General features: G+C 33.2%; 3 protein-coding genes and 1 pseudogene across 3 annotated transcripts; 2 read left to right on the top strand and 2 right to left on the bottom strand.

Moving 5' to 3' along the window:
* Positions 1-10,747: 10,747 nt before the first annotated feature.
* LOC131939160 (26S proteasome non-ATPase regulatory subunit 13-like) lies at positions 10,748-11,514 on the bottom strand (annotated as a pseudogene).
* A 5,155-nt stretch (positions 11,515-16,669) lies between these two features.
* LOC131939181 (eukaryotic translation initiation factor 6-like) lies at positions 16,670-17,586 on the top strand. Its single transcript, XM_059297370.1, is given in 3 exon segments — positions 16,670-17,161; positions 17,163-17,186; positions 17,188-17,586. Coding segments are annotated over 3 exon segments (759 nt in total). The 3' UTR covers positions 17,431-17,586.
* An 11,195-nt stretch (positions 17,587-28,781) lies between these two features.
* On the bottom strand, positions 28,782-34,877 carry LOC131939159 (trafficking protein particle complex subunit 2-like protein). Its single transcript, XM_059297359.1, has 2 exons — positions 34,799-34,877; positions 28,782-29,173 (listed from the first exon to the last, which is right to left on the bottom strand). The coding sequence occupies exons 1-2, from the start codon at positions 34,875-34,877 to the stop codon at positions 28,782-28,784; spliced, it is 471 nt and encodes a 156-aa protein (XP_059153342.1).
* A 14,510-nt stretch (positions 34,878-49,387) lies between these two features.
* Positions 49,388-50,324, top strand: LOC131939158 (THUMP domain-containing protein 1-like). The gene is given in 1 exon segment (XM_059297358.1): positions 49,388-50,324. A coding segment is annotated over 1 exon segment (918 nt). The 5' UTR covers positions 49,388-49,406.
* The last annotated feature ends 21,765 nt before the right edge of the window (positions 50,325-72,089 follow it).

Here is a 72,089-nt window from a genome sequence, read left to right as displayed (position 1 = left end):
TTTACTGAACGAAACCGATACACCGAAATAATTCATTAAATAGTTTGAACCAACAGTTGTTAGTTAATTCGCTGTTTTAATCGACAAAATGTGATCTTTAAGTGTACGATTATACTGGTGAAACATACCTCACAATCACAGTCAGCTGATCAATTTTAGGCTGTCATTTATTGAGTCATGTTTGGGCCCCAAAGAAAGGTGGGAAACTAACCTAATGCCTATTTAGCTGAAACGTAAATCATGCAGTGTATATAGTGTTGTATTTAAATTAAACGATTAAATAATTTTAAATTAAAATTGTCAATCAGTTTAGAATTGCCGTAGATATGTATTTTTTTATATTTTTATATCAATTTTTAAAACAAAACTAAACGTGCTTATCAGGTGCCTTTGCTTGAATGTAAACTATTCAAGGGAGACAACATTAACACACATGCATAATCATCGCTATTAAGTTCATGGGGGAAAAAAAATCTACGTTTAACGTAATAGGAACAAAAAGCAGTTAAACGTAGAAAGAGTGTTTTCTATTTTAAAAACTGACGATATAATCAAGCGAAATACTAAAAAAAAATATATAATTGTCAGCAGCTATATAATATGAAACATTAACCTACGTGCACACATCAGCCAACCCCCCCCCCCCCCCCCCCCACCCCCTCAAAATTGCCGTTGAATGTTCCTTAAAACAGTTATATTTTCCCATTTCTTGTCTGAACTCTGTCAACATAGAGTGTTTTACTTAATTTTTATTGCAATTTATCAAAAAATGTAACGAGAAATAACAACTAAAATTCGCTTTCTAACATTGCTTTTTACAATGCAAAACAACCCCCTCATCACACACCGTTGCAAAATTACGGACCCCCTCCCACAATTTTCCTCCGAAAAGTGCGACGTTATTTATGAACACCCCCTGACCCGAGATAATTTTCTTATCAACCGGGTTATGACGAATTCAGAATTTTTTTTTAATAAGGCTACATATCTGCAGAACACCTTTGCAGTTTTTTATATGGAAAAAATTACAAGGGAGACAATGCAAAGGAGATTACTGAGCTGTCGGTTTTAGTAAATTTTAGAATGAGATGTTTTTTTTTTTTAAATGGTCACAATATTAATTATTACACAAATTTTTATAAATTTTAGAAAATATTAAATGTTAGTAGTCACGCTAATATGTATTAAAAATCTTTCATGTTATAAAATTTGAAAAACAGTGACTTTAATGTATACATTCTTTAAACACAAGCAATTCATTCTCATCATTGTAAAGTCCGAAAACAATTATTTTAACAGTAATAATGGAAAATAAAAAATAAATAAAAAAAAAGAAAAAACAAAGAAAAAAAAATAATAATAATGTAATAAAAATAATGGAAAGATTTAGGGGCTGTTAAGTTGTGTCTGCATGTATGTTGTCTTACCTCAGGGGTCGGCAACCTTTTGAGATGGAAGAGCCAAAAGTTACAATGTACCAAATTACCCAGTTTTAAAAGAGCCACTAACATTTTATATCAATATTTTGACATTCGATTAGAATTATATGTATATATATATATATATATATATATATATATATATATATATATATAGTCCCCTCAGTATTATCTTATTCTAACTACAAATTTTGATTTTTTTTTCGAAAAACTCGACCCTATGATGTTGAAAAGAACTATGTTCAATCTCCACTTATCCACGTGACTCTAAGTCATCTGCTTCCTACCAAACTTTTCAATTTGACATTGTTCTAACTACAAGTTGATGCATTTGGCCATTATAATCTTGTTCTATGTCAATGTTATATATGATTCTGTTCTAACAGTATATAATTAATGTATAAATTTTCCTTGGATACACTAGAATTATAATGTTATATGTCCGATTCTGCCAATAAAATTATCTGTTTAAGTCATGTGACTTGTGCGTCGTTGATCAAAATGGCGGCGTGTGAACATCTTTTATTCGATTTTGGTTGTCATGCAAATAAACTGACTGAATTACCAGATACTGAATCGTAAGTATATTTATCTTTTATATGTAGTTTTAACTGTGTTATTTTACACATATTTAGTTGAAAGTTTGTTTGTTAAAATATCTTAATTGATAATAGGCCTAATATTGTTAATGTATACCGTAGTATACGCCTATACTAATTGTATTGTTTAGCAGTATAGTATATGTAGGGTTTACTTTGTATTTATATTATCAAAATCATAATGAGGAGGTGTTCCAATATATGGATGATGAAAACAATATCTTTGTTACAGATTAAAAGGTGAAGTAATTCATTGTTAGTAACGTATTAGTCTAAAAACCATGAATATAAGTTTATTCCTGGTTTTCAGTTTAGTATTAGTGTAGCAGAGAGGGGTGGGGAAATAAGTCCTTCTGTTTTTGCACTTTGTACTGATGTAGTCTATCTTTATTTCTATCCACAGAGAAGTGCGAAAGAGAACAATAAAAACAACAGAGACCTGGTAATACAGTGTCAATGATATGGGTATTGGCGCTGCCTGTAGTCAAGTTGCGCAGCATCATTATGAGAAAAGAAACAGTGTTTATGTATATTCTCAATTACAAGATTGGTTGTTTTTTTTGCATTAGGAACTGTGTATATTGTGTAAAATTAATACATTATTTTTAAGCTAATTCCTGAGTTTTGCATTTATTGTATTAATACTTTAATACCAGTTGTATCACAAGGCTGGGGGCGTGGTGTGATTCCTGAGTTTTGCATTTATTGTATTAATACTTTAATACCAGTTGTATCACAAGACTGGGGGCGTGGTGTGATCCGCACGTGACGCCATTTAGAGGGCGACACCAATGTGAAAAACACTAAAATTTACAGTCAATATTATTCTTTATCCAGTTTTCCTTAAAATAAAATTATAGGGTAGAGGGGTGACACAAAACCAAAAATATAAAATTGTTTAAGAAAGTGGAGGGTTGACACCCTCAGTTACCACACCGAGTGTCACCCTAACTAGACACGCCACTGACCAAATCAAATTATGTTAATGTATGCAGATAACCCCAAGTTACAGAATAAACTTTACATTTTAATGCACACACCCACTTATAAAGAACTGTAAAAACATTACATTACATGTCATGTAATGTACTCTAATATATAAATTTTGCAATGGAAGTGATAAAAAGTGAAAATTAATGACCAAGGACAGTCAGATTTACAAAAAGAAGATATCTCTCATATCAAAAAACAAAAGTTATGTTACATTTTTGTCTATTATAGTAAAATAAATATTTATTTTATGTTTATAATTAAAATATTTAATCAAGATAGAAACATTAATATTAACTTATCTTGTACCATTTCTTGTTCACTTACAATAACAGGGAGGTAACAAACTCATTTGTATAAAACCATTTTTTTTTAATTAATGCTAAAAAAATGTAAAATGTAAGCTAAATACTAAAAGAGTTATAGAGTATATATTTAATTTTTTTAATGAATTTGTATTTTTATTTTACAAGATATATGTAATTGGTATAACAAGATTATTAATAATGCTAAAAAAACAGTGCATTTATTTTATACTTGTTTTTAAGAGATCCGACAAATTCAAATAAACCAATACTAATCTGTGTTTTCAAATGTTTCTCTTTGTTAAGTACTTTAAAAATGCACACTTTCCCCGCCCTCAAACCTCAGGACCCCCCATACCCCACAGCCCCCCCCCCCCTATCTGCATCTCATTTTTTCCAAGACCCCACTTATGTGTTGCAATACTATATTAAAAATAAAGGAAAATAAGCCTTTAGCCAGGTACTTATATGATTTCAATTCTATTATGAAATAACAGTAGAAATGACGTGGATTACTAACGTGATAAATCTGATACAGTGTTACATGCATGGAATATATATATATATATATATATATATATATATATATATATATATATATATATATATATATATGTTAAGTAGATACGCGATTAGACTAGAGCAGGGGCGGCAACCTTTTGAAGCGGAAGAGCAAAAAGTTACAATTTTCAAATTTTCCCTAGTTTTAAAAGGCCACTTACATCTTTTTTTTTAAATTCAATTTTTTTTTTTTATTAAGATTTGTTCAAGAGCTAGAGAGCCGCAGGTTGCCGACCCCTGGGCTAGAGTTTTGTAATTTCAAACTGCAATAAAAATGAATGTTTCCATAATACTACCGTCTTATTGCAAAAAAAAAACGTATCAAGGGCAATAACTTAAAAAATAACTTTTACAAATACTTGTATCATTACATTTTCTTTTTAAATACTAAAATGTTATGATCGTTGCAACACATAAAATTACCTAAACAATATATTGAGCCACATAAACGTATTTTTATTGTTCTTTTATGTGTCATAAAAAATAGGTTAATACATTAATTACAAAACAGTGTCCATACGTTATATATTTATTAAACACAATCAATTAGGTCGGTTTAATTGCCGCTTTCAGCCCTTTTCCAAATGTTATTGCCTTAAATAATGTTCTTCTTTCTGTCAAATGAAACGTTTAGTTTCAATTTGCGGGGTCACCTTTTAGTATACGGCAGGGGTCGGCAACCTTTTGCTGTCAAGATGCAGCTCACCAGCTCCTTTCCCAAATATTAATAGTTATATTATTTCATTTTCAAAACTCATTTCAAATTTCATAATGTATAGAAAAACTACTTTGAACAGAATTAAAACACTTATGGCTATTGCTAATGCTTGGCGGCTGCATGTTTTGATTAGCAGGATTGATGAGCTGACATATATGGATCAGTTAGCATTCAGACGAATAATTGCATAATCGTATTTACAAGAGAAAAGTACAGTCGTCCAACATCATCAACAGTTCCTACAGTGGATTAAAAAAAATTTGGTCATAATCCAGAGCAAATTGAAAACCTATTGCGTTGTGTTATTTGCCATAGTTGGATACGCTGGCGATGTGAAAAAAAAAAACACTTTGTGTTGAACGACCTTGCTTTGGACAATTTCACTCCTAATCTGCCCAGTGTACCCAGCTGAGTACACCCATTTACCTTTTTGGCTATGTGAATGTCTCTATATTTTTGTAATACATGTGCTAATCTACCCTATATGTCATAATAAATAACAATTAAATGTAATTTTTACATGTAGTTTTCATTTGGGCTTTAATGGGTTAATCAGCGTTTGATACATTGTAATGTATATATTTACAGCTGTCGTTATAACAAAACTTGTCGTTGTTACATGAAACGGATGATTTTATATACTGATGTCCGATAATAAAATAGGTGTGTTGGGTTGTTAGTAGTATTATAACCTCGACTAATTTTATGGTTTGAAATTAGGGTTATTCGTATGTTAGGACTAGGGTTGGTGTTAGGGACAGGGTTAGCATTGACATTAGCCAGCAATGTGTGTATTTAGTTAACTACCAGTAACCTAACACCCCTTTTTAAAGAAGATTCTATTATCGGATACTGGTATAAATATTCCCCCATGAAACTATGTTCGCATCAACTACAACATATGTATTCGGCTTTCTATAACTCGGACGACACGCTATGTGTAGTCCTATATTTAACTTCAGTCTGTCAGAATATATTAGTCTTATAACAACATTTAGGATTTGCTAATAATAGATGTAGACTGGCTGATCTTCAGATTTCAGCAACAGAAACGTGTAATCATATAAGTAGATCAAGACCCGATAGCAATGTAATGTAAGGTAATTTTAGTATAGAATTATATGTTTACTTAATTTAAAAAAAAAAAAAAAAAAAAAAAAAAAAAAAAAATGTATATATATATATATATATATATATATATATATATATATATATATATATATATATATATATATATATATATATATATATATATATATATATATATATATATATATATATATATATATATATATATATGTATATATATATATATATATATATATATATATATATATATGTATATATATATATATATATATATATATATATATATATATATATATATATATATATATATATATATATATATATATTTATATATATATATATATATATATATTTTATATTTATATTTATATTTTTATATATATATATATATATATATATATATATATATATATATATATATATATATATATATATATATATATATATATATATATGTATATATATATATATATTAGCAAGCTGGCCGACTTGATGGTGACGACGTAACAGATGTAACAACCTCTACTGTACGGTTTACCTACCACAGGGGTCGGCAATCTGCGGCTCGCGAGCCGCATGCGGCTCTTTTGATGTCGAGATGCGGCTCTTCAGCTCCATGCACACATATTAATAATTGTTTTTTTTATTTATTATTTTCAAAACTCATAAAAATATTGTTCTGCAACACTCGATAACGAACGATAAAATAATAACATAATAAACATAAACAATAAACACTAGCTATTCTATTAGAACATTTAGTTACGCCATACTTCAATGTACTTAATATTAAATTGTCTATCCTGAATTGAAACATTCAACTTCATTGTGGAGATCAAAAAGAAACTAAACGAGCTAAATCTAAAACTGCATGGAAAGGAAAACCCAGCCTATGCCTTGCTTGAAGAATATAATTGTTTCGAAAAAAAAAATTTCTTCATTTTGTTGAAAACCCGGAGCGCGGTAAATTATTTTATTTTGAAAAATCTGAAAAAATATATCATGATAAAACCAACGCTACTATTAACATGAATCACTTCAGCATTATTATAAACCAAATGAAGGATGGGTTCACTGAGAGTTTTGAGCAAATCAAAAGAAATGAAAGTACTCTGACCTTCATAGTCATAGAACATTCTCTCAACACAAAAACAAATGAGATCAACGTTGAGATATTTGGAATTGATACTGGTTCGCTTCAAATTAAGATTTGAAAACCAAACATTTGTGGAGCGGTAAATTTACTGATCTCAAGAGCAAGTTAGATGATTTGGAGGTCCAGTAAAACATGCACGTTTCACTGTACAACTGGACAGCTCTAAAAGAAATGTCGCGAGTTGAGGCCCTATTACGTGACGCATGGAAAAGTCTTACAGTGCTGACGATCTTCGGGTCAACATATTCATGCGAGCAACGTTTTCTTGCATTAATATAATACCAAGTATACAAGCCAACTAACTAATAAAAATCTATAGGCGTTCTTGAAATTGAAAACGGGTTATGAGCCAGGTTTAAACAAACTTTCAAAAGGCTCTCAAGGTGAAACTGTTGTAAATAGTATTCAATAATTAAAGTTATATAATTTGATTACTGATGTTATTATTCTATGTTTATGTTTTAATTTGAATACATATTATTTCATATTTAAATATATATATATATATATATATATATATATATATATATATATATATATATATATATATATGTATATATATATATATATATATATGTATATATATATATATATATATATATATATATATATATATATATATATATATATATATATATATATATATATATATATATATATATATATATATATATATATATATATATATATATATATATATTTAAATATGTATATATATATATTTAAATATATTTATATATATATATATATATATATATATATATATATATATATATATATAATATCAAATATCAAATGTCAAAATATTTAAATAAAAGTGTTATTGGCTCTTTGAAAACTGGGATATATGGTAAATTTTAACTTTTGGCTCTTCCATCCGAAGGGTTGTCGACCCCTGACCTACCAGCATATCACACGATCTTGAAGATGTCTATGTCAGGGGTCGGCAACCTTTTGAGACGGAAGAGCCAAAAATTACAATTTTCAAAATATCCCAGTTTTTAAGAGCAACTAACATTTTTGTTATTTCAATATTTTATTATTTGTTTAAAAGTAGGTAAATGCATTTGATTTGTTATTTAAAATAAATCGCTTTAAATATGAAATAATATTTGTTCATATAAAAACATACACTTGTTTCGCCAGAATAATGAAATTAGTAATAAAAAAAAATATAAATATAGGACTATTCAAATCCACTTGAGAAGCAGTTAACCTTTTTTGTTTCTTTATTTACGGATATCACCTTGTCGGCAAACTCCGACTAACTGGCTTCGATATCGGTTTGATTACTGTGTATCGATCGCTTTTGTCCTTTGGTTCTCATCGGGCTTATCTTCCACCCCACTGAACGCAGGGTAAACTCGTACCCCACCGTCCAGTACCATGCTCAACAGTAGAAAGTTAATAACAAAAAAAAAAAAAAAAACTACGTCACTCACGTCAAATTAATGATTACTGACAGATAGGGAAACGCATTCTGAATAAAATAGCAATTCCCATTTAACAATATTCGAAAAAGTCGGCTTTTGGGCAGTGGCAAGCATGGAATTGTTGCCACGGGGGCAGTGGCAAGCATGGAATTGTTGCCACGGGGCTGTCCACAACACGGCTTTGGGGCTGGACCTGGTGCCCAAGCTACTGTTAGCTGTCCGTATACTTCTCACTGTTCTCTAATGAGTTTTTTCTTCTGTTTAAACTTGTGTTTCTTTACAGTATAATTTGTGTTGAGTTTTAAAAATAAAATAATATAACTATTGATTTTTGTACAAGGAGCTGGAGAGCCACTCTTTGACATCAAAAGAGCCGCATGCGGCTCGCGAGCCGCAGGTTGCCGACCCCTGGTCTGTGTCAGACCCTCGCTTTACTAGATATGATTATGTATCGGTTATTACCACAAAAAAAAGTTTACAGAACAATACAGCTCACTATAATGCATCAGCATCGTATGTCATGTTTTGCATTTCTCAGAAACATGTATGCATACATATCACTGTTTCAAAATATATAATTATATACCTTTTAAAATTTTAAATTAGCACACAGCTTCACAATCTCACGGTTTTAAAAATAAAAAGATGTTTTTATATATTTACATCGTATTTTTCCTAAAATGTTTTAATTCTTTATTATGACGAATTAAAAAGCAATTATTATGCATCTCCTTAATGTTATCTCCCTTGTTTAGTTCAAGTAAAGGAAATTGCAATTGATATGAACGTTTAGATTTTGTATTAAAAAGTGATATTAAAAAAACAAGCCCCAAACTGACTCAACAATAGACTGCCAACAAGCAGAGCAGATAAATAACAAACAGCAAATAATTTTCTTTCTAGCCAAACAAGAGAATCAGGAATAGACGTTAATGCATGTTTTTATTTTTTTTAATTTTTTTTTTTAAACACAGTTTGACTAATTAAAAAAGGGACTAAAATTTATCAGCTGACTGTGATTGTGAGGTATGTTTCATCAGATGATGAGCTACCTGTTACACTTTTTTTTTTAACTTCCCTAGACATGGGTAGCTACACGGGGGAATGTATGGCTGAGGTAGTGTACAACTACCTTTATAATGTGGAGCAGGTGTTTTAATGAGTGTTGGATGATATTGCTGCCAGTGCTACTATTCTCTACATGATGGCTATTGATTTTAATACAATTTACTTTATTATCAGAATATGACAGTCATAAACTCAAAGATCAAAACTTGTCGATTAAAAACGTGAATTAACTAACAACTGTGGTTTAAACTGTATAATGAACTATTTCGGTGCATCGATTCAGTTCAGTCAAATAAATGAAGAGACGCAACTTCATTATGTGTTTTCATTTACGTTTTATTTAATTGAAAGTCAAAGTTTGAAGTTAAAAAAAAACTGTTTTTAAATGTTTTTATTTTCATGTACGTGTGGTTAATTTTCTACTCTCGATAAATTACAAAATGTTAGAAAAAACAAAACAATGTATATGAAATTGTGTACACCACAAATATTGCACTCAATATTTCACTAAACGTTGGAGCTATCTTTCATTTATCATAATTCAGAAAGTCAATATTTTTTTAAACTAATGGCTTATCTATAAATTTAAGTAAAGATGGGAATCCGGTGCATGTTTGGTTGTTTGTTTGTCTGTCATTGTGTCTGGTGTAGATTCAATCATGTCACTAAGTTTCAATTCATTTAAATTTAATGAATGTCTTCAAACTTCACTGGTGCTTGATAATTGTCCGTTTCATTTAATACAGTTTTGAAGTAAAACACAACTGCTATGTATCCGTCCGAAAAAAATGTATTTCGCATCACACTTATATGTGTCCACCCCCCCCCCCCCCCCACACACACAATGAAATAAATTACATTTGACAAAGTACACTAAAACATATCCCCTAACATCAACCTGTTCCTCCTTGTGTCTAATGTAGAAAACCTGTTATGTGTCGAGTGTAGACAACAAGTCATGTATCGATTAAAGACAACATGTTATGTGTCGAGTGTAGACAACATGTTATATGTCGAGTGTAGACAACAGGTTATGTGACGAGTGTAGACAACAGGTTATGTGTCGAGTGTAGACAGCAGGTTATGTGTCGAGTGTAGACAACAGGTTATGTGTCGAGTGTAGACAACAGGTTATGTGTTGAGTGTAGACAGCACGTTATGTGTCGAGTGTAGACAACTGGTTATGTGTCGATTAAAGACAACAGGTTATGTGTTGAGTGTAGACAAAAGGTTATGTGTCGATTAAAGACAACATGTTATGTGTCGATTGTAGACAACAGGTTATGTGTTGAGTGTAGACAACAAGTTATGTGTCGAGTGTAGACAACAAGTTATATGTTGAGTGAAGACAACATGTTATGTTGCAATACTGCAATACTTCCTCAATAATTATTTGAGAATACCATAAGTAGTTGTTTGTACCAGGCGTTCCATCAAGCCAATATCTTTTCCAAACAACTCAAGGCGAGTCTGCATGCCGGAAATCTGTTTGCGATCCTTTAGGCTGTACCCATGTCATGTGACATTTCTGTTCTATTTCATCAATATATTCTCTCACTAACCCAAGACTCACAGCTTTCATGACTAACAGCTCAACCAGATTTGTGTTAATTTTGACAGTCTGGGCAATACTATCAAATGTCCGTTGTGTATCTGTTGCTGGCCTTTGGAATGTCATCTCCATCAAACATAACAGATTGATCTTGTTTCCTAGTTACAAGTTCATTGACTTTCAGATCCGGCTGAGTAGACCATTTATCCTTCAGTCCTATGAATGTGTCAATATCTCCGCTGTTAAAGGCATACAGAAGATAAACCAGCCATTCTTTATCTGTGCCCTTCAAGGATGCCAAGATATCATGGGCAAGGAGCTCATCAAAATTGTATACACCCTCGCCTATTACAGCTGCTAAACCAATATTAAAAGTTTTATTTGCTTGATCGGCTATTGGCGTGTCTATCAGATATATGCAGCCTAAGAACCTAAGGGCCTTTTGATAGTACTGAGCATGGTTGCTCATTAGTTTATGATAGTTGCTCGTTAGTTCATAGAAGCGTCCATGTACTGTGGTCACTCCATCTATATCATTTAAAATCTTATCTCACTCTTCCATTAGGGTCTTCACTGGAGGGAATTCTTTATTCTGGAGATACATTTTACCCGTTCATTTTTATTGCATTATTAGAATTACAAAGCTCTTGCCTAATATGGTACAACCATATACAACCTAATCTGTATGTAGCTTACCGCCATGAATATTGAAACACTGAGTTGGCATAATATGACGTTGTAGTAATGTTCAATGTCAACTGCTTGAAATAACACCCGTCTATAACAACATATTTACAAAATAAAGAACATTCTAGAAGTTATTATCTTATAATGTATTTAATTAAAGTTTATTAAAGGACATACACGTGTTTACAGTCACGCAATGTATTTATACGACGACCCACATAATATGTAACGAAAATGTATGTAGTAGTGTCCAAATGTTATATTTCATACTGAGTTTGAATTTTATTTTAAATATGTTCATTACAAATAAATTAATAAGATTGAATTGTTAATTGTGTATAGAATGTTGTAGCACTTGAATAGAAAAGTTGATTCTATTATTTGTTTTGTTACTATCTAGTGCGGTTTATTATTGTTAGGAATATGATAGAATGCACACTTCATACTTTTTTATACAACAGTTTTAGTTTTAAAATTTTTCTTTTTACACCTAAATATATGATAGAGTTATCAAAACGATTATGTTATGGTTACTTATAGTTTGTACGAGGCCTAGTCACTACGAGTATACATAAATATATCTATGACGTATTTACCTTTAAGTCATACTGCAAATCTTTTACCACTACATTTTTTTATCATAAGATTGTTCATATCATTGTCCGGTCTAAATTTTCTCTCAATCACATTTTGTATTGATTAGTTTTTCCATCTTAAGCAAGGCAAAAAAAAATTGCTTCTTTAGGGGTCATCCATAAATGACCTAACGCTTTTATTACGACCCCCCCCCCTCCCGCCACTCCCCTTAGTCACACATAGTCACAAAAAGTCAGACCCGTCCCCCCTAAAATGACGTCTCATCTCAGCCTACAACCCCCCCCCCCCCCCTTCAAAATTGCCGTTGAATGTGCCTTAAGGGGGAAGGCTCCGGTAAAAAAAAAAAAAAAAACAACTTTTTTAATACTCGTTAGAAAACAGTTATTTCTTTACAGCTTTATTACGATACATCTACATATGCATTTCCACTAATAAAAAAATCGTGGAAAAATCTTGGTAACTATTAAAACGGCAGCCATCTTGAAAAATTAACCCCTTCGTAGGTTTTCCACCATCCATAAAATATATTTTAAGCCCAATAAATAATGAATTCATAATATTTTTTCCATATTTAAGGGCTTTCAGCTAAAAATTGTAAGTGGCTAAGCGACCCTTACCGGCGCCCGGGGACAAACTTTCGATTTGCACCCCCCCCCTCGAACATTTCATTTGCACCCCCCTCTCCCCCTCAAACTATAGATTTGCACCACCATCGAACTTTTCATTTGCACCCCCCTCCACCTCAAAATTTCAATTTGGCGCCCCCCTAAGGTCCGCGCCCGTGGACATATGCCCCCCCCCCCCCTCGCTACGCCTCTGGCATATCTTCAAAATAATTTATTATGAATTTTCAAAGTGTGTGTCCGTTCAAAACACTAGTTTTAATGCGCCAAAATTCCACAAAATTAAGTTATATTTTCCCATTGCTTGTCTGAACTCTGTCAACATAGAGTGTTTTAATTAATTTTTATTACAATTTATTAAAACAGTTTTTTTAAACGCGAAATAACAGTTAAAATTCGTTTTCTAGCATTGCTTTTTATAATGTAAACCCTTCCCTCCCCATCATCACACCGTCACAAAATTACGGAACCCCTCTTTCCTCCTAATTGTGACGTCATTTATGGACACCCCTAACCTGCGATAATTTTCTTCTCAATCGGCTTATGACAAATTCCAAAAAAAAAAAAAAAACATTAACGAATTTCGATTGCCCGAACGCAGTTTGCCGTACTGCTGTTTTACCAAAACGTATTTACGACAAACTCGTTGTTAAGCATTGCGGTGTTTAACAGTTAAAAAAAAATAACGAAATTGAAACGTTATACACAATTAATATTTCATTCTGTATTGGTTAGAGTTCTAAATTAGTAAAGATACTGTCTGAAAACCTTTGCCATTTTTTATATGGGAAAAAGTACAAGGGAGACAACGCAAAGGTAATTACTCAGCTGTCAGTTTTAGTAAATTTTAGAAGGATATATTTTTTAAAAAAAATGGTCTCAGTACAATTCATCAGACACAGATATTTAAAGATTTTGGAAAATATTAAAAATTTGTAGTCTAGATAATATACTTCAAAAATCTCTCAGGTTATAACGTTTTAAAAACCGTGACTTTAATGGATACATTTTTCAAAGACAAGCAATTTATTCGGCTAAATTAACATTACACCGGTTAATTCTTTTTTGAGAACAATTATTTTAACAATAATACATTCATAAATTATATAACTCTCAGCCAATAACCCTCTCCCCCCCCCCCCCTCAGGGCAGGGGTTGGCAGCATTTTTTTGAGGGAAGAGCCAAAAGCTACAATTTACGAAATTCCCAAATTAAAAAAAAAATTAAATAAAGTGATTCCAGCTAAAACGAGGACCTTGTAAACTTACTACAACCTATTTCAGAAGAGATACACGCCTCAACCCCCCCCCCTCCCCATCCCTCCATCTGGATAAATCGAAGTCAGCGTTCGCACACGCCAGGGGTCAATTTTAGATTCGTTTTATTTTCTTATCATTTCATCAAATTTAAAAGCTTATTGGTATAGCATTTGATTTTGATTTTGTTTTGCAAGCTTTTTCGTTTAGTTTGCAACGACTGTGTTTGCTGATTTGTTTCAAATGTTTTACCTAAATTTAACCCACTTCTAATGCACAATTTCGTTTAAACGTTCTAGATAAGCTCCACTTCAATTAAAATACAAGTTTATCTATTTTTAAATTTAATTAGAATTTTAATCTGTCATTAAAATTAACTAAACAATTTCGAAACTAAGGGGAGATAACAAAAATAAATCATTCGTTAGAATACTATTTTTAATAACAGAAAAGAGATACTATGCAAAATGCTATCACTCTAACAGTCTGATGAGCTGTGGTTCACGAAATGTTTACAATCATAGAGCTAGTAGATCCAGTTAAGGACATTATGGGGAAGGGGAGACAAAAACGTTTTAAACTATTTAAATTTAAGGGGAGGTAGTAGGATAAAGAACTATCCTTCGTTTTCTCAGCATGGTTTTGTCTGTACATTGTGGTCCCTGACGTCTGCTTTCACAGGGCAGAAAATCGTCTTTCGGATATCGCGACCTACTGATGGTATTTTAAAGCAAATATTTTTTGTCGTGTCTACTTCATAAATCAAGTAGAAAATAAAGAAGAAAATAAAACAAATAATAAAAAAAATAAAAATTTACAGCGACAAGCTATTTAAATGCTCTGAAAATTAGTTGGCTACATACAATTAATGGGCATTCTTTAGCAAAAGCTCCGTTCGCTCATAAGATCTTATACGTGTTTTATATTTATACATTTATTTATTTTAAATTTATGTTTATTGGTCGTGTATAATTTATCCGAAAAAAAAAGAAAAAAATTACGGAAATAACAAACCAGGCTAGGTCAGAGACTTTAAATCCATCTCAGCGTCTGATTGGATAATTATGTCACGTGGTTCGCCCAATCTGTTAAAACGATCTCACGGTCAGGGTAAGCAAAGAAAGTGCTTAAGTCGGTAAATGAAATAAAAGTGCATTCGCCGGTCAAAGTAAATCTTGTTTTGTTGCTATTTATTTGCATATTACTTTTGAGAAAAGCTGAAAGCTGACTTACTAATTGTAAATCTATATTATTTATCCTAGTTACATAGCACATACAAACTATACTAAAATCTATATATCTAAATATATACTCACATTAGTGCTTGTGACGTGTTACTAAAAATAGATCAAATAACTGCACTGGACCATAAGAATTAAAATACATGAGTAACACAGGAAACACATAAGACAGAAACACATCTGGTACAAAACAAATCCAGCACGGGTCTAATCCCATACGTTTAAAGCGATTAAGGAAATTTCTTATCTTTTCACTTAAGTCGACAGCGCCACGTTTTTCTTCCATTTTGTGCTAATCCGCTACATGCACACAATTCTGTAAAGGCTGAACATTCTACAGCTCTACCATATGTTGTGGTGTGAGAATGTTTATACATTCTGTGTTTATAATGTATATGTGTATGGGGATTGACTTTCTTATGTGAGGCCTGAGAGTTTATTCATTGTAAAATATAGCACCACTGACAGTGTTCCAAGTTCCAAATAAAATAACGTTTTTATTTCTACACAATTTCAAATACCAAAGTCTTAATTATATCGATATCTAGAATACTGAACTTCTCATTCAATAAAATATATTCCATATTTCTTGACAATATATTCACACTTCTATCAACTGAAACACCACAACTGTAACTTAACTGACTTATCTCTGCTCAACTGCTTCTAACACTCGACTGACTTTCTACACGCTTGACTGCCAACTGACGCTATCTCTGACCAACTGACCGTGACTGCTCACCTCTCTTTTGATTGGTCGGCTATGTGATTGGTACTTACTCCTACCTACTGAGACTGCTTATAAAAGACAATATATTCTAAGTTATTCTACTTCACTTCTTTGTTTGAGATAATTATGTTAATATTGTCTCAGTTATATACATATGTCTAATATCGTATACATTGATATCAAATATTTCAATATATATCCTATTAATAATATTGTTTTAATCAGTTGAGATGTCCGAATAAAAATTATGTCGTTAAAATACATACTTACAGATTAATTTACATGTTGTGTTTAGAGACACTACAAGGGAGACAAAACAAGAAAACTCTCAATTATGTCTTCTTAAATGGATCTAACAATTAAAATATTACACAAATAATAGTTGATACCTGTTAAATTAAAACAAAATTTTTGTAGGAAAAATTGAATATATTTAACAACAATAATATTTTATTAAAAACTTTATGTAGTTACATATTTAAAAACCTTTGTCTTTTTTGTATGCTCTTCTCTAAGACGCGTGAACATTTCCATTTAAACCACGTTCGGACTCTAATTTCTCTCGTAATGACTTTTCCAAAAGATCTACTCCCAAAATCGTCAAATATTTGTCTGTTACATAAAAATGGCAGTTCGCGCTCAATTTGAAGGAAATAATGAAGTTGGAGTTTTTGCCAAACTGACAAATAGTTATTGCTTAGCTGGGATTGGAGGTTCTGAAAATGTCTACAGTGTTTTTGAAGGTGAAATAGGGGACACAATTCCTCTTGTCCCTGCGAGCATTGCTGGTTGTCGTGTTATAGGCAGAATGTGTGTTGGAAATCGTCATGGTTTGCTGGACCCAAACACAACCACAGACCAAGAGCTGCAGCACATAAGGAATGCCCTCCCAGACACCGTCAAGATTTACAGAGCGGAAGAGAAGTTATCTGCCCTGGGGAATGTGATTGCCTGCAATGATTATGTGGCACTGGTACACCCAGATTTAGACAACGAAACAGAAGATTTACTGGTTGACAAACTCAATGTTGAAGTCTTTCGTCACACAGTCGCCAACAACGTCTTGGTTGGCAGTTACACAGTAGTTAGTAATCAAGGAGGCATGGTCCCCCCCCCCCCCCCCTAAATCATCAGTGGAGGATTTTAGATGAGCTCTCGTCCCTGCTTCAAGTACCTCTTGTGGCAGGTACAGTAAACAGAGGCAGTGAGGTTCTGGCTGGGGGCCTTGTGGTCAATGACTGGATGGCCATCTGCGGCCATGACACCACCTCCACAGAAGTCTCGGTCATAGAGAATGTCTTCAAGCTGAGTGATCATGAGCCCTTACAGATACAGACACAGATGAGAGATTCTTTAATTGACACGCTGTCATTAGGTTTACTATGAAAGGGAAGCAAGAAGTGAAAAACCTACAGGGATTGTGAAACAGGACTACATTTGTATACATAACCAGTGGCATTTTTTTCTGTACAAAACATTTGTATCTTATCCTGTATCTGGTTCATGTTATGTTGACTACCATTGATAATACTGCCAATAAATTATGGTTCATCATTCAAAGATTCATCATGCCATAAGTTTAAAAAAAAAAAAAAAAAAAAAAAAAAAAAAAAAAAAAAAAACTAAAGCCATACCAATATTCCATACAGATCTAGAATCTAGTTGTTCAGTATAAATATGACTAAATCGTCAATGAATAATTGAGTCTATCACATTAAATTGCTATCTCATAAATATTGCCTCAACTGAAATCAACAATGTAGCAACGCGAATCGACATCCGTACAGTTTTACTTTCTCGTTTACAAAATAAAGAGAAAGTATTTTAATCGTGCAAAAAAAAAAAATCTAGAATTTTGCAAATCTCGACGTTTTACACATCCCTAAGTCCGAAAAACACTTTTACAATCTTGTCCGTATGTCTGTGTGTGTGTGTGTGTGTGTGTGTGTGTGTGTGTGTGTCTGAGTCTGTGTGTCTGAGTGTTTGTCTGTTAACAAGCTAACTTGAGTACCGTTACAGCTTGGTTAATAAAATTTCATATATAAGTATTATATCAAATTTGTAGATCTGTCAACTTTTCAGCAATTTCCGAAACCGGAAGCGAAACTTTTATACTTTCAATTTTTCAAAAAGCCTTTAACTTGAGTACTATTTCAGATAGATAAATGAGAATTCGCATGTAAGTAAAATATCTAATTCTCTGCCTTCTGTCAAATTTTAAGTACTTTTATTGCAAAAATACAGTACGTCGATTTCAGCACTATACCTAAGTTGAGTATCTTAATGAATACTTATTATAGTTCGGATAAGTATTACTAGTACGTTTTTTGTTGACTCCATATGATCAGGCTATTCTGATTTGGGTTTGGATGAGAACAATGTTGTATTTGATGAGGTTGATATTTCAGCTTTGGCCAGATACATTTTCTGTTGCTTCACAGTGTAGTAACACGCTCTACCATTAGACCGTCCCATTATCTAGCAGTTAATTGCACTATCTCTCACACGTAAAATGTGAATAATGAATCCAACCACATATGAATGTAATGGTCACACGTAAAATGTGAATAATGAATCCAACCACATATGAATGCAATGGTCACACGTAAAATGTGAATAATGAATCCAACCACATATGAATGCAATGGTCACACGTAAAATGTGAATAATGAATCCAACCACATATGAATGCAATGGTAACACGTAAAATGTGAATAATGAATCAACCACATATGAATGCAATGGTCAAACGTAAAATGTGAATAATGAATCCAACCACATATGAATGCAATGGTTACACGTAAAATGTGAATAATGAATCCAACCACATATGAATGCAATGGTCACACGTAACATGTGAATAATGAATCCAACCACATGTGAATGCAATGGTCACACGTAAAATGTGAATAATGAATCCAACCACATATGAATGCAATGGTCACACGTAAAATGTGAATAATGAATCCAACCACATATTAATGCAATGGTCACACGTAAAATGTGAATAATGAATCCAACCACATATGAATGCAATGGTCACACATAAAATGTGAATAATGAATCCAACCACATATGAATGCAATGGTCACACGTAAAATGTGAATAATGAATCCAACCACATATGAATGCAATGGTCACACGTAAAATGTGAATAATGAATCCAACCACATATGAATGCAATGGTCACACGTAAAATGTGAATAATGAATCCAACCACATATGAATGCAATGGTCACACGTACAATGTGAATAATGAATCCAACCACATATGAATGCAATGGTCACACGTAAAATGTGAATAATGAATCCAACCACATATGAATGCAATGGTCACACATAAAATGTGAATAATGAATCCAACCACATATGAATGCAATGGTCACACGTACAATGTGAATAATGAATCCAACCACATATGAATGCAATGGTCACACGTAAAATGTGAATAATGAATCCAACCACATATGAATGCAATGGTCACACGTAAAATGTGAATAATGAATCCAACCACATATGAATGCAATGGTCAGTGTGTCTAGTGTTGACATACACACATTACTTATTTAGTTCACAGAAAGATAAGGGTGGAGTACTGTATATTATAATAGCTCCTAAAATAAAGTAAAGTTTAATAGAACTAAAAAAATAATGTGACTGAAACGACTTAAGCTATTGAGGCATACACTATCAATGGGCGGTTAATTTATAACAATTCTTCATGACGGGTATTTTTATCTAACCCGACTCAGTGAAAATTGCTTGAAAAAAACAACATCCAATTACATTTAAAAATATTAATAAACCTTTACAATTCCGTGCTTTTTGTTCATCTTACAAGGGAGACAATTTCTTTAATAATAACAATATATAAGAACAAACACAAACAAATTAATAAAATAAAATAAAATTACTGGTTATAGTTAAGAATATTAATTATAATAAATAGCTAAAACACATACTAAATTGTATTTTTAGATGTGTGCCATTTTCGTTAAAATTGAAAATGTAAATATAAAAATTAAACCTTTGAGACAAAGAACATTATCTTTGAATAATAATAATAATTTGAAGTCAAACAACAGTACTATCAACCTTTTGGTCTTCATTTAGTTAATTCAATGAAATGAAAAATAAACAATATGCTTGAACAGCTGGTTCAAAATGCTTTCAATTCGTTGTTGCCAGAAAGCATATGTTTCAACCAAAATTAATTATGTAATACTATAAGTTTATACTGCTTGTGAAATAAATACAAATTGACTTCCGGTTTTATTAAGGCTAGAAATTAATACTAATAGTTTCGCTGTCTGTCTATCTATCTATCTGACAAGAACGCTCTAGAGAAAACACAAGCAAAATAAAAACATGCACAGTAATTCGAAAAACGAAATATGACGTCGACACATTTAGCGTAGAGTAGAACATAATCTCAAACCAGAGAGTGCACACAGTCATATGACGTCATTGATTGTCGCGTAAACATTGAAAACAAGGAAATGTTGTCTAATCTAAATGGTTTGCGTGAAGAGTTTCTTGCATACAATTCTTCGGGTAGGGGCGAAGCCCCACCCCCCGCGTAAGAACGTCTGAGCCCCCCCCCCCCCCCCTCCCCAACTCAAAAGAAATTTCCTCATCGATACTCTATAATAAAATTACCGCCTAATTAATGTGTCTAATCTAAAAAGTGGTTTTCTTGCAATGGGACGGTAGACATGTTTTTTTTGGGGAAGGGGGGGGGTGGGGGGTGGAGGGGTGGGGGGGTGTGTGTGTGTGTGGGGGGGGTGGTGTGTGGGGGTGGGGTGGGGGTGGGGGGGTGGTGTGTGTGGGGGGGGTGGGTTGGTTTCAGTGTTTCTTTCAGACTTTTTCCTCCCCGGAGAGGGGTGGGGGTACTTGAAATTTTCGGGGGCGGGGGTAGAATTTTCTGGGAGGGGGCGGACACTGGAAAAAGTATATAATTATATTTCGTTGAATGGGACGGTAGACATGTTTTTTTTGGGGGTGGGGGGGGGGTGGTGGAGGGGTGGGGGGGAGGTGGTGTGTGGGGGGGGGATGGGGGGGTGGTGTGTGGGGGGGTGGGGGGTGGTGTGTGGGGGGGTGGGTTGGTTTCAGTGTTTCTTTCAGACTTTTTCCTACCCGGAGAGGGGTGGGGGTACTTGAAATTTTCGGGGGCGGGGGTAGAATTTTCTGGGAGGGGGCGGACACTGGAAAAAGTATATAATTATATTTCGTTGAATGGGACGGTAGACATGTTTTTTTTTTTGGGGGGTGGGGGTGGGGGGGCGGTGTGTGGAGGGGGTGGTGTGTGGGGGTGAGGGGTGGGAGTGGGGGTTGTGTGTGGGGGTGGGTGGGGTGGGGGTGGGGGTGGTGTGTGGGGGTGGGGGGTGGGGTGTGGGTGGTGTGTGTGGGGGGTGGGTTGGTTTTAGTTTAGAGAAAAGAGACAGCACTATCAGCCTAGCGCCCGTTGTACCCTTCCTCAACGGGCCATTTTTCTCGTGTTCAATAAAATAAATGTGCAGGATAACTCCGTTTAGCCACGTCAAATCTAAACTTATTGATCGATTCAGTTGATCGATATTGAAATCATGCACAACAATCTATTATTAGATTGACTCACATAAATCATGGTTAGTTTAACTAGAACAATGGTTCTCAAAGTTTTTGAATGTACCCAACCCTACCAGTTTCATATGCGCATTCGCCGAAACCTTCTTAATAGTGATATCGTTAGCACTGAGGTAATCCGATCGTTAGTAGGGTGTGTGTCTTAAACCGCGCCCAACCCCTAAGACTGACTCTCCGAACCCTTGGTATTTCATTGAACCTAGTTTAAGAACCCCTGAGCTAATATAATACTTGCGAAGAAAATTAGTCATATCATTGTAGTTATTAAAAAAAAAGCCTTTTTCCGCGTGTCATTTTCTAGGCTATCGACTAAATTTGATCAATACAATTGCTATCACATTAAAGGTTATATAAACGTAGTTTTTAATTGTTTCAGTCATCTTGAACAATAATGAAGTTAAACATCTTAGACGACACCCTAATGTATAGTGATATAAAGTCAAAACATAATTAAACAAACTTTAATATGTCTAGGAATATTGCTTATTCATAATAGTTCGTTGTTTTTTTTTTTTTTTTTTTTTTTTTTTTTTTTTTAAACAATGATAATATTATCTCAATGTTTTCAATTACGTTTAAAAAAATGCCATTAAATCCAATACAAATATTTTGGAAATATTAACATTAAAAAAAAAACGTTTTAAAAACGCAAAATCTATTTTTTTCACAAATTTAATACATTGTTTAATTATGTTTATTGTTTTAAACATTCACTGATAGATAGATCTAGTTATACGAATCAATTTGTTAGTAAATGTTTCTTCACAAGAAATATTAAGTTATCGGTAAATTTTAATTTTCATTTAAAATTAAAATAATCCGAAATATAAAGAGTATCCGTCTTGATTCCATATATTATTTAATAAAAAGATACATACATACAATTTACTATTATTCACTACAATTTTTTATTCATTTTTTAAAATAAAATTGATTTTTCGATTTAATCAACCACTGTTTACTCTCCGGATGCTTTACCTCGGTTATTATTATTTTTTTAACTGTAAACAAGAAGCGTAAATCTACATATCTCTTAAAAAATGGACTTGTTAATGAAAAGACTAGTATATTTCCTAAATGAAAGAGAGAGCAGGAGCAACATAATGGAAAATGATCATACAAATGTCTAACGAGGCTTACATTCTACCCATCCCCTCCCCCGCTAATCTTGATATAGAGAGCCTAACAGCATAATCATTGTTGGACTTCATCTCTGGAAGGTATTGTCACCGACTGTATGGCGTCAATATATCAGGGCTGGTAGGATAGTTTTATATCAGGGCAGGTAGGATATGTTTATATCACGGCAGTTAGGATAGTTTTACATCAGGGCTAATATGACAGTTTTATATCAGGGCAGGTAGGATAGTTTTATATCAGGGCTGTTAGGATAATTTTATATCAGGGTAGGTAGGATAGTTTACTGAAAATTCGCTAACAACAATGATAGGTTTATATCAGACGTTAGCTAAAATCAACGACTACATATTTTGGGTAATTTTAATTTTTTGTCCATGGTTATGTTGTTGATAGGAATATGCAGTTGCACACATAATGAATAGAGGAAATCATGTAGGCTATATGTTTTGTTAGGAGATTTGTGTCGGGCTCTATACTTAGTAGTAGAGTTGGTTACACCTGGTGGGGTAGTGCCTATCTGTTTTACAGTTGGGGCACAACATCCTTCTCTCTGAGAGGTGGATCACTGCCACCTGTGCCGCCCCTTCAGTGTCTTTAAATCTTATAAAGTGTGGTCTTTTTCCTTTGTCCATTTCGGGCTTAAATATGCATTTATTGTTGTTCCCTCGGTCTTCGGTCTTGATGTTTGGGGTGGTCCCCTCTTCACATAGGCCCTGAATGGCTGTTTCCAGTTCAGCCTTACTAATGTGTGGGGTAACGCATCTCAGTGTACCTTTAACACAGTTCTTTTTGTCGACATGAGTGACGCTTACTCTAATTAGCCTCTGCGTCCTTTCATTGGTTAGTGTATTTGGCTCGTAGAATTCAGTGAGCATAAGACTCTCGTAAATTTTCCTTGAACCCAGTGTGGCATACCAGACATTCACTTCTCCATAGTTGTAGACTCTTTTGAACTCAGTCTCCTGTCAGCCTATTATTTTGGCTAATTGAGTTAGAAACTCGGCATTTGTAATTGTGGTCAGCCAACGGCCTTAAAGGATTGTAATTTCTACCGTATTTGGTTCATGGAAGAAGGCTTTGAATCCCGGTAAGCAGACGTCAAAGAACAAGTTACCTTCATCCTTTCTTTGTTTTTGTGTTTTGGCCTCACCAGGACCAAAATACACTCAACAAGTTTCAATAGTTTTTATTTAGTATGAAAATTTACTTACAAATGAAGTCCACAGCAGAAATAAAAACACGCAGACTAAATTAAGATAACAAGGGTATCTCGATTCAATCAATGTCATTAAAATCCAAATTTTGATAATAAGAAAACACAAAATTGTCACAAATAACACATTAAAAATGGAAATATACGGAGCACTATTTTCAAACACATGCCGCGGCGGCCATTTTTTAGATAATGACAAAAAATGTTTTTAAACAATGGGGGGATGTAACAACGCAATGAAATGTCATGTTTTTGATTATAAAAAAAAATTGTATGCATAGAGATCACTGTTCGATTATATATAATTATATACTATTTTAAATTTTAAATAAGCTTGATTCTTCACGAGCTTCACCTTTTTAAAGATAAAATATAAGTTTCTTATATATACCTTGTATTTTTCCTAAAACATTTTAATTATTTTTTTATGACGAACTAGATGGTGATTATTATGCACATTTGTTAATGTTGTCTCCCTTGTATAGTTTAAGTTAAGGAAATGGCAACGGATATGCAAGTTTAGATTTGTATTAAAAAGTGATATTGAAAAAAAAAACAAGCCCCAAAATGACTCAACAATAGACTGCCAACAAGCAGAGCAGATAAATAACAAACAGCAAATAATTTTCTTTCCAGCCAAACAAGAGAATTAGGAATATACGTTACTGCATTTTAATTTTTTTTTTAAATTCTGTTTTAAACACAGTTTGAATAAATCATGGGTGATTAAAAAACCGTTTAAACGGATTAAAATGGATCAGCTAACTGTGATTGTGATATTTGTTTCACCAGATGATGAGCTACCCGTTACACGTTTTTTTTTTAACTTCCCTAGACATGGGTAGCTACACAGGGGAATGTATGGCTGAGGTTGTGTACAACTACCTTTATAATGTGGAGAAAATATTTTTAGTAAGTGTTGGATGATATTGCTGCCTGTGCCACTATTCTCTACATGATGGCTAATGCTTTTAATACAATTTACTTTATTATCAGAATCTGACAGTCATAAACTCAAAGATCAAAACTTGTCGATTAAAAACGCGAATTGACTAACAACTGTGGTTTAAACTATACCGCTATATAGCGGTCAGTTGTAGAGTTGGTCAGTTGAGGGTGTAGCGGTCAGTTGTAGAGTTGGTCAGTATAGGGTGTAGCATTCAGACTTTTTAGTAGAGCATGTAGGACAGTTGAAATGTGGGTAGTGTTAGAGTTGGTCAGTAGAACATGTAGGACAGTTGAAATGTAGATAGTGTTAGACCATGCAGGTTTGTTACTTTGAATGGAGTAATTAGGTCATTTGATTTGTTTTAGTTATAAAACTATCACTTTATCACATGATAGAGACATTGAAGAGTCGGTTATTTATTCGAAGATTTATCGACACTTCAAATTTAATATACATTTTTTTTTGGTTAAAATACGGAGAGACATTATATTTATTTAGAAGTACTTCGACTTTTTTTTAAGTTTGTTTTTAAATATGCTTCGTATAAATAAAAAAAAAACTGTAGCGATTTTTTAAAATTTTAGCCTATTTTTTTAATTGCCAAATTTTATTAAGTAAGAATTATTTGTCCATATCACCCAAATCTAGCCACATCAAAGTCTAGAAAAACTGGAAACTTTACTACGGATGATTATTGGAAAGGTCATGATTTAGAAATAAGACAAAGTGATGCTGAGGATGAACAAAAAGAATCCTCTCACACTAATACAAAAATGTTGTAGATCTGTCAGGCTGCGACAAATAGTGAGGGAGATTTTTTCAGGAAAATGGGAAAGTTGCATTGATCTCACAATCTAAGGTACCATACATAAGTAAGGATATAACGGTCACTGGGAAAACCATTTTGCGAGAAAAATAAAGCAACATTCAAATGCAGGGGTTCTCAACCTTTTTTTTTTACTCTAGAGCACATTCTAAAATATCGGTAGGGTGGCGGGCACCACCTATTTTAAATCGACAAACTCCTTCCAGAGGCGTAGCGACCCTTCTCGGGACAAAACTTTCGATTTGCACCCCCCCCCCCTCAAACTTTCGATTTATTTGCACCCCCCCCCCCCCTCAAACTTTCGATTTGCACCCCCCCCCCCCCCAAGGGGTGCTATATTTCACAATGAAGAAACTCTCAGGCCTCACATAAGAAAATCAATCCCCATACACATATACAAACAGTATAAATAAATATTCTCGCACCACAACAACATATGGTAGAGCTAAGGAATTTTCAGCCTGTACAGAATTGTTTGAGTTTAGCTCATTAACACATAATGGAAGAAAAACGTGGCGCTGTCGACTTAATGTGAAAAGATAAGAACCTTCCTTAATCGCTTTAAACGTATGGGATTAATCCCGTGCTGGATTTTTGTGTACGATATGTGTTTCTTTCTTATATTTCCCGTGTTACTCATGTATGTTCATTCTTATAGTCCAGTGCAGTTATTAGATCTATTTTTAGTAACACATAACAAGCACTAATGTGAGTATGTATTTGGATATATAGATTTTACTATAGTTTGTTTGTGCTATGTAACTGTGATAAATAATATAGATTTACAATTAGTAAATCTACTTTTCTCAAAAGTAAGTATGTCAATAAATAGAGCAAAACAAGATTCATTTTGACCGGCGAATGCACGTTTATTTCATTTACCGACATAAACACTTTATGTGCTTACACTGACCGTGAGATCGTTTTGACAGATTGGGCGAGCCACGTGACATAATTATCCAGTGTAGCCAACTTATTTTCTGTGCGTTTAAATAGCTTATCGTTATAAAGTTTTTTTTTTTTTTATTGTTTGTTTTATTTTCTACTTTTTAGTGATTCGTAATTTCTGAAGTCGACACGACAAAAACTATTTGCTTTAAAATACCATCAGTAGGTCGCGATATCCGAAAGACGATTTTCTGCCCTGTGGAAGCAAACGTCAAGGATCACAATGTACAGACAAAACCATGCTGAGAAAACGAAGGATAGTTCTTTATCCTACTACCTCCCCTTAGATTCAAAAAGTTAAAAACGTTTTTGTCTCCCCTTCCCCTAATGTCCTTCACTCAGGGGTCGGCAACTAACATTTTTATGTCAATAGTATATATGTTTAGAATTATATATATACATATATATATATATATATATATATATATATATATATATATATATATATATATATATATATATATATATATACATACATATATATAATCCTAAACAAATATCATACAATATATAATTTAAAATTCATAACTTTGAATAAATGAAAATATCTCATTAGAATTTGTATTTAGAGGATCTACTATTTATGTCAGAGTACTTGCATTTGTTTTGAATTGCTCAAATCTCTCAGTGAAAACATCCTTCATTTTACCGCTCACCATGTATTCAACAAAAAAGTATTTTTTTTTTTCGAAACAATACACTTCTTCAAGCAAGACATAGGCTGGGTTTTTCTTTCAGTTTTACACTTAGCTGGTTTAGTTTCTTTGCGATATCCACTACGAAGTTGAATGTTTCAATATGGAATGGACAATGTAATAGGAAGTACATTGAAATAGGGAGTAACTACATTTTCTAATAGAATAGTGAATGTTTATTGTTTATATCTATTGTTATATCGTTTATTACCGAGTGTTGTAGACTATTTTTATGAGTTTTGAAAATAAAATAAAATAATTATTATTTGTGCATGAAGCTGAAGAGCCGCAACTGGACACCAAAAGAGCCGCATGCGGCTCGCGAGCCGCAGGTTGCCGACCTCTGCCTTAACTAGATCTACTAGCTCTATGATTGTAAACATTTCGTGAACCACAGCTCATCAGAATGTTAGAGTGATAGCATTTTGCATATTATCTCCTTTCTGTTATTAAAAATAGCAATCTAACAAATGATTTATTTTGTTATCACCCCTTAGTTTCGAAATCGTTTAGTTAATTTTAAAGACAAATTAAACATCTAATTAAATTTAAAAATAGATAAACAAGTATTGTAATTCAAGTGGAGCTTAAACGAAATTGTGCATTAGAAGTGGGTTAAATTTAGGTAAAACATTTGAAACAAATCAGCAAACAAACAGACATTACAAACTAAAAGAAAAACTTGCAAAACAAAAAAAAAATAAAATGCTATACCAATAAGCTTTTAAATTTGATGAAATGATAAGAAAATAAAACGAATCTAAAATTGACCCCTGGCGTGTGCGAGCGCTGGCTTTGATCTATCCGCAAGTCCGGATGGAGGGATGGGGGTGGGTGGAAGGGGGGGGGGGGGGGTGGGGGTTGAGTCGTGTATCTCTTCTGAAACAGATTGTATTAAGTTGAGGCGTGTATCTCTTCTGAAATATATTGTATTAAGTTCACACAATTCTCGTATTAGTTGGAATCACTTTATTGTTTTATTTTTTATTTCGGAATTCCGTACATTGTAGCTTTTGGCTCTTCCGTCGCAAAAGGTTACCGACTCCTGCCCTGAGGGGAGGGGGGGGGGGGGGGGGGGTTATTGGCTGAGAATTTGTTTTTTTTTTGTTTTTTTTTTTCATGATTTCAAGATTTTATTTACAAGATTACCTAAATCTAAAGTCACATCTACAATACAAAGTTACACATTGCATTAAAATGAAATTACAAACATTTACATAACCAAAGTACATTTTCTTAACTAATGAGTTGAGAATATTGTACAATCTTACATATTGCACTCATTTTTTATTGGGAATCATTTATGTCATATAATCACTTGGAAGAATCATAAAAATAGTCTTAATCCTGTTGCAACATAGCTGTTACCACATTTTCAAATACTTTTGATGTTATATTTTCTCCAGGCTTGTAAAATGGATTGCACAGCATATCAACATAAGCATTATGTAGCTTTTTGAACATTGTTCTAATCTCATTGTCTCTGAGAGATGCATTCAAAGAATCTACAACAATCACAAATTTCACTTTTGTATTTGTTACATAGCCATAAACTTTGTAATCTTCAGTAGGGTATAGAAGGCCCAAGTATAGCTCTCTTAAATCATTTACATTTTTGCCAACTGAACTAATTTTTTCTTCAACTACATCCAGTGAGGTGTGTACAGTGTAATAAAACTTCAATTCATTTTCAGTTGCGACTGTTTTTATGAAAAGTGGATAATTCTCTTTGGCTATAAAGAGAATTAAACTTATTTGAATGTATTATTGTTAAAATAATTGTTCTGGGAAACAAAAACGACATTTTAATCTTGATTCAGGGGAATAAATTGCTTGTCTTAGAAAAATGTATCCATTAAAGTTACTGTTTTCAAATTTTATAACCTGAGAGATTTTTTATGTATATTAGCTTGACTACACATTTTTATTATTTTTCTAAAACTTTTAAATGGTTTTGTTTGATAAGTCATACTGAGACCATTTTTTAAAAATTATATCTTTCTAAAATGTACTAAAATCGACAGTTCAGTCATTAGCTTTGCGTTGTCTCCCTCGTAATTTTTCACATATAAAAAATGGCAAAGGTTTTTGGCAGATATGTATTTAAATTTAAAAAAAAAAAACAAAAAAAACCCACAAAATTAGTTCCAGACAGTCGGACAATCGAACATTCTTTATTGTTTTATTTTTAAAAAATTTTTTTTGGGAATTTATCATAAGCCGATTGAGAAGAAAATTATCTCAGGTTAGGGGGTGTCCATAAATGACGTCACACTCTTAGGAGGAAAGAAGGGTTCCGTAATTTTGTGACGTTGTGAGATAAGGGGGAGGGGGGTGTTTTGCATTGTAAAAAGCAATGCTAGAAAACGAATTTTAACTGTTATTTCGCGTTTGAAAAATGTTTTAATACATTGTAATAAAAATTAATTAAGGGGGAAGGCTCCGGTAAAAAAAAAAAAAAAATTTTAATACTCGTTAGATAACAGTTATTTCTTTACAGCTTTATTAAGATACATCCGCATAGGCATTTCCACTAAAAAAAAATGGTGGAAAAATCTTGGTAACTATGACAATGGCGGCCATCTTGAAAAATTAACCCCTTCGTAGGTTTTCCACCATTCATAAAATATTACACTTTAACCCACTTCTAATGCACAATTTCGTTTAAACGTTCTAGATACGCTTCACTTCAATTACAATACAAGTTTATCTATTTTTAAATTTAATTAGATGTTTAATTTGTCTTTAAAATTAACTAAGCGTTTTCGAAACTAAGGGGAGATAACAAAATAAATCATTCGTTAGATTACTATTTTTAATAACAGAAAGGAGATACTATGCAAAATGCTATCACTCTAACAGTCTGATGAGCTGTGGTTCACGAAATGTTTACAATCATAGAGCTAGTAGATCTAGTTAAGGACATTAGGGGGAAGGGGAGACAAAAACGTGTTTAACTATTTGAATTTAAGGGGAATTAGTAGGATAAAGAACTATCCTTCGTTTTCTCAGCATGGTTTTGTCTGTACATTGTGGTCCCTGACGTCTGCTTTCACAGGGCAGAAAATCATCTTTCGGATATCGCGACCTACTGGTGGTATTTTAAAGCTAATATTTTTTGTCGTGTCTACTTCATAAATTACGAATCACTAAAAAGTAGAAAATAAAACAAATAATAAAAAAATAAAAATGTATAGCGACAGGCTATTTGATGTTCTGAAAATGAATTGGCTACATACAATAAATGGGCATTCTTTAGCAAAAGCTTCGTTCGCTCATAAGATCTTATACGTGTTTTATATGTATACATTTATTTATTTTAAATTTATATTTAATAGTCGTGTCTAAATCCTCCAAAAAAAATAGTATTAGGGAAATAACAAACCAGGCTAAGGCAGTGACGTTTAAATACATCTCAGCGTCTGATTGGATAATTATGTCACGTGGTTCGCCCAATCTGTCAAAACGATCTCATGGTCAGTGTAAGCAAAGAAAGTGCTTATGTCGGTAAATGAAATAAACGTGCATTCGCCGGTCAAAATAAATCATGTTTTGCTGCTATTTATTGACATACTTACTTTTGAGAAAAGCTGAATGCTGACTTACTAATTGTAAATCTATATTATTTATCACAGTTAAATAGCACGTACAAACTAAAGTAAGGTCTATATATTCAACATATATACGCATATCAGTGCTTGTGATGTGTTACAAAAAATAAATCAAATAACTGGACTGGGCCATAAGAATAAACAGCTATGAGTAACACATGAAACACAGAAGACAGAAACACATCTGGTACAAAACAAATCCAGCACGGGATTAATCCCATTAGTTTAAAGCGATTAAGGAAGGTTCTTATCTTGTCACTTAAGTCGACGGCGCCACGTTTTTCTTCCACTTGGTGCTAATCCGCTAAATTCTCACAATTCTGTACAGGCTGAAATTTTCCACAGCTCTACCAAGAAGAAGAAGAAGAAGAAGAAGACCCTTGCCAGACATATGCTGGGCCCGTTAGAGACATGTAGAACATACCTACTGGACACATGTTGCAATAATGTGTAGCACTCCAATGTATACATTTTAAAGTCCCGGCGTAAATAGGTATGGTTATACTGTATAGGCCGTATAATATATCATATTATTATATAGTGCTATATTTTATTATTTATCCTTTTTATATATTGCAAATTTGGTTACATCGTATTAAATGACCATTTAAATGTATCAAATATAGTTACATTATCTTATATAAACATTTACATTTTTAATATCTCACTGTTTTATTTTATAATTAAAAGCATAGTTTACCTTTCAGATTAGACTGACCAACTCTTGGTCAGCTGACCGTCCCACGTGACAGGTCAGTTCGTTTAACTGTTATTATATTCTTTCTGACTGATCAATGAGAGTTTATTACATTTTATTGTATGAAAGTTAAAAATTATTCACAATCAGATGCCACATATGACGAAACATAAAATGATCTGGTTGGATCTTAATTCTTTAAAAACGATATACATTCAAGTCAGGGTTTTTAAATTGTAAAATCTAATGCGTTTATATATAAAATTTAGCATTCTTGCTTAATTTTTAAAATATTTTCTAAAACGTGTTAATTTTACATATGTATTTTATGAGCAATATGCCTATTTCTTAAGCATATGTTTTTAAAGTTGTTTATAATATATTGCTCTGTTAGTTTGATTGATTGGTCTCCCTTTACGTTTTCTATGTAATAAGAAATCGCAATAGTAATATGTATTTTAAGTTTTAAAAAAAAAGACATTTAGTTCTAGACACTATCTAAACTGTTTGAAACTTTAATTAATACAGAATAAAACTTTTAATTTCCAGATAAAACAGTTTGTGGTATTTATAACGTTAAAAGTTTTAATTTTTTGTTTGTTTTTGTGTTACTGTGAAACACTGCAACGCTTAAGAAGGAGTTTGTCGTATTCGGACACATGTCTTACGCAGGGGCGGAACTACAGTGCCGCCAGACCCCGCAATGCGGGGGGGGGGGGGGGCAGACCAATTGGGGGCCCAAAAATCCTGATGGTGATGATGTAACTACTGTGTTGATTCCACATGATGCTTGCCTTTATGATTTCACATGCTGTTTTGCTATCATTTTAATGTGATGATTCCACATGCTGTTTGGCTATCATTTAAATGTAAACATTCCACAAACACCATCATCGGATACTACGTTAAATATAAGTTCTGCTTTTAAAGTACCTTTTAATTTTGTTGCAAAAAACAAAATGACAACATGTGATAGCGAGAACGGCAATACATTTAACCGAATGTTTTGCTGGTCTTTAAAATATATATAAAGAACATCACCTTTTTTTTAACAATTTAACAATATTTGTTTTTCTAATTGAAACGTATACAACTAAAAAGATCTCTATGAGTGTCAATGTTCGATTGCCTCTCTTTTATTCTTATATTTAAACAATGGGGAATAATTTGTAAACGACTTCTATATGTACCTCGTATACAAAGCACATAGTAATTTTCAGCTTGAAATAAAAAGCTACAGATATAATAAAACCAGATGACAACCCAAGTGTGTCAGCTATTCTAAAATAACAATTTAACGTACGAATTTTTCGGGCCCTTGTGCAGAATTTGTAATTGGGCCCTTTCGTCAATCTGTAAATTGTGTATTTTATACGTCCTAATTGTGTATTTATATACTGTTATTATGTAGTACCCCGTAACGTAAAATACCTTTGATTTTATAATACTTTTATGACAAAACAAACTAACAAATTATCTGTAAGCCTGTAACATTTTAGTAACAAAACAAATAGCGTCACAAGGTGGGGGGGGGGGGGGGAGTGCAGGTTGACGCAGTTTAGGCGTGACACCATTAGAATAAATGTAAAATTTACTGTCAAAACTGTTTTATCTAGTTAAAATAATAAAATATTAGGGGGGGGGGGGGGTGATCATCCACCGGAAATGCAAAATTGTTGGATGGGTGGGTTGACCCTCACTAAACGCACAGGATTATACCGAACGTTGTACCGCCACTAACGAAACACACATTTTTAAAAGTTGCTCATGTTATATTTAGATTCTTTTTTTCATTTCTTTAATTTTGCAAATTAATTAATATATTTCTTGAAGTCCATTTTAGCTGCTTCTGTGTGTTCGATATTTTGGGATGGCCAAGTCGCTGACCCATATCTACAACTTGTTTCATAACATCATCATAATGGAGATACTCAGGGTGCCCAACCGTATACTACTGCCGAGGCGCTGGAGTACACCCTTCATTTTATTTAGTCATCGATTATAGTAGCCCTCTATATCCCTAGGGTATGGCGCTCATTAGAACAAGTATATGCAGCGTAGTGCTCACGGGGGAACCGGAGCGCCGGCTGATGCGCATGTGCAGTTTGAATTAAGTAGTAACCCTGACCCCTTGTACAGGACACCCAATCAACTGACCACAGGTACTAAGAAAGCAAAACAAACCGCCTTACTGCCAGGGCGCTGCCCTCCAAAATAAAAAAAAATAATTATGGCAGAAAACTGTACAGGAGTCAGAGTTTCTTTCTGGCTTTTCTTCAAAAGGGGTAGGCACTGCTCTTCATGTGTGGGGGGTGGGGTAGGAAATTTCACGGTGAATTGAGGTTTTTTCTGGAGTATTCTAAACGACTTTCTTATGTTTCATGGCGATAGGATGAGGTGTGTATCATTGTATAAAGGACAGGCAGACAGACAAGCGGCATATTGATTAAAGATAAATTATATAAACAAACAAAATATCATTAAAGTTAAAACTAGTAGAAAATCATTGACATATTTTCGACTAAGCTTGTTGTGAAAACACTGTCCACGGCTGTTAGTGCTATAAAACAAATGGCTCAATTGTAATGATTGATGGATGGAATTTCGAGGAGGACAAACAGTTGAGCGGGGAGGGGGGCGCAGATTTGTCGGGGTGGGGTAGAGAATATTTATAGGCAGACCGCACCGTGTGACACCATTTAAGGGGTAACACCAAGGCAAAAAATAGCAAAATATATAGAGAAAAAGGATAATCCCACTTATTTCAAGTGTTAAATAGTCTTTTAAGAGTTGCAAATCGAAAGTTTGAGGGGGGTGGGGTGCAAATCAAAAGTTTGAGGGTGGGAATGCAAGTCGAAAATTGAAAGTTTGTCCCCGGGAAGGGTCTCTACGCCTCTGGGGTGACAAAATTAAGTGCCGCACCGGGTGACACCCGACCTCGCCTCGCCATTGCTCTATCCAATACAGTATGACCTACAGCTTATTTAAAGATGATAATTTGTTTGTGATTTCGGCTCAGTTAGGCATACTAATACGGATGACTGACTTACACACGTTAAAATCTAGACTGTGTAAGTTGATAGACAATTCTCTAAGGTATTCACTTTGAATGAAGTAGGAGAGTGCCATTATAATGGCTCTGTAAAACAAATGTCACCATTTTCATGAATTAGATATCTAACCCAGGTTAAGAACCACTGTTCTCATGGAAACGTGAGTGTGATGTATTGATTTTAGAACATATAATACGTGATACTTTCAAACATCTAATAGAAACATGCGTGATATTTTGACTTTAGAACAAATAATAGAAACATGCGTTAAATTTTGACTTTAAAACTTCTAATTGAAATATGCGTGATATTTTTACTTTAACATATCTAATAGAACAATGTGTGATATTTTTTACTGTGAGTGGAATTGATTAGTAGTTAAGCAATAATTATTTTGTGGTTGGTAAATGTGCCTGTGCAAGATGTTTTACTTTGATCACCGTTATACTTTCATGAGTAAATATTCTGTCTAGCCTAGCTGCGCAATTGTATGTTCTTTAGTAGTGTGTTATTTTAGTGAAACAAAATATTTAGTAAATAAAATATCATTTTATCCGCAAAAGTAGCAAATCGCAATAACCCTGATTGATCCGAAGATTTACCCTAAACACAAAATGCATTTAAAATATTAATACTGCTAAATATTGTATAATACGGAGCATCATTATAATTATTCAAAAGTCCTGCAACATACATATTGATGTGTTTTCTAAAGACGCAGTGTTTCAAACATATGATATATAGAAACAGTAGCGTATTTAGTTATTTTTGCCTATCAGTGTTGTACTTTATTTTTGTTTTTGACACCTTGTAAGTTACTTCCCTTAACCTTGTTCATATAACTAAATTGGAAGCGATAAAACCAGTTGTTTTGATGGATATACATTTTACATGATTAACAATTACATGATTCAACGATGTAATCACGGCGTTTACATCTTAGCTGTGTTTTATGTGATTTTGTGGCTGCAAAACATTTATTTGATTCAAACTATAGACGACGATTTAAGGTGTCTCATTTTTGCGTTCAAATTTATTTCAATAAGAGTTATCAGTCCATATCACTCAACCCAATTCCACACAATACATTACTTATAACTCTTAATATATAGAATCGGGCGAAATAATTGTGTAGAACACGCATTCGCTAAATAAAGCGATCGTATTCGGTCTTTTTAAAAAATATTCACATATAATAGACCCTTTATGTACTTTTAGATTGCAACTTTGAATACATTCAAAATTAAAATAAAACTTCAAAATGGATCAACATAAATTTACGAAAACTCAATTTGTTTATAAATATGATCGTATAATATGGGTTTCATTCTGATGCTTCTAAAAACCACACTATATTTATGACCATTATTATTTAATCTTTGATGTTTCCCTTAGATTTTCGGAAAAAATCTAAATTGTAAGTAACTGATTAAATATATTTCATCAACTTTTGATATAACGTAGTTTATATGCTTACATCTGTTGTTATAACAAAACTTGTCGTTGTTACATGAAACGGTTGATTTTAGATACTAATGTCCGATAATAAAATAGGTGTGTTCAATTGTTAGTAGGATTATAATCTCGACTAATTTTATTGCTATAAATTAGGGTTAGGCGTATGGTAGGACTATTGTTGGGGTTAGTGTTAGGGACAGGGTTAGCATTGACATTAGCCAGCAATGTGTGCATTTAGTCAACTACCAGTAACCTAACACCCTTTTTTAAAAACGTTTTATTATCTGACACTGGTATAAATATTCCCCATAAAACTATGTTCGCATCAACTACAACATATTTCTCGGCTTTCTATAACCCGGACGACACGCTTTGTGTATATTTAATTTCAGTCTGTCAGAATATATTAGTCTTTTAACAACATTTAGGATTTGCTAATAATAGATGTAGACTGGCTGATCTTCAGTTTTCAGCAACAGTAACTTATAATTATATAAGTAGATCAAGACCCGATAGCAATGTAATAAAAGATAGTTTTTGTAAAGAAGTATATGTTTAATTAATTTAAAAAAAAACAGCAAGCTGGCAGACTTGATGGTGACGATGTAACAGATGTAACATCAACATTTACTAAATGAACCTCCAGTATATTACACGATCCTGACAACGTCTATGTGAAACGCTTGCTTTACTAGAGCAGGGGTCGGCAACCTTTTGAAGCGGAAGAGCCAAAGTTAAAATTCTCAAAATGTCCCTGGTTTTAAAGAGCCACTAACATTTTTTTTTTATTTCAAATATTTTATTTTTTTATTGAGATTATTAGTATTTGTTCAAGGAACTGGAGAGCCGCATCTTGATATCAAAAGAGCCGCATGCGGCTCGCAAGCCGCAGGTTGCCGACCCCTGTACTAGAGTACTAGATATGATTTTGTATCAGTTAATAATTTATCCCAAAAAACAAATGTTTTCTAACGTATCTTAATGTCCTAACATTCATTATATGTCATGTTTTGCATCTCTCAGAAACATGTATGCACACATATCACTGTTTTAAAGTATATAACCATATACGTTTTTAAATTTCAAAAAAGCATGCTGCTTCACGATATTCACAGTTTTAAAGATTAATCGTAGGTTTTTTATATACTTACCTTGTATTTTTCTTAAAACGTTTTAATTATTCTTATGACGAACTAGATAGTGATTATTTAAAAAAAAATATCTGTGCATGGAGCTGAAGAGCCGCATCTGGACATCAAAAGAGCCGCATCTGGACACCAAAGGAGCCGCATCTGGACACCAAAAGAGCCGCATCTGGTTCGCGAGCCGCAGGTTGCCGACCCCTGGTCTAGCCATTTTCAAATACAATGAAACATACTTTGTTTTTTAACTAGGCTTTAATAAATTTTAGCAAATTCTTCTACAAGCGTCCCATACGTGGGACGCTAACAGAATATGGGTTAACTTCCTAGGCCTTCGGTGCTGCAGCTGCTTGCGTGCCATGTTGAAATTTAGAAAAAATATATTCTTATACTCATGTAGAAAACATAATATCAGTATGGCCAAATTATGGGAACGTAGATAAATAGGAATTAATCGCTTGTCTTAGAAAAATCTATTCATTCAAGTCACTGTTTTCAAATTTTATAATAAGGAAAATTTTTAATAAATTATTTATTAAAAACTACTAATTTTTTTCTTCCAAATTTTGTGAAATAATTTTTTCTTTTAAATTCTATTAAGACATTTTTTTCAAAGAAGTATCTGTTTTTAAATTTATTAAAATTGATAGATCTATATTTTTATTTGCTTTGTCTCCCTTTATTTTTTATTTTTTTTATTTTTTAAATAAGATAAGACAAAATGTATTGGCAAATACGTATTTTAATAATTTATAACCACCTATTGTTTCAGATAGTATCTTTACTGATTTAAATGTCTAACCAATAGGATATGAAACATTTAATGCCATGGTAAAACTGTACATGATATTTATAACGTTAAAATTGCTTAATTAATTATTTAGTTGAGTTAATTAGAAACACCCAACGTTTAAGCTGGAGTTTGTCGGTCAAATGGAAAAAACTGCCTTCATGCAAAAGGTATTCGGGGAAATAGGGAATGTGTCTTAAGTACATTGAGAAGAAAATTAGCAACTTGTTTTCCCTGCTTAAAATGAAAAAAAAAATTACAGAACAAAATTAAGAGACAATTTAAACAGAACATTGGTATGATATAAAGTTGTAGTGGCCTAATATATAGTTAATCATCACACTAAACATACTTACAATATACGTCATTAAATACGTCATTAAAATATGTATAAATAGCCGTATTGGCTAGACCAGGGGTCAGCAACCTGCGGCTAGCAAGCCGCATGCGGCTCTTTTGATGTCAAGATGCGGCTCTTCAGCTCTATGCAATTATTAATAATTTTTTTTATTTTCGAAACTTAAAAATATTGTCCTGCAACATTTGATGATGAGTGATATAATAAAAAAAATATAAACAATAATCACTCGCTATTCTATTAGAATATTTATTTACTCATTATTTCATTGTACTTTCTATTGAATTGTCAAGCCTGCATTGAAACATTCAACTTTATGGTGGATATTACAAAGAAACTAAAAGAGCTAAATGTAACACTGCAAGGAAAGGAAAACACAGCCTATGACTTGCTGGTGGGTGAAACTAGCGTGTTAAACTTACAATAAAGTAGTTATCGTATCTCGCTAACTTTTTTTTTCAATAATACAATCAAGTTTTTAATGATTTGTTAGTGTTTTTTTAATAATAATGGCGATTAAACAAGTTTGCGCCCCTTATAAACAGTGCCTTAGTCAAGGGCCTAGTTCGCCGTAATGCTAACGACGTTCCCTTTGAAGCTGTATTTTATTTATCGCTTCAAAATTTTATCAACTACACAACCATGGATACAATAATTTTAATTCAATATAATGTTTATTCGTGAATTTCGCTAAAGGGTGGTATGAGCCTATCAACATTGTGGGCGAATACTCAGTCTACTATCCTACCAGCCCTGATACATTGAAACCATCAAGTCGGTCACAATACCTTCCAGAGATTGCTTCAATTAATTCATATGATATGTTATATGTGGGGAAACTTAGCTGTCAGTATCAATTTTTGGGGAGGAGGGAGGGGGTTCATGTACATGTTTGCAAAACATTTTAATATTATAACTAGTTATTTTACAACTAAAACACGTGTTTAATTTACATTCAAATTATAATCTAAACCATGTTTAAGCTAAAACATTCATGTGTCAATGTATACACGTCCATTTTATTTTACGAACTAAACAGGGTTATATTTTTGTATGTGAAAGTAAACTAGTCATGTCCTAGGTTTATGTCATTCAATTTTATTTTAGGACCTAAAAGGTAGTATCATATCTACTTAGACAGTATAATATATGGGTTAAAATGTATGTCTCTTATAAAATAACACATAAAGATATATTTATTTTCTTCTTGCTTAAACATCTGAAATGGTATCAATTAACATTTGCTGTGTTCATGTACATTTTTTGTTACGATAAATGGGGATAAAATCATTACTTGTTAGCACCAGACGGAGGTTAGTCTATTTTATTATGTTTTTGTTTTCTATGATTTATAGTAGAGATGATAAAATCATTATTTTGGTGTGACACATAAGGTAAGGTAGGACTGTGCTGTCTTTAAATTAATGAATTAAACTTTGAATTAAACTTTGAAAAAAAAAAACAACTAAGCAGTGGCACAATATACATCTGTATGCAAGTATTACATTATAGGGCTAGAATAATAGAACTAAAATAAAATGAGAGAACACAACAAGATCGGAATATTATGGTTTTATGGTGTTAAATATATGTTATTGCGTTAACTTTATCAACTGCATGTACATGGGTCACCATTTTATTTTTGTTTACGTGTGAAATCACATTTAGTACGGCATCACGAACCAATGGTCCAAATTTGTGGCATTAATTCTAGCTGAAGTCATACAGCTTGGAATTTTAGCTCATAAATGAAACGAGCGCCAACTCAAACCACAATTCGGTATATCTAAAACTAAATGGTGTAGCAACTATTGAATAGCACTTTGAGAAAATAAAAGTTACATAAGTGACATTCTTTTCAAACATATCGATGTTGTGAGCGAATGTTAAGTAAACTATCCTACCAGCCCTGATATAAACCTGCCCTACCAGCCCTGATATAAAACTATCATACCAGTCCTGATATAAAACTATCCTACCAGCCCTGATATAAAACTATCCTACCAGCCCTGATATAAAACTATCCTACCAGCCCTGATATAAAACTATCCTACCAGCCCTGATATAAAACTATCCTACCAGCCCTGATATAAAACTATCCCACCAGCCCTGATATAAAACTACCCTACCTACCCTGATATAAAACTATCCTACCAACCCTGATATAAAACTATCCTACCAGCCCTGATATAAAACTATCCTACCAGCCCTGATATAAAACTATCCTACCAGCCCTGATATAAAACTATCCTACCTGCCCTGATATAAACATATCCTACCAGCCCTGATATAAAACTATCCTACCTGCCCTGATATATTGACACCATACAGTCTGTGACAATACCTTCCAGAGATGAAGTCCATCAATGTGTATGCTGCTATATCAGATATCATATGTGGGGAAACTCAGCTAGGCTCTCTATATCAACATCAATGTGTATGCTGCTATATCATATGTCATATGTGGGGAAACTCTATATCATGTACGGCCGGGGTGGGGGAAGGTAGCATGTCAGACATTTGTTTGATCATTTTCCCATATATTGCCCCTGCTCTCTCTTTCGTTTAGGAAATATATTAGACTTTTCATTAACAAGTCCATTTTTTTTAAGAGATATGTAGATTTAAGCTTCTTGTTTACAGTTAAAAAAAAAACCGAGGTAAAGCATACGGACAGTAAACAGTGGTTGATTAAATTGAAAATTCAATTTTAAATATTGGGGTGTCGGCGCCCCACGTACATGTGTGGTTGAGCGCCCAAAGTTTCTATCATAACCCTAACATGGTTTAAATATTGGGGTGTCGGCGCCCCACGTACATGTGTGGTTGAGCGCCCAAAGTTTTCTATCATAGCCCTAACATGGTTTAAATATTGGGGTGTCGGCGCCCCACGTACATGTGTGATTGAGCGCCCAAAGTTTTCTATCATAGCCCTAACATGGTTAAAATATTGGGGTGTCGGCGCCCCACGTACATGTGTGGTTAAGCGCCCAAAGTTTTCTATCATAGCCCTAACATGGTTTAAATATTGGGGTGTCGGCGCCCCACGTACATGTGTGGTTGAGCGCCCAAAGTTTCCCAATGCCTGTCTTAGCACACGGGATCCGCCTATTGGATGACCTGCACAGCGGGATCAGTCGCGATACAATAGGGTTCTCCCCCGGCGCCCCGGGCTCCCATATGAGCACTATGGCCCTTACATTCGTTTAAAAGGTGTGTTCTTCTTCACCATTGATGAGGGTAGTCAGAGTAAACTAAAGGTTTGTTTACTGCACATGTTGGTGCGTCTCCAGTAACTAATAATATCAAAGAAATAAAGTGCCGACACAATTATATAAATGAGATCTGAGAAACAAGGTCACACAATAAATAAAAAAAATACATTATTGGTAAAAGTTTGATAACAACATTTTAAAAAGCTTCCTCAGTTTTTCTCACGTAGGACTAGTTCTAGACTTTAAAAGACCGTGTTTCTCACATGGACAATTCTATGTGGCCATCTCACGCGTTGTTAAAATGTAAGAATAATGTTTTTATTTTAAAAACGGTGAATATCGTGTATTATTGTTATTAAAGTATACTACGGAAAACGAAGTATAACTTAAGATGAGTGTTTTATTTTTAATAAACCGGGAGTGATCTCCTCTAAACTTTCTCGAATATTCTTATATAAAACAACAGGGGATGGGAACTCGGGATATAGTTATGATTTTTAATCCATTTTAAATACATACACTTTTTAAAATAAAATAGAATCTCATAGAAAAAAGTATTGCACACCAAGCGAACGCCAAATAAAAATGTTCATAATGGTGCGCAATAGTATTAGTACTTTATAAATTTAGATGCGTTTTTGAGAAATCGGAAATAGCGTAAATTAGTACTTCCCGTCAACGGAAATCACTCAAAACAGAAGGTAGAGAATTAGATCTTTTACTTACAAGTGAAATTTCAATTATCTATCTAAAATATTACTCAAGTTATAGGCTTTTGAAAAATTCAAAGTAGAAAAAGTACCACTTCCGGTTATCGGAAATCGCTCAAAAGTTGATACAAATCTACGATTTGATAAAATACTTATATATGAAATTTCATCAACCTAGCTGTAACGGTACTCAAGTAATCGTGTTTACACACACACACACAGACACACACACAAACAGACACACAGACATACGGACAAGATTGCAAAATTATGTTTTTCCGTATCAGGGAGGGTTAAAACGTCGAGATTTGTATAAATCTCGATTTTTTTTTTTTTGCACGATTACAATACTTTCTCTATACTACGTATATACGAGAAAGTAAAAAAGCGACACGAGATCATTAAGCGAGCTAATTATGTGTTGTTAAAATATTATAAGGTTACGAATTTTAAAACACTAACATGTGTGCATATATTTTATCTTAGAGATGTGACAAATAAAAGTCGATGAATGTTACATTCAACATTCTCCTAAAATATTATTTTTTCAGCAGGAAATATTTTCAAATATCAAATCTATTCTAGCCCTGCCTTGCATGTGAATCACACCTTAATTTTGGAGCGGCCATTTTAAAACTTGGTTAAAAGTTTAACTTAAAACAATGCTTGCCTTTATAGAGGTGTGTAAGTCAATATAAGGCATATGTAATTAGAAAACTCATTATGATATTATACATACATTTCTGGTTATTTTACACTAAGCTAGTTTATAGAACATCTTGTAGTAAACCAATGTTATTGTGTTAGACTCATTCGAATGTTTATAGAATTCCCCCATCAGTAAATACATACTATTGTATAAGACTCATGCGCATGTTTATAAAATTAACATTACGATGTGAAAAATGAAAAAAAAAACAACATTGTGTTGAACGACCTTGCTTTGTTATAATAAAACTTGTTGTTACATGAAACGGATGATTTTAGATACTGATGTCCGATAATAAAATAGGTGTGTTGGGTTGTTAGTAGTATTATAATCTCGACTAATTTTATAGTTAGAAATTAGTGTTGGGCGTATGGTCAGTGGCGTAGCTAGGTCGGGTGTCACCCGGTGCGGCACTTAATGGTGTCACCCCCCCCCCCCCCAGAGGCATAGAGGCCCTTCCCAGGGACAAACTTTCAAATTTTCGATTTGCACCCCCCCTCAAACTTTCGATTTGCACCCCCCCCTCTCAAGTTTTCGATTTGCACCCCCCCTCAAACTTTCGATTTGCACCCCCCCCCCTCGAGTTTTTCTCTATATATTTTGCTATTTTTTGCCTTGGTGTCACCCCCCTAAATGGTGTCACCCGGTGCGGTCCGCACCCCCGCCCCCCCTCGCTACGCCCCTGAGTGTAATCCATAAACGACGTCACGCTTTTTTGGACGATTTTCACCTCCACCTCCCCTCCGTCATACATCGTCACAAAAAGCCAGAACCCCATCCCTAAAATGACGTCACACTTCAGCCTGCAACCCCTCTCAAAATTGCAGTTGAATTTTTCTTAATACATCGATATTGTTCCAAAATCTTGTCTGAACTCTGTCTATATATAGAGTATTTTTATCAATTCCTATTACAATTTATTAAAACAGTTTTCTAAAACCCAATATAACGTCTAAAATTAGTTTTCTAACATGGCTTTTTTTATAATGCAAAAGTCACAGTGTGAAGTCGCAACATCTGAACCCCCTCATCACACACCGTCACAAAATTACGCCCCCCCCTTCCCCTGCGAGTGTGACGTCATTTATGGACGAACCCTTAGGCTATAATTAAATTTTACAATAATCTCCTAAATTCTAGGCTAAATGATAGATCTAGTTAGTAAAAGTTTTAGGATCTAGATCTAGATCTAGATTAGATCTATGTTTTCAAGGGAACACTATCTAAAAATTAAATCTAAAGTTCTGATTGTCTAATCTAATTCATAATATCTTAAGCAGTGAAGTTATGTGGCAGACTCAGAAATGTTAATTTTAGGGTAATTATTTTAGTTATGATCTAGATCAGGGGTCTCCAAACTACGGCCCGCGGGCCGGATGCGGCCCGCGAGGTCCTCTCATCCGGCCCGCGGAGATCTTTTTGTCCAAGGAAAAATCGTTTGTTGGTGATGGCTGAGGAACTTCGCCCAGAAAAATCAAAGACATGCCTGAAAGAACCTGGCCCCCGAACTGAAATTTGATAGTTAATGCGGCCCTCGGTGCTGCAGCTGCTTGCGTGCCATGTTGAAATTTAGAAAAAATATATTCTTAAACTTATGTAGAAAACATAATATCAGTATGGCCAAATTATGGGAGCGTAGAAATTTAGGAATTAATCGCTTGTCTTAGAAAAATCTATTCATTCAAGTCACTGTTTTCAAATTTTATAATAAGGAAAATTTTAATAAATTATTTATTAAAAACTACTAATTTTTTTCTTCCAAATATTGTGAAATAATTTTGTCTTTTAAATTCTATTAAGACATTTTTTCAAAGAAGTATCTGATTGTCTAATCTAATTCATAATATCTTAAGCAGTGAAGTTATGTGGCAGACTCAGAAATGTTAATTTTAGGCTAATTATTTTAGTTATGATCTAGATCTAGATCTAGATCAGTGGCGTAGCGAGGTCGGGTGTCACCCGGTGCGGCACTTAATGGTGTCACCCCCCCAGAGGCATAGAGACCCTTCCCAGGGACAAACTTTCAAATTTTCGATTTGCACCCCCCCTCAAACTTTCGATTCGCACCCCCCCCCCTCGAGTTTTTGATTTGCACCCCCCCCCCTCAAACTTTCGATTTTCACCCCCCCCCCCCCTCAAGTTTTCGATTTGCACCCCCCCCCCCCTCAAACTTTCGATTTGCACCCCCCCCTACAGTTTTTCTCTATATATTTTGCTCTTTTTTACCTTGGTGTCACCCCCCTAAATGGTGTCACCCGGTGCGGTCCGCACCCCCCGCCCCCCCTCGCTACGCCCCTGCGTATGGTATGACTAGGGTGGTTGGTGTTATGGTTAGGGACAGGGTTAGCATTGACATTAGCCAGCAATGTGTGTATTTAGTTAACTACCAGTAACCTAACACCCCTTTTTTTTAAAGAACATTCTATTATCGGACACTGGTATAAATATTCCCCCATGAAACTATGTTCTCATCAACTACAACATATGTATTCGGCTTTCTATAACTCGGACGACTCGCTATGTGTAGGCCTATATTTAACTTCAGTCTGTCAGAATATATTAGTCTTATAACAACATTTAGGATTTGCTAATAATAGATGTAGACTGGCTGATCTTCAGATTTCAGCAACAGTAACGTATAATTATATAAGTAGATGAAGACCCGATAGCAATGTAATGTAAGATAATTTTGGTATAGAATTATATGTTTACTAAATTTAAAAAAAAAAAAATATATATATATATATATATATATATATATATATATATATATATATATATATATAATAGCAAGCTGGCCGACTTGATGGTGACGATGTAACAGATGTAACAACAACATTTACTAAATGAACCTCTACTGTACGGTTTACCTACCACAGTGGGGCGGCAACATGCGGCTCGCGAGCCGCATGCGGCTCTTTTGATGTCGAGATGCGGCTCTTCAGCTCCATGTACACATATTAATATTTTTTTATTTTTTTTTATTTTCAAAACTCATTAAAATATTGTTCTGCAACACTCGATAACGAACGATAAAAGAATCAACATAAACAATAAACACTAGCTATTCTATTAGAATATTTAGTTACGCCATATTTCAATGTAGGCTACTTCCTATAAAATTGTCTATCCCAAACTGAAACATTCAACTTCATGGTGGAGATCAAAAATAAATTAAACGAGCTAAATCTAAACCTGCATTGAAAGGAAAACCCAGCCTATGCCTTGCTTGAAGAATATAATTGTTTCGAAAAAAAAAATTGCTTCATTTTGTTGAAAACCCGGAGCGCGGTAAATTACTTTATTTTGAAAAATCTGAAAAAAAATATCATGATAAAACCAACGCTACTATTAACATGAATCACTTCAGCATTATTATAAACAAAATGAAGGATGGGTTCACTTAGAGATTTGAGGAAATCAAAAGAAATGAAAGTACTCTGACGTTCATAGTCAGTGTACATTCTCTCAAAACAAAAACAAATAAGATTAACTTTGAGCTGTTTGGAATTGATGCTGGTTCGCTTCAAATTAAATTGCTAGATTTGAAAACCAAACATTTGTGGAGCGGTAAGTTTACTGATCTCAAGAGCAAGTTAGATGATTTGGAGGTCCAGTAAAACATGCACGTTTCACTGTACAACTGGACAGCTCTAAAAGAAATGTCGCGAGTTGAGGCCCTATTACGTGACGCATGGAAAAGTCTTACAGGATGCTAAAGTGAGGTGAAGACGTTGGCTGACATTGGACGATATTCGGGTCAACATATTCATGCGAGCAACGTCTTCTTGCATTAATATAATACCAAGTATACAAGCCAACTAACTAATAAAAATCAATAGGCGTGCTTGAAACTGAAAACGGGTTATGAGCCAGGTTTAAACAAACTTTCAAAAGGCTCGCAAGGTTAAACTGTTGTAAATAGTATTCAGTAATTAAAGTTATACAATTTGATTACTGATTTTATTATTCTATGTTTATGTTTTAATTTGAATAAATATTATTTCATATTTAAATATATATATATATATATATATATATATATATATATATATATATATATATATATATATATATATATATATATATATATATATATATATATATATTTAAATATATATATATATATTTAAATATAAATAAATAAATATATATATATATATATATATAATATCAAATATCAAAATATTTAAATACAAGTGTTATTGGCTCTTTTAAAACTTGGATATATGGTAAATTTTAACTTTTGGCTCTTCCGTCCGAAAGGTTGACGACCCCTGACCTACCAGCATATCACACGATCTTGAAGACGTCTATGTCAGACCCTTGCTTTACTAGATATGATTATGTATCGGTTATTACCACACAAAAAAAGTTTCCAGAATAATGCAATTCAACCCATCAGCATTGTATGTCATGTTTTGCATTTCTCAGACACATGTATGCATACAGATCACTGTTTCAAAATATATAATTATATACCTTTTTTAATTTTAAATTAGCATACAGCTTCACAATCTTCACGGTTTTAAAAATAAAAAAATATTTTTTTTATATTAACCTCGTATTTTTCCTAAAACGTTTTAATTCTTTATTATGACACAACGTAAACGGAATTCGATCAAGTCCATTGAGAAGAAAATTATCTCAGGTTAAGCTGCAACTTTTTTTTTTTGCTGAACTCAAAAAGGGAACAACGATTATGACAGAAGTAAATTAAGAGACAATAAAACCAAAGTTGTTGTGATAAAGTCTATAGTTACACATCAAACGTCACATATTTACAGTATATGTAATTGTTATTATACCAGTGATATATTTATACATAGCCGTATTGGCTAGACCTCGTTCAAACTATAAATAACCATAACATAATAGTTTTGTTAACTTTAACATACACGTTTATACAGACACATTTAAATATTAAAACACTTTTATCAAAATAATAGAAGAATAAATATAAGCTAACAATTTTTTCATATTTCAGCAATAGACTTTAAAATTAGATAATTAAGTCTCAGGCCAGATGGTAATGTGATGTAACATAATCTGTGACACAATCAGATGTTGAGTTAATACAAAACAAATTAACAGCAAGTTGACCGACCTGATGGTGACGATGTAACTACTATGATGATTCCACATGATGGTTGGCTATCAAACTACTGTAATGATTCCACATGATGTTTGGCTATCAGTTTGATGATTCCACATGATGTTTGGTTATCAAAATACTGTGATAATTCCACATAATGTGATAAATCCCCATACACCATCATCTGATGCTACGTCAAATATACGTACTGCTTTTGAAGCTCTTTAAAGCTTTGTTAATTTTTGTATTGCAAGAAAAAAAAAAGACTACATGTGATAGTGATAAACCTACATATTTAAATAATGCATTAATTGGTAATTTGCTATTGTCAACTTCCTTAACAAAACCTTTAGTTTATTAGTATTTTTTGTTAATAACTATTGAATAGTGTCGTAAAAAGTACCAAAGCAGTTTGTATGATCAGAACTCCTTGACCCTAACATGATTTAGTGCGTGGTCAGCACATTTTACCTATACAACTAAAAAATGTAAACGTTTTTTAAAAATGTTACACATTTTTAAAGAAAATACTTTTTAACAATTTTAACAGGATGTTTAAAAAGTAGCATGGGTAGAGTAAAATGATACGCCTTAAATCATCGTCTATAGTGTGAATCATTTCAATCTTTTACAGCTGTAAAATCACCTAAAACGCAGTTAGGATGTAAAAGCCGTTGTTACATCTTTGAATCATTTAGTTGTTAATAATGGAAAATGTATATCAATTAAAGCAAGTGTTGTTATCACTTCCCATATTGTTGTATGCACCATATTAAGGGAAGTAACTGGCAAGTAATTCCCTTAGTCAAAACAAAACAAAAGTACTAGACTGATAGGCAAAAATAACTAAATACGCTACTGTATCTATACATCATATGTTTTAAAACACTGCGTCTTAGAAAACAAATCGTATGTATTTTTGCAGAACTTTTAAATAAATATAATGTTGTTGCTCCGTATTATATATTTTTTAGCGGTGTTAATCATTTACATACATTTTGTATTTAGCGTAATTCTTAGGGAGACTCAGTGCTACTTTATCAAATTCTTTTGCGTATTAAGTGATATTTTATTAACTAAATGTTGATAATCTTAAAATATGTATCTGGTCAAGATCTGTGCAGCAAAATGTCAACTGAGAAAAAAGGAAAGAAAAGAAGCAAGTCCTTCTATAGAAAATCTGCATATGGATCAAAGCGTCCTAGTCCTGGGGCTAATATTTTACAAAAAGGCATGAAAGGATTTCTTGTCATGTGCAATAGCAATAAAAGTAGTGCAGTCAGAGAGTGCTACAATATCCTAAATGAATGTACCGATCAGTTATATGGTCCAAGTCAGGTAATGACAGACACCCACCAAGTAAACAATAATACAAACCAAGACAGTGATGATGAAGATGATGATAATGATCTGGAGAAAGCACTAAAAAAAGAAGTTCCAGGATTAAAAACCTAAACACCAGTACAAAATAGATTCCAAAATGTACTGAGCAATGCTAAAAATTGTGTCTTCATCAGCACAACTGTGGAAGATCCTATAAAACTGGTGACAGGTATAATGGAGGATATAGCCCAGCATGGTTTGAAGAAAGCTCGTTACGCAGCTCGTATTTTGCCAATTGTAGGCACCTGCAAAGCACACACAGATGACATTGAAACGACTGCATCTACTGTGTTACATCCCATCTTTTGTGATTATCCCCCGCCACGTACACTGTTTTGTTTAAAATCTAGAAACAACAATGGGAACACGTGTCCTAAAACACAGGTAATTCCAGCTATCACGCGGGCTGTGGAGAAGGTTAATTCCAGGTTAACTTTTTCTTGGAATGACTACCAGGTAGCTATAGGCCTACTGGTAGAAGTTTTGTGCACGGTGTGCTGTATAGGGGTAGCACCTGATTATATAAGGCTGCGCAAGTACAACCTACAAGAGCTGCAGCAGGGTCCTAAAATAATAGAGAAACTTGGTCCTAAAGAATCATCTGAGGTACACCCTACACAAAATAATTATTGCTTAACTACTAATCAATTCCACTCACAGTAAAAATATCACACATTGTTATATTAGATGTTCTAAAGTCAAAAGTTATAGGCTTTTGAAAAATTCAAAGTAGAAAAAGTACAACTTCCGGTTGTCGGAAATCGCTCAAAAGTTGATACGGATCTACGATTTTGATATAATACTTATATATGAAATTTCATCAACCTAGCTGTAACGGTACTCAAGTTATCGTGTTTACACACAGAAACACAGACACACACACAGACATACGGACAAGATTGCAAAATTATGTTTTTCCGTATCAGTGAGGTGTAAAACGTAGAGATTTGTAAAAATCTCGATTTTTTTTTTGCACGATTACAATACTTTCTCTATACTACGTATATACGAGAAAGTAAAAATGAAGTAACAACGTATAAGGAATAGTGTTTAGTCATTTCACTTTAATAACTTATATTTTTTTGGGAAAAAAAATATGTAATTTATTTATTTATTTATTTTTATTTTTTTTCGGTACAGTGAGTTAATGGAGCTGAAATAAATTTGGGTTTAAAGAAAATTGTTTTACAACTAATAGGCCTACTCGACAAGATGACTATTATTTTCTTCTTCAAGTCTTTATTTTAAACTCTCAGAGATTAGTACCGACACTTCTGATGATCAAATTGTCCTGCTACTGTTACTGTAAGTGTTGGATGTGTTTCATGTATCTCAGCTCACACCCTGAGTGGTCTAAGTGTTGGATGTGTTTCTTGTATCTAAGCTCACACCCTGAGTGGTCTAAGTGTTGGATGCGTTTCTTGTATCTCAGCTCACACCCTGAGTGGTCTAAGTGTTGGATGTGTTTCTTGTATCTCAGCTCACACCCTGAGTGGTCTAAGTGTTGGATGTGTTTCTTGTATCTCAGCTCACACCCTGAGTGGTCTAAGTGTTGGATGTGTTTCTTGTATCTCAGCTCACACCCTGAGTGGTCTAAGTGTTGGATGTGTTTCTTGTATCTCAGCTCACATCCTGAGTGGTCTAAGTGTTGGATGCGTTTCTTGTATCTCAGCTCACACCCTGAGTGGTCTAAGTGTTGGATGTGTTTCTTGTATCTCAGCTCACACCCTGAGTGGTCTAAGTGTTGGATGTGTTTCTTGTATCTCAGCTCACACCCTGAGTGGTCTAAGTGTTGGATGTGTTTCTTGTATCTCAGCTCACACCCTGAGTGGTCTAAGGGTTGGATGTGTTTCTTGTATCTCAGCTCACACCCTGAGTGGTCTAAGTGTTGGATGTGTTTCTTGTATCTCAGCTCACACCCTGAGTGGTCTAAGTGTTGGATGTGTTTCTTGTATCTCAGCTCACACCCTGAGTGGTCTAAGTGTTGGATGTGTTTCTTGTATCTCAGCTCACACCCTGAGTGTTCTAAGTGTTGGATGTGTTTCTTGTATCTCAGCTCACACCCTGAGTGGTCTAAGTGTTGGCTAGTGCGCATGCCATGGTAGAATGTTTGCAAGTAAAACTAGAGACCTAGAGATTTTGTACGTCTTTTATTAAACAAGATTTCCGTTCATAATGTTACATCAGTGTAATCTCATCAGGACTGTGCTGACATCAGATGGTATATGAGTGGTAGGTGTGGGGTGATGGGTGGATGGGTGATAGATACATGAGTGGTAGGTGTGGGGTGATGGGTGGATGGGTGATAGATACATGAGTGGTAGGTGCGGGATGGGTGGATGGGTGATAGATACATGAGTGGTAGGTGTGGGGTGATGGGTGGATGGGTGATAGGTACATGAGTGGTAGGTGTGGGGTGATGGGTGGATGGGTGATAGATACATGAGTGGTAGGTGTGGGGTGATGGGTGGATTGGTGAAAGATACATGAGTGGTAGGCGCGGGGTGATGGGTGTATGTGTGATAGATACATGAGTGGTGAATGATGGATGGATACAATAATGGCCATCACACAGACAAACTTGATAAAACTAACACTGGTGACTGAAATCAATTAAGACACATGCAAGACACATGCAAGACACATGTAATAAAACACGTTTAAGCAGCTACTATCCACGCGTCTAGCTAAGTACTGGTAGGATTTCAATTTGACTATGAAATAACAGTAGAAATGACGTGGTTTACTAATGTGATAAATATCCTACAGTGTTACATTCATTGAAAACATCCCAATATATATTAAGTAATTATGCAATTAGGCTAGAATGAATGCGTCTAATCGAAAACATTCCAAGGGCGATAACCTAAAATATAACTTCCCTAGTAAGGTATATCATTGAATTTTCTTTGTATATACTAAAAAAGGTCAATAGTTTCTTACAATCAATTTACAATGTTCTATATTGATACACGAAAACAGTTTTAGCTTTATTCTTATATGTGTCTTTAAAAAATGGATGACTAAATTAATTACAAAAACAGTGGCCAAGCATTATACATATATCAAAGACCATCGATGGGGTAACATCATTCAACACTATTTCTACTGCCGAAAAATTTGATATATAGGCCTACTTTAATTTTGTGGTCGCAGATTTAAGTGTGATTCAAATATTTTTTTTTTGGAAGGACAATTTTTTTTTCCCAACTGTATTACAATATACTGTCAGTGATCAAGTACGAGTGACGTTTGAAGACATTCATCAAATAGAAATAAATTTAAACTGAGTGACGCTATTTAATCCACAGCGGACACTCTGACAGACAAACAGACAGCAGATACTTTAGTCAAGCGTCAGCTATAACCATGACACAATATAATTAAATGGGCTAAAGAATTCAACACAGTAGACATTAGCGACACCTTCAGAAGCTTACACAACAAAAACAACTAACGTAAAGAAAAAGAAATAGGATACATGCTCATTTACAATACTACACCCTTCTCTAGAAACACCAAAGCAAACACGAACATTAAAATAACATGTCAAATATGTAAACAGCAGGTACAAGAAACAGAACAACATATTTTTTTAGAATGCACAACACTACTAAAAGCTAGGCAAACTTTAGGGACAATACTAGAAACCACCAACACAGACGCATTAAACAAAGCAATCACTCTCGACTCTATAAAGTAATCCAAAAATAAAACAGACGATGACAATAAAATTACTGCAATAACTATTTTTAGACATATAATTTTGACTACTAGGAACACATGTAAATTTGAACTAAAAACCAACAACGATATAGATCTAGAGGCTATATTTAGGACAGTGATTAAGAAAAGACTGGGAACACAGTCATGATTTAAGGCACTGGAATATAGTCAACACATCAGAAATACTATATTCCTTCCTTTGTTTTAAGCCTGCCACTACCATGTAAAGCCTGCCACAACCTTGTAAAGCATGTCACTACCACGTAAAGCGTTTCACTACCATGTAAAGCCTGCCAGTACCATGTAAAGCCTGCCAGTACCATGTAAAGCCTGCCACCACCTTGTAAAGCCTGTCACTAACATGCAACTCATGTCACTGTCATAAACAGCCGTTACACATCACAATAATACAGATTATAATCGCTTAACAAAATTGATGGGCCATAGATACATGATTGGCCAATTCCGGCTGTATACAATAAGGGCCCTAACACAGACACACTTTATAAAATTAACACTGCGTTTTTAAACTCTTGTATCATATATAAGCTAGTCCCGCTGTAGACTAAAGGCAATTAAGACACATGCAAGACACATACTAAACACATTAAGACACATTAAGGCACGTTAAAGACGAACTTCTACATTTCGATGGTTAAGATATATTAAACGCATACATGATTTAAACGCGTGTTTAAAAAAAAATTGTATATTTTATCAACTTCCTAAAAGATTATGTCAGGAAGATGTCATTTGCTATTACTTTCAGCGTTACTGGCCAGGTACTGGTAGGATTTCAATTCAGTAATGAAATTAATTTCAACATATTTTGATATCATTGAATTTTCCTTTTATAAAGTAAAACGGGCCAATAATTGCATACAATTAAATTATAAATATAGTATATTAATACTACCAAAAAGGTTTTTATTTGTGTCTTAAAATAATAGGTAATAAAATTAATTACGAAAAAGGTGGCCAAGCGTTAAACATTTACCAAAGAATTATAAGACCGTCAGGAACGTAGGACATTTTGTTTTACGATGTTGACGATGTAACAGATGCAACATTAACATTTACTAATTGTCTTATGAAAGTTAATAAGTTATAATTATAGTTTTAATAAATTATATTATCTTTATTTTTTTTTTTTTTTTTTAGTTTAATAAAGTTCCTCTCCTGCCGGTTCCACACTCGAGCTAGGGTAGGCAGCAAGAGCAGGTCACATGAAAATACATATAATTGTATATATATATTTATACACAATATTCTGCGCTCTTGGAATTTACCGAGTTCTTCTGTGCTCTTGTACACTTGTTTACACTTTCTGTTTATTGGTTTTCTTTTACATGATCGCTTCTCGAAGTTGTTTTTTTTTGTGATTATTACAGTCTTGGTTGGGTGGTAGTTGATTTTTAGTTGGTAGTAATGATTCTTGTAGAGTGGTAGTAGTTTAAAGCGAAGTTAAGATGGGTGAAATAATGTAGATGAAGAGTGTAATAAATATATTATCCGTAAAAAAATTTAATTAAAAAAAAGGAAATAGAAACACAGTATTAAGAAATCAAAATCAATCGCTAGTCTTAGATAAATGTTAAATTCTATTCAGTGTGTTTGAATTTTATAACGTGAGAAAACTTTAATGTAATTTAGCTTTAATCAAATTTTAAAAATATTTTTTAAAACATAAATATTTTTTAAAAGTACTATGCTAATTCATTTTTAACATCTAATTGTAAATTTATTTTAAAACTGATCACTCTGTACTTTTTTTTTGCGTTGTTTCCCTTTCATTTCTTTTTTTTTCCAAATTAGAGAAAGAAAAAGACTTAGTATTGGCAAATATGTATTTTAATATTTTAGAACTACATTTTGTTCCAGACAGTATCTTAATCTATGCCTCTATTTTGGACTGGCTCTACTATCTCATCTTGACCTCTGTCTCAATGTTGGACTGACCCTACTATCTCATCACTGACCTCTGTCTCAATGTTGGACTGGCCCTACTATTTCATCACTGACCTCTGTCTCAATGTTGGACTGGCCCTACTATATCATCTTGACCTCTGTCTCAATGTTCGACTGACACTAGTATATCATTACTAACCTATGTCTCAATGTTGAACTGGCCCTACTATATCATCTTGACCTCTGTGTCAATGTTGGACTGGCCGTATTATCTTAATGTGATATGTTACATTTCGTCCTATTTCAATCACATACAATAAAAGAAAAAAGTGTACTATCTCATTGTTTGTCAAGTAGACCCTCAATTTTAACGTCATAAATAGCATTTAAAGTTTTACCATGAAATTAATTTTTGTATGCAAATATATTGTCTATACCAAAGTGTTGTATTATATTAAAATACTCTTTTGCTAATAACTGTTGCCTTGTCTTGTTTTGAAAAACAAAACACAAGGGAGAGAACGCAACAAATTTCACAGAACTTTCTTTTTTTAATTACATTATAAGAACACATATATCACGGAATAAAAATATTATTTGAACACAAATTATATAACTTTATGTACATTGTAAATATATTAAAATAAATGTTTTCAACAGTTAAACATTATAAATAGTTCATAAAATACATTTTGAAAACAGTGAATCGATTGTTTACATTTTTCTAAGACTAGCGATTAATTCGATTGAACCGTTTCGTATAGAGACTTCTTAAACTGCATAATTTTTTAAACACAGACACCCTCTCCTCGCCTCCTCAAACACATCTACACCCCCCCCCTCCGCGCACTTCACCCTCAGACACGATAACCCCACATCCCCTTTACCGGGCTTTACCTGTTCCAACGACCACACCACCCACCCCAACATCAATTTCGAATATCTATTCATTTACTTACTTAAAGTTCTAAATCTTGCTTCTTTTCCCTCATCTTTGACACAGCAACCTTTTGAAAACTCAATGCGACCAGTATATAAATAAACACTCTTTCAACTGGCCAACATACTTTGTTTCCCAACATAGAACATGCTTCACTGTCCCATTGACCCCCCCCCCCCTTCCCCCCTCCTTGAACAATTTCCCTTCCACTGCCCACCTGGAGTCCTGACACTTTCATTTGACCTTCACCCCCTTTACTGTTATCCTTTTCAATTTTTTTATAATCACAGACATGACATAATGTAAATAATTATTATGTACATTTGCAAAATCTTTCGCTTTAATTTGATGTTCGAAATTACGTAAAAAATTGATTTGATGTACCTGTTTTAATTGCAAATAAAAGTATTAAAAAAAAAAAAGAAAAAAAAAAAACTTCTTCTTAAGCGTTGCGGTGTTTCAACGTTATACACATATTTTACATTTATCCCATTACAATTAATATTTCACACTGTAGGCTATTGGTTAGAGTTCTAATCAGTAAAGATACTGTCTGGAACAAAATGTGTTTTTTTTATTTAAATTTAATTACATATCTGCCAAAGACCTTTGCCATTTTTATATGGACAAAAATAAAAGGGAGACAACCCAAAGCAAATTACTAGCCGGTCGGTTTTCGTAAATTCTAGAAAGATATTTTTCTTTTTTTTTTTTAAATGGTCACATGTGAAATATCAGACAAAGCTATTTACATGTTTTAGAAAATATTAAAAATTAGTAGTCACGCTAATATGCATTAACAATATTTCATGATATAAAATTTCAAAACAGTGACTTTAATGTATACATTTTTCTAAAACAAGCAATTTATTCAATGTAATAACTGAATGGCTAAAACATTCTGCTCAAAAAAATAATTCTTTAAAAAAATAATACATTCATATAAGATTTAATTTTTTATTCTCAGCCAATAACCCCCCCCCCCCCCCCCCCCCCAGGTCAGGGGTCGGCAGGCAACCCGCGGTTCGCGAGCCGCATGCTGCTGTTTTTATGTCAAGATGCGGCTCTACAGTTCGATGAGCAAATACTGATCAAATCATTTTAATTTTAACACTCATACGAATGGGAACGTATGACATAATATCGATCAGGAGTAAGTAAAGCTCATGGTTGTTTGCTAAACCGAAAAAGGCTCGAGTTCGAACCACAAGACAGATGATGCTCGATGCTCTTCTAGGAGAGACAACTCCAAAATCAAACAACCGCTGTCTTGTTGTTTGTTTTTGTTGGACCAAAGCTATGGAAGTAAATCCATAAAGAAAACAGGCTGACATTTGAGTCAATGGCCTAACAAGTTGACACGTAATACTGAATTGTGTTGGAGAGAATCCCTTCCAACAATACAGTTAAGAACGAATAAGAAGAAGAAGGGCGGCAAGCATTTAACAACACTCGGTAACGAACTATATAATAATAAATATAAACAATAAACACGAAAGTATTCTAACCTACATCTGCACAATAAAGTGTGATAGCTTTCCATGGGGAGCGTATTGAAACGTTTTGCTTCTTGCTTAATTGAAATATAAATATTATCCAATGAAAAATGCATTGTCCATCCCGAATATAAAGCAGACAGATGGCTATAAAACTTCAACTTCGTAGTGGATATCATAAAAAAAAAAAAAATGAGCTAAATTTAAAACTTCAAGGAAAGGGGAACTCATCCTATACATTGCTTAAAGCGATTGTTTTTTACAAATTGTTCATAGTAAAGTCTCTCAACACAGCTACACATGAGATCAACATTGAGCCATTTAGATTTGATGCTGGTTCGCTTTAAATGTGATAGCAGTATTTGAAAACGAAACATGTGTGGAGTGGTAAGTTCAAGAGCAAATTAAAAAGAGTTGGAGGTCAATAAAAGCACAAGAGGACAGCTCTAAAAGTAAAGGATGCGAGTTAAGGCACTCATATGTGACGCATGGAATAGTTTTTAAGAATGTATCAGCGAGATGGGAGAAGTTGACATCTGGAGTGCTGACGATCTTTAGATAAGCATATTCTAATGTGTGTTTTTTTTTAAATAAATGAGTTGGTTATTGTAGAGTTCATCACTACGAAAATTATTTTTTGAATGATATAACTGCGTATGTACGTATTTTCTTGCCTACTGTGTTTGGACCGTCCTTTAATCGAGTTGTCACCTCTAATGTTTTCTAGTAGGGGTTCTAAGCTAAGGATGTATAGTAGGGGAGATAAAGGACAACCTTGTCTAACTCAATTCTGTATGTGAAAAGCGCTTGTAACACTGGTGTTTATTAATAAATGACTATGTGCATTGTTATATATTATTTTTATCCATGTTTTAAAATAGTGTCCTAGGTTGTAAGCATCTATTGTTTTTATTAACCATGTATGATCTACTCTGTCGAACGCTTTATGTTGGTCGATGCTAAGAATCGCTAGTTGTGTGTCTTTCTGCGTGCTATAATGTATGATGTCTCTGATTAAGTGCGTGTGGTTGTGTATGTTTCTACCTGGTATGCTATACTGCTGATCGGGGTGTATTAATTTAGATAAGAAGGGTTCGAGTTTCTTAACTAAAGTTTTTGTCAATATTTTATAATCACTAAATTTTATTGTATGAAAGTTAAAAATTCTTCACAAACCACTCATAACATGGATGCAGCATTGATTGTACTGGTTGGATCCTAATTTTTTAAAAACGATATACATTCAAGTCACGGTTTTTTTATTGTAAAACCTAAAGCGTTTTTATATAAAATTTAGCGTTCTTGCTTAATTTTTAAATATTTTCTAAAACGTGTTAATTTTACATATGTATTTTATGAGTAATATGCCTATTTCTTAAACAAATGTTTTTAAAGTTTTTATAATATATAGCTCTGTTAGTTTGATCGATTGGTCTCCCTTTACCTTTTCTATGTAACAAAAAATGGCTATAGTAATATGTATTTTACCTTTTAAAAAAAGACATTTAGTTCTAGACAGTATCTAAACTGTTTGAGAACTTTCATCAATACAGAATAAAAACTTTAATTTCCAGATAAAACAGTATGTGATATGTATAACGTTAGAAGTGTTATTTTTTTGTTTGTTTTTGTTTTACTGTGAAACACACTGCAACACTTAACAGCGAGGTTGTCGTATTCGTGCACATGTCTTACAACACAACAAAAACAGGGTTAGATCAAGTCCATTGAGAAGAAAATTAGCTCAGGTTAAGCTGCAACTTTTTTTTTAACTCAAAAAGAGAACAACGATTATGACAGAAGTAAATTAAGAGACAATTAAACCAACATTGTTGTGGAAAAGTGTATGGTTATATAACAAACGTCAAATATTCACAGTATCTGTTAATGGTATTGCGCTATTAATATATTTACGCATAGCTGTATTGGCTAGACCTCGTTAAAACTATATGCTTTACATAATCGTATTGTTAACTTTAACATATAAGTTTATGCAGACACATTTAATAATTAAAACACTTTTATCAAAATAGTATACAAGTAGATATGGCTATCTATTTTTCATATTTCAGCAATGGACTTTATATTAGATAAGTAAGTCTAGACCAGATAGTAATGTGATGTAACATAATCTGTGAAACAATCAGATGTTGAGTTAATACAAAACAAATTAACAGCAAGCTGACCGACCTGATGGTTACGATGAAACAGAATGATGTAACATCAACATTTACCAAATGAACCTCTACTAGACGGTTTACCTTCCAGTATATCACACGATCCTGACAACGTCTATGTTAGACCCTTGCCAGACATATGCTAGGCAAGTTAGAGACACAAGTTCTAGTAATCCAGTGAAATAACCATTAAGATTAGAACACACAAGTTCATTATCTGATTGGTAAGGTAAACCATGATGTGACTGAGTAATTATGACTGTCGCAATAGTTTCAGGAACGTTTTATACATAAACCATGCACTAAATACAATTTTACTTTGAACCCATTCACTAATTATTTACCAACAGTCCCGCAACGGTTTCTATCATAGCCCTAACATGGTTTAAATATTGGGGTGTCGGCGCCCCACGTATATGTGTGTTGAGCGCCCAAAGTTTCCCAGTGCCTGTCTTAGCACACGGGGTCCGCCTATTGGATGACCTGCACAGCGGGATCAGTCGCGATACAATAGGGTTCTCCTCCGGCGCCCCGGGCTCCCATATGAGCACTATGGCCCCTACATTCGTTTAAAAGGTGTGTTCTTCTTCACCATTGATGAGGGTGATCAGAGTAAACTAAAGGTTTGTTTACTGCACATGTTGGTGCGTCTCCAGTAACTAATAATATCAAAGAAATAAAGTGCCGACACAATTATATAAAGGGAGATCTGAGAAACAAGGTCACACAATAAAAAAAAAAAAAAAACATTATTGGTAAAAGTTTGATGACAACATTTTAAAAAGCTTCCTCAGTTTTTCTCACGTAGGACTAGTTCTAGACTTTAAAAGACCGTGTTTCTCACATGGACAATTCTATGTGGCCATCTCACGCGTTGTTAAAATGTAAGAATATTGTTTTTAATTTTAAAAACTGTGGATATTGTGTATTATTGTTGTTAAAGTATTCTACGGAAAACGAAATATAACTTAAGATGAGTGTTTTACTTTTAAAAAAAGCGACAAGAGATCATTAAGCGAGCTAATTATGTGTTGTTAAAATATTATACGATTACGAATTTTAAAACACTAACATGTGTGCATATATTTTATCTTAGAGATGTGACAAATAATAGTCGATGAATGTTACATTCAACATTCTCCTAAAATATTATTTTTTTAGCAGGGAATATTTTCAAATATCAAATCTATTCTAGTCCTGCCTTGCATGTGAATCACACCTTAATTTTGGAGCGGCTATTTTAAAACTTGGTTAAAAGTTTAACTTAAAACAATGCTTGCCTTTATAGAGGTGTGTAAGTCAATATAAGGCCTAGGTAATTATAAAACTCATTATGATATTATACATACATTTCTGATTATTTTACATTAAGCTAGTTTATAGAACATCTTGTAGTAAACCAATGTTATGGTGTTAGACTCATTCGAATGTTTATAGAATTCCCCCATCAGTAAATACATACTATTGTATTAGACTCATGCGCATGTTTATAAAATTAACATTACGATGTGAAAAATGAAAAAAAAAAACAAAAAAAAACAACATTGTGTTGAACGACCTTGCTTTGTTATAATAAAACTTGTCGTTGTTACATGAAACAGATGATTTTATATACTGATGTCTGATAATAAAATAGATGTTTGGTTGTTAGTAGTATTATAACCTTGACTAATTTTATAGTTAGAAATTAGGGTTAGGGTGGTTGGGGTTAGGGTTAGTGACAGGGTTAGCATTGACATTAGCCAGCAATGTGTGTATTTAGTTAACTACCAGTAACCTAACACCCCTTTTTTAAAGAAGATTCTATTATCGGACACTGGTATAAATATTCCCCCATGAAACTATGTTCGCATCAACTACAACATATGTATTCGGCTTTTTATAACTCGGACGACACGCTATGTGTAGGCCTATATTTAACTTCAGTCTGTCAGAATATATTAGTCTTATAACAACATTTAGGATTTGCTAATAATAGATGTAGACTGGCTGATCTTCACATTTCAGCAACAGTAACGTATAATTATATAAAGTAGATCAAGACCCGATAGCAATGTAATGTAAGATAATTTTGGATATAATTATATGTTAACTTCATTAAAAAAAAATAGCAACCTGGCCGACTTGGATTATATAACATCAACATTTACTAATTAAACCCCCACTAGACGGTTTACCTTCCAGTACATCACAAGATCCTGACAACGTCTATGCGAGACCCTTGCTTTACTAGATATGATTATGTATCGGTTTATATTTTCTCCCAAAACAAATATTTCTAAACTTACAATAACTACCCACCATTCATTGAGGTCATGTTTTGCATCTCTCAGAAGCGTGTATGCACATAGATCACTGTTTTAAAATATAATATTATATACTTTTTAAAATTTCAAATAAACACGCTGCTTCAGGATCTTCACGGTTTTAAAGATAAAAAGTAGGTTTCTTATATTCACATCGTATTTTTACTAAACGTTTTAATTCTTTTTTATGAGGAACTAGAGAGCAATTATTACGCACGTTCGTTAATGTTGTCTCCCTTGTATAGATTAAGTTAAAGAAATGTGAACTTATATGCAAGTTTAGATTTGTATTAAAAATATATATTAAAAAAACAATTTTTAAACATTTTGTTTAAATATAACACTATATACAGTGCAGGATTTACTTATCAGCTAAACAGGCATTATGTTAGTTCCCCAACTTTCTGTGGAGCCCCAATAATTGACTGCCAACAAGCAGGGCAGATCAATAATAAACAACGGATAATTTTCTTTCCAGCCAAAAAAAAAAAAATAAAATAAATAAATCAGGAATACATAATATAACAGCATTTTTATTTATTTATTTCTAATTTTTTTTTCAAAACACAGTGTGGCTCTAAGTATCAACCATTGGTGATTAAAGAACCGTAAAAAAACGACTAAAATTGATCAGATGACTGTTGTTGTGAGTTATGTTTCACCAGATGATGAGCTACCCGTTACACGTTTTTTTTTAACTTCCCTAGACATGGGTAGCTACACGGGGGAATGTATGGCTGAGGTTGTGTACAACTACCTTTATAATATGGAGAAAATATATTTTAGTAAGTGTTGGATGATATTGCTGCATTTGCCACTATTCTCTACATGATGACTAAGGATTTTAATACAATTTAATTTGCTAAAATTATCATAAACTGAAAATCCTAAACTCAAAAGATCAAAAGTTGTCGATTAAAAAAAGGTTTCAACAACAACTGTGGTTTAAACTATACAATGAACTACTTCGGTGCATCGGTATCGTTCAGTAAAATAAATGAATAAATACGATTTAGTTATGTTTTTTTTTTAAATTTGTTTAAAAGTCAAAGTCTTGAAATAATAAGATTGAAATATTATTTTTTATATGGTGTTCTTTTCTACTTTCGAGCAATTACAAAATATAAGAACAAACAAAAAAAGTATATGAAGTTAAGTACTCAACAAATATTGAACTCAATATTTCACTAAACGTTGGAGCTATCTTCATGTATCATAATTCAGAAAGTCAATATTTTTCGAACAAAAATCGTATTTTTAGATATATTATAAAGGATAAAATACGGTGTATGTTTGGTTGTCTGTTTGTCTGTCATTGTGTCTGGATTAGATTAAATAATGCCACTTTTTATTAATTTCTATTTGATGACTTTGTTCAAACTTTACTGGTACTTGCATAACTGACAGTATCATTTTGTACAGTTGAAAAAAAAAATCTGTAAGTCCAAAAAATGTATTTCCCAACAAACTAAAATGCTTCCCCAATACATGATTCTAAAAATTACATCTGATAGAAGAAGATATTCTTTAAAGCGATACGATTAACAACTACCACATTCAATTGAACCGACCTGATTGGTTGTCTTTGATAGCTGTATAACGCTTTGCCACAGTTTCAGTAATTAATGTAATCATCATTTTTTTAAAGGCATATATAAGAAAAAGATAAATGATGTTTGCTATTATCAATATATTATCTTGATAATTTAATTAGGCGCAATTATTGGCCTTTTTTGTTATAAAAGAAAAACAAATGAATGATATCAAAATATCAGGAGGCTAATTTTTAAGTTATCGCCCTTAAAATGTTGAAAAGACTAGACATTTGGAAACATTTATCACAGTAGCGTAGCGAAGGGCGCCGACCTTAGGGACGCCACAATGGGTTGGAAAAATAAATTGAAAGTTGAGGGGGGTGCAAATCGAAATCTTGAAGGGGGGGGGTGCAAATCGAAAAGTATTTACTTAATATAGGGATACTTTCACAGAATGTAACACATTTTTATTATGTTAGTAATCTACGTCATTTCTACTGTTATTTCAAAAAATAAAATCCTACAAGTACCTGGCTAGAGTCGCGGGAGGTTATAGCAGCTTGCAATTTTCCTTACAAAATCTCTTAGAAAGTTGATAAAATATTACATTAATACAAATGTTGATCGTTAATAACACATCGAACGAGTACAGCGAATGATACTTTTAAAGGGAAGAATAAAAAAACAATAAAAATATATCAAGAGTTTTTATATTTATACTGTGAATATTAAAATAGTGTATTTATTCTGTTATTTTTTAAAGACTATGTTTTACTTTCAGTCTGTAGTGCTAAAAATAAACATGACCTAAAATGAGTCACTTTATTAAAGTGTTAATTAATGGTGCTGAAAGGTACACAATACATGTTATTGAATGAGTTAATTAGGTGTAACGTTTAAGTGGTCTATTAAGGTTTTGTGGACGTTAGCATCAGAGGTGGGAGGTTGATTTGGTTGTTGACATGTGACACGTGTGGACTGGGTGAGGACTGAGGGGGTGGGGGAGGGGTGTAATATTTTAAATATTTTCGGTCGCCATACATGTTAAGATAACCTTTTATTCGATATAATACAATTAATTTTGAAGCGTTTTATAACTAGCTCACCCGAATGTAAAAAATATTATGTTTTAAATGCATACGTCTTGTCATGCATAACTTGTGTTTTAAATATTGCGTGTTTACCATATGTGGTGTATGTGTCAAAGAATATTATTTGATTTGGCCAATGGTTTATTTAAACATTATAATAAAACACAACTAGTATTACAACATTTTAAGCCCGATTATTTTAAAGAATGTATTAATTAGTAATAGGTTATTCTGTGGAGACAGGGTATACGCTTATATAGTTGAACACATTGAACCTGGCTTATACAATATGTATGTACACATGTAACCTGACTTATACAATATGTATGTACAAATCGAACCTTGCTTATAAATGCATGTACAATTAACACCTGGCTTATAACTTGTTTTGTTTTGATTTGGGTTGAGTGGTGTGGACTAATAACTATTACTGAAATACAATTGAAAATTTAAAAACTAAATAATAATATAAGTAACTAATTAAGTTTTTGTAGCTGCAAAATTACCTAAAACACGGCTACCATGTAAATATTGTACATTGTTGAATCCTTTTATTGTGTTAATAATGTATTAAAAATGTGCATGTATTTAACAAATGTTTTTTATCACTTCCCATTTTGCTTTAAAAACTTGTTAAGGGAAATAATTTTTATGAATTCCTTTAGTAAAAAAAAACCCAACAACAGTCAAAGCTAATTAACAACATTTGCTTTTCTTTATATATAGATTAAATATGTTAAAACTTATTGTTATAAACAAGTATTAATATTTTTTCAGGATATCTAAAAAAATATATAATTGACTCATAATTTAAAATGTTTAACGGTATTAATATGTTTTAAAATTTAGTACTTGAAAGAAATCTTCAAAAATAATGATTTGATTATTTCCCATTGTGACTTGGTACTTTTACAATTATAAATGAAAATAATGTCTTCTTCCATCCGAATCAACAAACCTGCATGAGATGTAGCAGGTTAAGTAGAGATCAACTGTTTCTTGAGATAACACATCATCAGATGACCTGACATATACCAGATTAAGGTGTCTATCATACCATCTTAATCTAAATTAATCTAGCTGAAACGTAAAAATGAACTATATATGTAAACCTAGTCTGCTGTTTGTAATTATAAAACTTTATATAAATTAACAAATCAGTAATTAAAATGCCTTTAATCTGACCAATCAGCAAACAGAAAGTTGGGCACTAAATAAAATCACTAGCAATAATATAAAGCTTATTAACACGAACACATATGATTGTATAGACAGTGGGAGCTTATCCCCAGTGATAGCCCGGGCTATAACAACATATTTACAAAAACAAAAATTCAAAAAATATACATACATAAATTTAGAAGTCATTTAATTAAAGTGAATATGTTTCCTAAAAATATGCTGATAAGATTGAAAACGTTATATAAATCCAATATCGACTTAAAACATACGCGATACATTTGTTTTAGTCGACTGTGTACAGTTGTAAAACAAAATCGCTGAAGATTTGTTTTACAGTACATAAAAACAATAAAACACAGTTAATGTATGTGAACATTTTTTTTTCAAAAATCTTTAACTGTACCAAACTCTCCAAAATGTTCACCTTCGGTATACAGTTGTAGTCTGTAGAATAGTTTGACAATCAAATAGAAGTATAGAGAACATATAAACAACCCATTCTACATACAGCTTTTAGATAGGTATACAAATCACTCATATAGGATACATTTAACATAATTATTGCGAATTGAGCCCTTTATGTAAAATAGTTATGTTACATTTTAGTCTATTATAGTAAAATAAACGTTTATTTATGTTTATAATTAAAATATTAAATCATAGATACATTAATATTTACTTAACTTTTACCATTTCTTGTTCAGATACAATAACAGGGAGATAACAGACTGATTTGAATAAACTAAATGTTTAATTTAATGTTAAAAAAATGTAAAATATAAACTAAGTATTAAAATAGTGATGAAATATATATATTAAGTTTTGTTTTAACTAATTTGTATTTTGATTTTACAAAATATATGTAATTGTTTTAATAACGTTATTAAAATGTTAATAAAAGCAGTGCACTTTTTTAATACTGGTTTCCAACAGATGCGAAAAATTAAGATTAGGCAATGCTCGACCCAATGTGAACATGTTCCATCTGTTAAGACAGTTAAGTACTTATATATTAAAAAAAAAAAAAAAAAAAAAAAAAAAAAAAAAAAAAACACACCTTCCCCGCCCTAAATCCTCAGGACCCCCATACCCCAGGGCCCCCATATCGGCATCCCATTTGTTACTTGACCCCACCCCTGTGTTGTAATACCGTATTAAAAATAACAAAACAAAAAAAGAAAACGAAAGAACAATGTCAGACCCTCATCTCATATACCCACATGACCCTCTCCCTGCTCCTACGATCTCATTACGACTCGTTTTTTTTTTTTTTTTCTCTCTCAAATGTTGCCATATTGATGTTCTCTGTTGTCAATGTAATATCTTAAATTGTTTACTCCAACTCAACACAGCTTTTGTAAACTTGAGATGAACTTACGACGTCCGGACGTTTTACTCCACAGGTGTTACGGGTCAATTGTAGGTTAGACTAGAATAAGATAGAATGATCTAGAATTAGGGGAGAGTGAGTGTGTGAGTTGAGTTTACCCTAGATTATTGTTAACCCCGGTGTGTTTGTGTATTGTTATCCCAAGGTCGAATGCGGTATAAAAGCTGGAGTGAATGGTTGTCAGGGGTTAGTTAGTTGGCAGGGTTAGGTCGAGGGCTATGTTGTAATGTGATATGTGAGACCTAATAGACGTATCGAACGTTAACCCGAGTCGTTCTTGAATTCGAATCTAACCCGGACGTAACAACAGGTACTTCGCTTGCTTCACGCTTGCCCACCCCTACCCCATACTCAGAAATCACACAACCTTTAAACATTGTTAAGATACGCACCATTGAACCAGAACCCTCACATACCCAACCCCCCACTTTAATGTTTTTTCCCCCATAACCCTCCTCTCACCCAACTCTGAATTTTTCACTAGCACACACTTATATTTATTACCTCCCTGTATACTAATTGTAAATAAATTTTGTTAAAGATAGTCTAAACAGTATTTCTATTTATTTATACATTTGAAAACCCATTTTCAATATTTTTGTTCAATACGTCTATTTGAAAAATACTTCGGTTCCATTACATGATTGAAATTATGTAAAATATGTTGATATACTTGTTTTTAATTGCAAATAAAAGTATTTACAAAATTCCATGAAAAGAAAAACATAAAATAAAAATAAACACATTAATATGTATTGAATATTTTTACTAATTTTAGGAACCGACCCACGCTTTTCTTTATAGTTATTTAAATATTAGTACCTTATTATATTTATTTTCTACTTTGTTTTTAATACATTATTATATAGAAGCTTGTTATTGAATCGTTTTTCTGCATTTTTTATGTGCTTTATTTTTTTGTTTTTTATTTACAATTTTAGTTGCATGACTAACAACTATTGCGCACCTAATAAACATGATAACCCGCGTATAACAGTGCGCAATAGTTGGATAAGGCTGCCTACTAATTTGAAATTTGATAAAAACAAAATTGATAAAATATCAATCAGGCACCCCATTAAGTAAAATCTTCATGTCTTGACCCAAATACCAAATTCGAAACTTAATGACAGAACGACGACAAACTAACGACAGACTGACGATAGACTGACGACAGACTGACGACAGACTGACGACAGACTGACGACAGACTGACGACAGACTGACGACAGACTGCGACAGAATGACGACAGACTGACGACACACTGACGACAGAATGATGACAGACATACGATAGACTGACGACAGACTGACGACAAACTGACGACAGAATGACGACAGACTACGACAAAGTGACGACAGACAGACAACAGACCGACGACAGACTGACGATAGACTGACTGGACGAGGAAGAATGTTAAATAAAAGCTTGTAAAAAGGCTGCTACTTAACCTGAGCTAATTTTCTTCTCAAAAGACTTGATCGAACCCCGTTTGCAGGAATAAAATACAATAAAAATAACATCATTTTAAAGTTATACATAACATCCCCTTCCGATGGCCATATATTCAACTATCACACACATTTTACCCCAAATACAATTCACCAAATACAGTCTGCTACGAATTAGTTAATCATAAGCATTTGTTTTAAGTGGTCTAACACGTTTTTTTGTGTGCAGGTTATCATCAGATATGCGGGGTGGTGTTGGTTGATGACACGTGACACGTGTGGACTGGGTGAGGACTGAGCGGGGGGGGGGGAGGTTGTAACATTTTAATCTTTTGAGATCGCCATTACTGGTTGGATGACCTCTTAATAGATTTAATACAAGCAATTGAGAAGCGTCTTATAATTTGGAAATAGTGTACTCGAATATATCAATAATAAGTTTTAATTATATATACCGTGTCGTGAATTACTAGTACTTATCATTTCCTTCTTGTGTCTTGTAATGTATTATGTGTTTGTCGTGTGTCATTCATATGCGGTGTATATGACAAACCAACCCTAGTGAAGGGGGGGGGGGTTAGTGGCTGAGAATATTAGAATTACAGCTTATACGAATGTATTATTGTTATAATTTTTTTTTTAGCGATCCACAGATTTTACTTTTTTTTATTTTTTTTAAATACTTTTATTTGCAATTTAAAACAAGAACATCAGCATCAAATTCTTTACATCTTTTCGAACATCAAACGAAAACTAAAGGTTTTGCAAATGTAGGCCTACATAATAAATATTTACATGATGTCATGTATGTGATTTTACAAAATTGAAAGGCATAACAGTAAAGGGGGTGAAGATCAAATGCAAATGACAGAAGTCCGGGTGAGAAGTGGGGGGGGGGGGGAGGGGGGAAATTGTTCAAGGAGGGGGTGGGGTTGTGAAATAACTTTTTTTTTGTTTATTAATTCAATTGTTTTAAACATTTAAATCAGTAATAATAATATATGTGATAGATTTTACACAGCATCAAAGACATGAACAATGAACATCAATTGCATATAAAATAATCAAAGGGAGAAAATAAAATGGCATAAGAACTAGACTAAAAATAAGGTGTGCAAACTAGGTTTCTCTTGACTGCTTAGTTTACTGTGCTCTGGAGTCAAAAGTTCACATTGTAGCCACCCATGGACAGAAATAGAAACGACAGCGGGAGAAGTGTCTCTGTAATACACATACTGATCTATCATTCCAAAACTTTACATGACATAAAATTGACCCTTGGCAATGAGGGCACGCTACCTTGAAATATCCGCCAGTCCGGTTGAGGGGGGAAGTGTGTGTGTGTGTGGGGGGGGGGGGGGGTGTTGAGATGTGTATCTCTTTCTACCATTCAGGTTGTGCACTTTAAAAACCCGGGAAACAGAAGACTGTTCTAATGTTAATTTACTTGGGGGCTGATCGAGTGATGTTTGGCTTGAGACTGTCTAAATTAAAATTAATACTTTATTTATTTATTTCCTGTATATTTTTTTTCTCAGTTAAGTGAGAGTTCCCAGTCTGTCTTAGCTTTGCTTGAAATATTTATTTTAACTCGATGTCCGTGTATTTTGTGAAAAAATATCTGACTTTATTCCTAATTTGCCTTATAGTCGATCTATAAATAGCCGTTGCTACTAGTCTGTTTTCGTCTTCAGTTCTTTGTCTAGTCGTATTAATTAAGTGTGATTGCTTTATTTGTTGTGGCTGTTTGATTGGTGTTTAATATTTTGTTTACTTTTTTTTTATAATAATTGTTTTAGGACGTTCCGAAACCACCAATGGTAGTTGATCTAGGTGAATAAATTACTTGTCTTTGAAAAATGTATACATTAAAGTTACTGTTTTTATTTAAATTTTATAACCCGAAACATTGTTAATGCATATCAGCGTGACTACTAATTTTTCTATATTTTCTGAAACATATAAATAGTTTTCTCTCATAATTCATACTTTGACATTTTTTTAATATATCATTCTAAAATTTACTAAAACCGACAGTTCAGTAATTTGCTTCGCCTTGTCTCCCTTGTAATTTTTTTTTCCATTTAAAAAATGGCAAAGGTCTTTGGCAGATATGCATTTAAATTTAAAAAAAAAAAAACACACACACACATTTTGTTCCAGACAGTATCTTTACTGATTTAGAACTCTAACTAATATAGTATAAAATATTAATTGTAATTGTATAACTGTAAAATATTTGTATAACGTTTACATTGCGTTATTAATTTTTTTTTTTTTTAAACTGAGAAACACCGCAACACTGAAGAAGGAGATTGTCGCAAACATGTTTTGGTAAAAAGGCCTTCCGGAAAATGACGTTCGGGCAAACGAGATTCGTGTGTGATAAGGGGGATGGGGTTGTTTTGCATTATAAACAGCAATGCTAGAAAACGAATTTTAGCCTTTATTTCGCGTTTAAAAAACCGTTTTAATAAATAAACATTAATTAAAACACTCAATATTGACAGAGTTTAGACAATAAATGAAAGAATATCACTGTTTTAAGGAACATTCAACTGCCATTTTGAGGGGGGGGGAGTGTAGGTTGAGGTGTGACGTCATGTTTTTTTGGGGTGTCTGGCTTTTTGTGACGATATATGACTAAGGGGAGTGGCGGGCGGGGGCCTGGGGGGGGGGGGGTAAAAAATTGGAAAAAAATCGTTTGGTTTTTTATGGATGACCACCTAAAGAAGCAATTTTTTTTTTCTTTTTGACTTGCTTAAGATGGAAAAATCAATCATTACACAATGTAATCGAGACTGAACAATGGTATGAACAATGATATGATTCAAAAATTTAGTGGTAAAATCTCTAGTTATTCCTCAAATATTAGAGCTATCCTACAGTATCAGTTATATGTTTATGCATACTCGTTGTGTCTAGGCCTCGTACAAACTATAAGTAACAATAACATACTCGTTTTGCTAACTCTATCAGATATGTAGGTGTAAAAAGAGAAATTTAAAAAATAAAAGTCTTGTATGAAAAAAGTATAAAGTGTGCATTCTATCATATCTCTAAATATCTTCCTAACAATAATAAAACGCTCTACATAGAAACAAACCAGACATTGTAATCACATAAAGGCCCTAATGGAAGAGTGAGAGAAGATTTTAAATGATATAGATTGAGTGATCACGGTACATGGACGCTTCTATGAACTTACGAGCAACAATCATAAAC

The sequence above is a fragment of the Physella acuta genome, unplaced genomic scaffold, assembly GCF_028476545.2.
Source record: "Physella acuta isolate Inbredline_101_S28 unplaced genomic scaffold, ASM2847654v3 ptg000265l, whole genome shotgun sequence".
Lineage (NCBI taxonomy): Eukaryota > Metazoa > Mollusca > Gastropoda > Physidae > Physella > Physella acuta.
This window is presented reverse-complemented; position numbering and strand designations above follow the sequence as displayed.

Bases quoted from the DNA above. Each gene is read 5' to 3' on its own strand.
- LOC131939159 (XM_059297359.1), bottom strand. From the start codon at position 34,877: ATGGCACTCTCCTACTTCATTCAAAGTGAATACCTTAGAGAATTGTCT. The intron at 29,174-34,798 runs GTAAGTCAGTCA...TTCTCTTTATAG, and splicing joins CAGTCTAGATTTTAACGTGT to CCAAAGAGAATTATCCACTT.